General features: G+C 38.7%; 2 protein-coding genes and 2 non-coding genes across 10 annotated transcripts in view; 3 read left to right on the top strand and 1 right to left on the bottom strand.

Moving 5' to 3' along the window:
* Window positions 1-4,131, top strand: part of LOC105060737 (ribulose-1,5 bisphosphate carboxylase/oxygenase large subunit N-methyltransferase, chloroplastic) — a 21,387-nt gene extending 17,256 nt beyond the window's left edge. The window contains exons 10-13 of one of the 5 annotated variants that reach the window (XM_010944548.4): window positions 2,625-2,756; window positions 3,105-3,227; window positions 3,480-3,577; window positions 3,663-4,131. In XM_010944548.4, coding sequence (XP_010942850.1) covers window positions 2,625-2,756; window positions 3,105-3,227; window positions 3,480-3,566 — 342 coding nt within the window. In that variant the 3' untranslated portion in view covers window positions 3,567-3,577; window positions 3,663-4,131. Of the gene's footprint in view, window positions 1-2,624; window positions 2,757-2,963; window positions 3,228-3,479; window positions 3,578-3,657 lie in introns of those variants that run through there. The other 4 variants (XM_010944549.4, XM_010944547.4, XM_010944552.4 and 1 more) reach the window with 4 other exon arrangements.
* Window positions 4,132-28,881: 24,750 nt separating this feature from the next.
* LOC140854977 (small nucleolar RNA R71) lies at window positions 28,882-28,988 on the top strand. Its single transcript, XR_012138070.1, has one exon. It is a non-coding gene; the product is annotated as a small nucleolar RNA R71 (small nucleolar RNA).
* A 3,101-nt stretch (window positions 28,989-32,089) lies between these two features.
* On the top strand, window positions 32,090-42,631 carry LOC105060736 (indole-3-glycerol phosphate synthase, chloroplastic). 3 transcript variants are annotated; one of them, XM_010944544.3, is made up of 10 exons: window positions 32,090-32,358; window positions 33,272-33,529; window positions 33,617-33,793; window positions 35,425-35,499; window positions 35,626-35,670; window positions 35,802-35,966; window positions 36,904-36,982; window positions 40,027-40,109; window positions 41,307-41,375; window positions 42,350-42,631. In XM_010944544.3, exons 1-10 carry the CDS (start codon window positions 32,194-32,196, stop codon window positions 42,437-42,439), a joined length of 1,206 nt encoding a protein of 401 aa, XP_010942846.1. In that variant the 5' UTR covers window positions 32,090-32,193; the 3' UTR covers window positions 42,440-42,631. The 3 variants fall into 3 exon arrangements, with proteins under 3 accessions (XP_010942846.1, XP_019701411.1, XP_010942847.1); XM_019845852.2 differs by lacking the exon at window positions 42,350-42,631 and adding an exon at window positions 42,092-42,178; XM_010944545.4 differs by lacking the exon at window positions 40,027-40,109.
* A 22,579-nt stretch (window positions 42,632-65,210) lies between these two features.
* LOC140854993 (small nucleolar RNA R71) lies at window positions 65,211-65,317 on the bottom strand. Its single transcript, XR_012138086.1, has one exon. It is a non-coding gene; the product is annotated as a small nucleolar RNA R71 (small nucleolar RNA).
* Window positions 65,318-72,089: the final 6,772 nt, after the last annotated feature.

Genomic DNA, 72,089 nt, shown 5'->3' with positions numbered 1-72,089 from the left:
CCAATCCTTGGCCTTCGGATGAGGATGAAGGACAAAAAAAGATTGAAAAAAGGAAGGACGAGGAATGGTCGGTATAAGCTGACACAATAGGGCGAAGCTGATGATCAGTCGAATAGAATTTGGGGCCAACTGAGCAGGACAAAGGCCATAATAATCAAGAAGATTCTGGACGAACTCTGAAATCGAAAATCGAAGATCGGCTCGAAGGTCCTCGACATAAATTGCAACTTGACCCGGAGGAGGAGAATTCACCCGACCATCCAAGCCAGGAGCGAAAAGTTGATACTGCTTTGGGATATGGTATTGTTCTCGAAGCCATTCAATGTTGGGCCTGGATAAAGAAGAATCTTTCGTTTTCGGACTCGAAGGAGAGTCGTCAGTCGGATTATCCGACCGACTATCCCGAGAAGAAGTTTTTCTACTAGCTATGGAAAATGGAGAACTAAGAAAAGAAGGAAAACCCTAAAAGGGAAGAAAACCTAAGGAGGAAGACAAGGGAACTCAACCTGAAATCAGAGATGGTGCCAGAAACAAAGCCCGAGACCCGAGAGCTCCTAGTACTGGGACAACCAGCAGAACCTTCCGTTGCAGAGAATGATGACAAATGCAAAGTAAAAGTTTGGCTGAAAGTGACTTTATATATATAGGATCCCTCAATGGTCCAGATGAAATTGATCAAATCTGGATCTCATCAGATAACGATACGTGATGACATCAAAACCGACCATTGATCGGATGGTTTGATGCACCTATTCCCAGATCGTGCCACCTCACCGTTATTCGTGTGAATAGCTCAAAGTCAATGATGTTTCGACACATAGCCACAATCTACTAGTCAGAATCAAATCGTTTGGTGCCGAATTATCTTTCTAAAATGATGGCCCAATGATGATTTCATAGCTATCGAAACAACAAAATAGTCAGAGATCTCTCGTACTCCAAAAAGTCATTAATACCAACAGTCGAGTTGGGGCTCGAGGCAGCACGTGATAACTCTCTTCGTCCAACACAATAGACCACGTGATAATATACACATCAGACCATCTTGGACTTGGGAGTGGGGGGCAACTGTTGGAAAAATTCAACCAACCCCCGAATCCGACTCTACATCGGCCTCACAAGCATATAGTGCGACTAATAATCAGATGACCGACCAACAGTCGGCTATTCTCAACTATCAACAGACAACTACGACGACTCTTAATCTCCGACTGATGACCATCGACATACTAGAGTTATTGACTGATGATCATTCGGGCCTCTACGACTACCGATATATGGTCTACCGACATATGATCGACCGACTGGTTTATCGACATATGATCGACCGACTGGTTTACGGACACACAATCGGCTTATCTGAAACTGCCAGTGTAGAATGCCAGAACGTGATCATGGGATGCCATTGATCACGTTATGCCAGAATATGCGGAACCCACGTATCTAACCATTATGAACGGTTATCGACTACGTGTCATGACCATCAATGGGCATAAACAGCCCATTAACTCCATGATCATGGCCTAATAAAAAGCAAGACCACATGCTCGACGATTACATCTGAATCATCTATAAAAGGGAGGTAAACAACAGACATTGGTAAGACAATTCTGGACTAAGACTCTGTCACTTCAAATACTTTTTATCTACCATTCACCAACTCCTCACCGACTTAAGTATCGGAGGTTCTCTGTCAGGCACAATTTCGGTCTGTGAGGATTTCGTTTTGCAGGTGCTCTTCACCGACGACAGGCGACAGGGGATTGGCCGCAACAATAAGATTACTAGGAAAGAACCTGAATTAAAAAAAGAAAATCAATATGGTTCCATCTTTCACATGGATGGTGTCCGGTTTCATAGTTTTATGCCAGATGGTGGAATTTACATCCAGCCACTTATAGAAATAGCCTTATGCACTAATAGATTTCTTAAGACGCCCATCTATTCATTAGAACTTCTTTCTAATTCTGGTAGAAGTTTTATACTGTAGGATATCCAATATAATAGACAAAGTAGTAGCCATATGTGATGCCAAAAAAATCATGACAGGTTATTCAAAGTGGAGAGAAAATGAAAATTAATCTTCAACAAGTATAATTCTAGACCTCTGGACAATATTTGATGCTCTTGATTACTATATTTTTATTTATTATTTATTATTTCAAATAAAGTTTCTAACTGAGAATGTAAAGTACATTAATAAAACCTATTTATCAGATCCCCTATTGTGCTTATCTTTTATAGGTTTCAAGAGCAATATGCTTAAATTTTGGTCGACAACCTTCTTTTCCAAGGATTGGACTGGTTTATGACAATATCTATGTTTTTGAAAAGACAATTGTTTCTTTGAAAGGCAAATTTTGATACATTGCTCAAATTTTGACAGCCTACATCTGATGGTACAGTTTACTAAAAAATGTTAAGGAATATGGATTCTTATCAATAAGCAGAAATTCTGTCACATCCTTCGTTGGCAGAAAATGATTGTGAATATCTACTGGGCTTGCATTTTTTTTTCTCATATATGATCGTATTGCAGTTTTCACTGCCTTATTTTCTTCCTTTGATAAATTTTAAGTAATATGCTTGGTTGAAAACTCTCCTGCCACTTAATGAATTAACAGATGGCTGCTGCTGCATCTAATAAAAGTACATCTAAGGCTGGAATCAACTACCCTGAATTGGAGGAGCAAACTCTTCAGTTCCTATTGGATTGCTGTGAATCAAGTATAGCAAAGTACACCAAATTCTTAGAGGTAGTAAGAGCTCGTCCCATCTATTCTATAATTTCTAGTAGCATTTGATTACTGCTAGAGTATAAGTTCTCTGTACCAGTTGTCTAATTCTTGAACCAAAGCTTATTTTCCCAGTTCATTCTTTTAGAGATTTCTCTCAAGATAATTGACATGTCATTTTAATAATATCAATTACTTGATTTCATTTGCACTACATCTTTGGTTAAGGTTTCCTAAACTCATGGATAGGGTGGATAAGGTTGCCAATTTGCCACTGAAGCTCGTGCCTTTTACTCGATGAACTGATCCTTCCAGTGAGTTTTTTGGTTCTTGAAAGGCTTGAGCATAAGATGCTTTATGAACTTCCAGGGTGGTGGTGCCCCTGATTCAGTTCCAACAAATGCAAAGCAGGCCAATCGAAAATTGCTATTGAAAAAGCTAGCAACAGAGCTGTGCACCAGTGAGCGGAGGATCCTATATCGTACACAATATGTAAGCTGCAATAGCTACCAAACTCTACCTTAAATGTGATTCTTATTCTCCAATACAGATGTGATCTGCCAACTTACAGCCCATTATTATGAAGTTATTCCACAAGACAGTGAACCTTCTATAAATTATGTTTCAATGTACTGTATCCATAAACAATTTCAAATTGAGCAGGAGTAGTCACCCTGATTGATTAATATAATGGACATGACATATCACCAAATTATTAAATAGTAACTTCTGTTGTCTTTGTAGGTATTGCGGAGGAGGTTAAGGGACATGAGGAGTGGTGAATTAAGAGCATTAACAATATTTAATGGATTCAGAAAGCTTTTCAAATAGGGGAATGTGAGGTACTTTGTGGTTCTGTAACCAAAACATGCATGCTTCACCATAATTTATTTCACATGTAACAAGTGGTATTCCTCTTCAGTTTAGGTGCTCAACTGATGCAGGTTGATATCAGACATTACTGCAGTTGAGAAAATTGTTTGGAGTGGAGTATGTCAAAAACCAGCTCATGATCTTTATTCCATTGTTATCCACATGGAAACTCCTGAAATTTCATGAGGTACATTGCAACAAGATGCTGGTATCATAATATCTGGTGCCAATTCGCCTCTTCTGATATTTTGTCAGACCATGTTATTAAGATACAAGTCATTTTTGTACCCTGATAGCCCAACGTACTGCCTTCCCCAATCACCATTCCTTCTTCATTGTACTCCACATGAGATCTCTCAGATTTGTTTAAATAGCTGTTGGTTTCTCCAGCGGAACTTGGGATTGTTGCAATTTGTGATGTAAAACTTGGTTCTCATGAGATTCAAGGTCGTTACAAGTGTGGTGGGAAATAAATTATGGATGGACATATATATATATATGAAGACATCTTATGTGGAGTTTACGTGGGTGCTGGTGTTAATAATGCCTATATTGATGTTTAGCAGTCATCGTTAAAGTTCGTTACTTATTACTTAATGTACGTGGTAATGATATTGGTATCAGTATACTCTGCCATCATTAAAGTTCATTGCATAATATATAATAAAGTCTATCTTTTGAAGCATTCTGTTTATATTATATCCTGTGTATCACACGGGGTTGGTATTAATGACGTGTGTCAAGAAGTTTTTATTTTGCTATAATTAAAGCTTATTATCTAGTGGGAGACAAAAATTTGATTATTGAAGTTTTTTATTTATTATAATTTGTTATATTTCTATATTACATTTCTAGTACAGCTGGCAAAAAGAGAAAATTCATACACCCAATGTATCAGTTATATACTAGTTGTTAAGAAAACTTACCTTTCTCTCGTGCAAATTATATTTAAAGGAGATTGTGCGCGGAAAAAAGGTAGTTTTTTCTGTGGTTGAAACTGCCCGAGAACTCAGGCTCCTTTGAAATTTTGCCTTGCATATTTGAGCTTATAGTGTCAATAACTTGTGACATACATATAGACATGTTTTATTCATATTATTGGACCGACTTTGGTTGACCATGACAAGGGATAGACTTGATTTTCCTTGTTTTGAGTAAAATATTTGAACATGGATTTAATTAATTAGTTAGGAATATTGAATACGGTCGGGCCTCTGGCTTTGGTATGGTTAACCTATGTCCTGAACCAATTTAATTTACAAATTACTTCTTATCGTAATTATGATTCAACTATTTTATGTTGCAAGTGCCAGTCTACCAGCCATGAAGCTTCCTACTGTCATCTGAATCTGGAAGCCTGGATATGAAATGCAGAACAAAACAATATTGAATGATGTTTTTGATTTCCGTGTTGGGACTTGGATAAAATGCAACGAGAGATCCATTTGGGTAAGGTACAATGTTTCGTTCGACAAAGATTTATAAATAAATTCATCTATAGAGGCTGGAAGGAGTGATCGCCACATGCACGACCTATGTGTGCATGGGACATTTACCAAACATTAGTTAAATGTTCAATTTTTACCTTCAGAATGAAGGCAGTCTCACCTGTTTGCCAACTCAGTCTTGAAACACATCATTTTAAGTTGCTCATACGATGGATCTGCTGCAGTGCTCCACTAATCTTGGACGAGTTTTGATTTGATCCTAAGTTGTACATTGCTCGATGCTGCTGGAATTCGCAATATGCATTTTATTTTCCTTTCAATGCCTTAATGCACTAAGAATAAGATTTTTTTTTGATAGGAATCAATAAAAGAATAAAGGAAGCAATAAAAAAAAATTAGAGTAGCAAAGGATGTTAATATGTTGATACTTTTTTGGTTGATGGGAGTGTGCTTGATGCATGGGATAATGGATTTGGATCAGTGTTCCATAGGTGCCATATTTTTCAGTTGAAACCATGGAAATTGATGCAAACATATAAAAGAATAGTAATTTATAAGCCAATCGCATGAATGATACGATGGAACTATTCTGTATTATCTTCCTACTCATGTGTATAATATTTGTTATTTTATATTGATGAGGCATTGTATTTCATCATTTGCTGTATCATATTTTATTTATGATTATGATGAACCCCATAAGATTAGGATAATGATTTTAGAACCATGATCAGATCATGCTAGTAAGACCTAAAATCTTGATAGTCTTAGTCTAAAATATTTTCAGTCATAAGATCATTGAGTTGGAGATCGATGATATCGGTAAGACTGATACATCTTATATATGCTTGATGGAGAGGATGATTGATCTCACAATTATTGATGTGGTAACACTAATACAAGGATGTAGATGCTCATTAGAGAATGAGTTCACTGAACTGATCCATAGAGAGAATATCTGATGGAGTCTTATCAGCATATCAAAATATGATTCTCCAGTGAAAGTGGTGCAAGTGATCCTGAGATCTGAAATCACCATAGTACCTTGCGTTTATGGATCTCTATTTTGGTTTGTTCCCTAACATGCCACTCTGAGATATGTGTTGGATATTTTGGGTACAGTGAAGTGTGTATGGAGATTGTGAATGGTCAACAAAGAATCGATCATTCCTTACAAAAGGAGAGAATATCCTATGTGATCTTATAGGATGATGACTTAAAGAGTCTTTGGATAGAGCAAGGATGAACAGTAAAAGGTATTTTTACTAGTTCATCAACCAAGTTATTATCATTAGATCGGAATACACACGGATAGATATTTGGGCTTGACATGATTTTATGCCCATAGTCTGTCTGGGATATTGTGTGATCGAATGATTGAATTACACAGTAACTCATCATAAAAGGATAATTTTGATATTTTATCAAATTTCATGTCTTCTGGGTAGTCTGACATGCTGCTAGATATCAATCTTGACTTGTGACTAGCAAGAATTAAAAAAAATTAATTCAAAAATTAATTAAAAGGTGTTATGATTAATTGATGTATTTGGGCCGACCTTATTTAATTGAATTGATTTAGGTCATGAGCTTGCATCCACTATTGGTTAGATATGAAATCTAATGGATTACATACATTAGGAATTTGATCTTGGTTTAATCTATTTGTATTTATCATAAATTTTATGGGTTAATTAAATTGCTAGCACATGAATTAATCCAAGTTCTCAATTGAATTTGGTGCAAAGGTGTTTGTGCTAACCCTAAGCCTGATACGTTGACCTAACAGGATTAGGTTCAAACATTTGGTTTCTTGGTTTGGCTAACCAATCCACTTGAAAGTGTTTCATCTGGAAACAACCTTCTCTATGCCATGAAGCCATGCCATATTAAATATAGTGCTCCACATTAATGTGCATTTAGAAGGAGTCCTTCTGGAGCACTCCTCTTAAATTCCCTGTATTTTTATCATGCCTTTTATATTTGGTACGCACCATCAGATGATGCCTTGGGAAGAGTATGCAAAAGAAGAGGAGTCCTTCTTTGTGAAGGATCTTCCATGCCATTTTAATTGGGAGACCTCATTTAATCAATGTGTCAGAAGGAAGAGTCCTTCTTTATCATGACTCTTAAAATCCCACACCACGTCATTGTTTCTCTCACTTCTTCTTAAATATTACATGCCTAAAAATTATGGGATTAAGAGAAGAAAGAGTCCTTCTGCTCCTTAACTTCTCCACATGCTGATTTTTATATGTGGTGATTTATTTTTTGTGAAAACCTAAACACCACTGTGTGAGGAAAAGGAGGCGCCAAGAGTTGGCATCCCTTGGGAGTATGTGGTGCCCTTTCTTTTCTTATTTAAAGGGAGGTGCTACATCATATCTGACGTCCCATATATATCGGTGTTAGTGGTGAGTTTGAAAAGAAAAAGATAGAAAAATCTGAAAAAGAAGATAAGAGAAAAAAGAAAGAAAGAAAGAAAAATATAAAGTGAGGAGGAATTAGAAAGGAGTGTCTACCTTTCTTAGAAATAAAAATTTTCAATTGTTGGATTTTCTAATTTATTATGGGTGGTGAGATCTTTTGGAAAAAGATTTCTGGAGTGACTTTTGTGGAGGATTGAAGGCAATCAGGTTGTAGTGCATCTCGTTCCTTGAGAAGGAAAGATAGTAGTACATTTAAGAAGATGGCTGCAGCATTACATCGAATTGAGAAGGATCTTTATCTATCACATGTGGATCACTATTGGAGGGCACCTACTTTGATGTCTAGTGGAGATCATTATTCACCGGATGCTTATCTTCAGAAAGATATAATCTTTTACCTTATTGCATGCTTGAAATGTTTGATTGTAGTTATCAGGTGTTCTTAGGATTTGTGTTCCAGTTAGCATGTTTTAAATGTTAAAGCATATTTTCAATAGTTAAATGCATGCTTAAATTTTTGAAAACCATATTTCGCTGCACGACTGGAACTCAACAGTGGTATCAGAGCCACTCTTGATTGATTCAATTAAACATCATGTTATTGTTATAATATTGATTAGATCAAATTCATGTTATGTCAAAATTTGATTTTTACTTGATGTTTAATTGCTGTTTTGGTGCATCTTTGGAGAAGAATAAATGTTATCTTGTCCATGATCAAACCCTAACATGAAATTTCATGGCCTTAAGACTTGTGTGACAAGTCTGGGTTAGATCCTACGATCCGATTTTTTTATGGAATTGTAAGTCTCGTGCATGTGATGTGCGGATTCTTAGAATGTTATACGTGATGTACATTGCCAAGATATTACATTGTTGCATATGATGTGCTCACCCTAGACCCAGGGTCGGTCACCACACACTGGACGTTGGTCATGGTGGGGTCTCCCATCATGGTTCTTGTCCTAAACATGTGGGCGGCTGAAAAATCTGATCTTGATAGAAAGATGTTTCAAACTCGAATTAGGATTTTGATGATGGATTTGATGTTGACTACAATTTGTTGACCTAATCATATTAGGGTTTATGATTGTAGATTAAATCAGATACATAGTTCTAATTAGATTAGAATCTGTGTTTACTTAAAGTTGATCTAATTATCATTGACCTAATTTAATTAAGGACTGGAGTCTTAGTTGACTGAATCTTTATGAACCTAATTAGATTAGGGTTTGTTAAAGAATTGGTTAACTTAACTCAAGAGGATGACATATGGTTGACTCAAAATTAAAATTGGATCAAGAGTTGAATCCGAATAAAAAATCCTAGATGGATCTCGCATGCATGAATTTAAACATCTTAAGTGACATGTGCATGAATGATATCATAATTAAAATAATATGGATAGTTTATTTTCATGCTTTATATAATTATTATAAAATACATGATGAATGGTTATGGACTTGATACACCCATGTGATGGATATATGTATGAATTTTTCTATGTTGGCTGATTTTATAGATATATTTGCAATAGTTGCAATAGGGGTTGGGTGCCCTTGATGCATTATATTTTTAGCTGTACCTTTCTATTCCTTCCTTTGTAATATTTTCAACTACTGATTGAGATTTTTACATGTTAATATAAAATTAAAGATATAAAATTTTATTTAAAAATAGATAGAAATTATTTTTTTTTATTTTTGGATAAAGGTAAAAAATTTATAGATGCCTTCATGGAGATGAAGATTGGACTACCAGATGATTGGAGAGCAAAGGCACATGTAGATCTATCAGGATATGGTTCAATCTATGATGCACCTAGAGTTAGACCCATAATTAATTTAGTGGCTCGGATGGATTGCATTAGAAAAATCCATAATCATCTATTTTCCTTTATATACTTTTATATGCTGGGAGTTAGAATTAAATATAAATTACATATGATGGATTTATATTTTATGGATGTGCTTGAGAACTAAGTCCCTCATTTAAATTATATTAAGTCATAATGGCAAAGTGTTAAGAACACTATCCATGTCTTCCTTCATACCAAGCCAGTATTATGTCAAGAACCATAGTAGGTTTGTTATGCAACCACAAGGCTTGCTGTGGGGATTGATATAATACTGTCTTGATGTATAATGATGCTTATGATTTTTAGCTCATATTAAGTCAATAGAGTATGTCAAAAACTATAGTGAGTTTGTTGTACAACCACAAGGCTTGCTAGAAGGTTTGATGCGATGTTGATTTGGTGATGCTTATGGCATATTTGGATACTGCTGTCTTGTTGTGCAACCACAACAAGGATAGTATTATTCAGATATGACCATATGATGAAAAAAATATGACTTAACTAAAATATCATAGTTTATTGGACAACTACAAGGCTATAAGTATTTTAGAGGTAAAAGTTATGTTAGAAGTTGCATGAGATACAATTGGAAAAAGTTCCTACCTATGAACTCCTCAAAGATTTGTTGTGCAACTATAAGATTTTTAAAGAGAAATTGGGATCTCAACCCCACTAAGGAACCTAATAATAAGGTTTCTCCTTTTTCATACTAGAAAGCTATAGAATTCATCAAATTAGTGAGAGATATGATTAAATAAAAGACCTCATATAAATTGTGCATATCATCATGAGTAGTCCATTCATGTTTTGTTCTTATATATTCATCGACATCTTCACTATCACTGCATGGTATATTTGATGCCTTTTAAAATTGATCAAACCATATGAATTAGTTAAAGAACTTGAGAATAGTTCTCATTTAGGAGATAGTCTCCTATGCTTCCGATTCCAATTTGATCGGAGATGATGTTAAGAAAAAGAAAAAACTGCATATGAGATATGGTAAAGTGACAGTATGACTGTCAAGTATATCCTGATTAACTTAATTATGCGATTAAGTTAATTAGGTTCTTTTTATGAATGGTGAGTTAAATCAGGATTTGATCCTATTGACACTCTTTGATTCTTTCTGTTTATGGATAGCATCTCCCAGGAGAAGAAGACGAATAATGTCTTCACCAAAGGTATCTATTACTGTTGAAATCGATTGAGGTCGGAAGATGGATGCTTGATTCTCAAGTAGGGATATTGGTGCTAGAGTGACCTGTAAGACAAGTCTCAAACTAAAGGTTGTGGCTCTGATGAGGATCCTCTGATGCTCAAGTCAGCAGAGAACAAAAGAACAGCAATAGATTCTCTGAGAGGGATTTGATTAGACTTACTTGGGTCCTCAAGGCTCTGATTGTTTATATAGAAGGATGTCAGATAGCTAGATTATTAGCCATGAGATTGCACGATCCTGAGATTGTCGGGCCATTGGACATATCAAATCGGGCGAGACAATTCAGCCTTTAATTACTCTCGCGAGATCAGGAGAGATGGTTATGCCAGATCCTACCTATTCAGGATGGACAGCTATTGCACATGTTGAAGAAATAAGCCGGCTGAGGTGACGTGGGTAGTTCATACATAGGTTAGACCTTGTGGATGCCTTAGCTCAGTATGGAGATGGACTCCTCAGCTCATACGGTGGTCAGCGGTCGTATTGATGACTCGAGAACTTGAAATGTCTTGTGATATAGCACTGATCTGAGGTGTTTACAGTAACCACTGTAACAGTACCTATTTTTATTGTAGTAATGATGGGTAATAGAAAGAAAATTGCAAGAGTTGCCTTGCAAGTGTGAAGCAGAAGCAGGATACAATAGTTGCATCTGCTAAAGGTTTGTATATGATACAGACTAATTTATCATTGATAGCTTCAGCTTTAAATTTTTGGATGGGAGATACCTCATATAGGTCCCACTTATGCAAAGCATTGCAGAGACTATAAAGCTGAAGAGATGTGACTTCATGCCATTTTGGCACTGATGGAAAGTCCATCCAGGCTGAAACTGAAGGAACCTATTTGTATATGTTACCTTCTAGCAAGATTTAAAAACTAGTAGACTATTATTATATACCTAAATTTATCAAAAATACTATTTTAATTTCTTTGTTATTGTTATATGATTTTAAAATTAATGTAAAGGGCTAACGTTGCTCTCATTCTGATAATGGTCTCATATTTCTATCACTCAATGATATTATTCTTCATATTGATGAGAACAAGAAAAGAAAATGTGAATATCACATATCTCTGGTACTGCCGGTTTAGTTATATAAATGAGTCAAAGATTAACAAGTTATACAAAGAAGAGTTTTTTAATCTGTGTGATTTTGAATCATATAGAACTTCTGAATCTTGTCTCATGGGTAAGATGATCAAGATCTCATTTACTGAATATAAAAAAAGATAAGTGAGTTGTTGGACCTCATATATATGGATGTTTGAAGGATAATAACAACTCAAGCCAGAGATGGACACCCCATATAAGATATGGTGTAGTCCATCATATACTTCACAGACCTTCCAATCTTTTTCTAGATAAATGCCTTAAAAATTACTATAAATATTTTGAATAAGGTACTATCAAATATCTATTACTAGCATTCCATATGAGATATGAAAAGAAAAGAGGCAAGTTGCCCAGCTTATGTGAAAAGAGTTGATGTATATAAGTTTCATGCTAGATCAGATAAGTATAAGTTTATGGGTTATCCTAAAAAGAGTATGTGATACTATTTCTACCATCATATGCAACAAAAGATATTTTATCGGTAGGCATGCCACTTTTTCAAAAAAGGTTTATCGAAGAAAGGGGAAATGGGAGGATAATTAAACTTGAGAAGTTTAAGACCTACGAACTATTCCATATCAACCTATGGAGAGTCCACAAGTTGATTCTCGATCAGATGTACCCATTTATGAGGTATAATTACGACGCACACCTCCTCTCCAAAGGTCAAATTGAGTACATAATGTATCATTCAGATAAGGATTTTATCATTGAGAATGGCAATACACCACATATAATTGAGAATGATGATCCCATGACCTGTTCGGAAGCTGTCATGAGTAGAGACTCTGATAGATGACTTGAAGCCATAAAATCCGTGATAGACTTTCGGTATATCAACCAAGTATGAACTTTGATTGATGCATTTGTGGGTATGATCTAGTAGGTTGCTAACAAATATGTCCATATGGATGTTGCTTGTTATAGCCTATCTAGAGAGTTTGTCTCTAGTGGGAAGATAAATCTATTTATGGATTAAAGCAGACATCGAAGAGTTGGAACATCCAGTTTAAAGAGATAGTCGAATCGTTTGACTTTATCAAAATGTAGATGAACTATGTGTATATAAGAAGACTACTGAGAGTGCCATTATCTTCTTAGTTTTGAAAGGGTTGTCTCGATGTTGCATCCGATCAAAGACATACTTATCATAAAATTTTTTCATAAAAGACTTAAGTGAAGTATCCATTATACTTAGTATAAATATCTATGAGATAAATCTAAATGGATGCTAGGCTTGTCCCCATCTAGGTACATAAATTTTGTATTGAAGAGATTCAACATGGATGGATGTAAAAGAATTCACTTATCTATGTATGTTATGTACCAAGCCTGATGTGGCTTATGCTTTGGGTATTACCCTTATTTTTCAGGTAGATCTAGAAAATGATCATTGAAAAATTATGAAAAGTATTCTCAAGTACTTGAGAAGTACTAAAGAAGCAGTGAATTTGAAGAGTTTCAAATAGTAAACTGTAGTTGATTCAGTATATTGCTGCAAGTAAAAATTGCTTAGAAAAATTGCCTGATGAAAGAGTTCGTCACTGAATTAGGTATGGTCTCACCAGAAACCCACGCACATCCTAAAATACTTTCACCTCATTCATGATATGATCATTGAGTGAGTTGGTATAAAGAACTGCATAGTGGATCTAGTCACTAAGCCTTATCACAATAGCAGTGTGATCGCTACCTTGATAGCATAGGCATCAAGTACAGGGGTGATTGGTTTAGTACAAGTGAGAAATTAAAAGAATAGTACCCTACAAGCCAATCGTATAGATGATGCGATAGAACTATTCTGTATTATCTTCCTACTCATGTGCATGATATTTGTTATTTTATATTTATGAGGTATTATGTTTTGTCATTTGCTATATCATATTTTTTTTATGATTATGACGAACCCTATAAGATTAGGATAATGATTTTAGGGCCATGATGAGATCATGCCAGTGAAACCTAAAATCTTGATAGCTCCAGTCTAAAATATTTTTAATTATTGGATCATTGAGTTGGAGATCGATGATGCCGGTAAGACTGGTACATCCTATGTATACTCGATGGATAGGATGATTGATCTCACAATCACTTATGTGGTGACACTAATACAAGGATGTAGGTATTCATTAGAGAATGAGTTCACTAAACTGATCTACAGAGAGAACAACTGATGGAGTTTTATCAGTATGTCAAAAGATGGTTCTTCAGTGGGAGTAGTATAGGTGATCCTTAGACCTGAGATCACCATGGTAGCTTATGTATATGGATATCTACTTGGTTCATTCCTTAGAGTGCCATTTTGGGACATGTGTAGGATGTTCTAGGTATGATGAAGTATGCATAGAGATTGTGAGTGGTCAACAAAGAATCGATTCTTCTTTGTAAGAGGAGAGAACATCCTATGTGATCTCATAGGATAATGACTCAGAGAGTCTCTGGCCAGAGCAGAGATGAATAGTAAAAAATATTTCTACTGATTCATCAATCAAGTCATCATCATCAGATCAGGATACATATGAATAGGTATTTGAGCTTGATATGATTCCATGCCCATAGTCTGTCTGAGATGTTGTGTAATCGAAAAATTGAATTGTACGATAACTTACCATGGAAAGATAATTTTGATATTTCTATCAAATTTCATATCTTTTGGATAGTCATGACATATTGCTAGATATCAATCCTGACTTATAAAATTACAAGAATTAAAAGAGTTTAATTTAAAAATTAATTAGAAAGTATTCTAATGAATTGATGTATTTGGGCTGACTTAATCTAATCAGATTGATTTAGGTCATGAGCTTGAGTCTACTATTGACTAGATATGGACCCAATGGGTCACACACATTTGGAATTTGATTTTGATCTAATTTATTTAAATTTATTATAAATTTTGTGGGTTAATTAAATTGCTAGCATATGGATCAACTCAAGTTTCCAATTGGATTTGGTGCAAAGATGTTTGTGCTAACCCTAAGCCTGATGCATTGACCTAATTGGATTAGGTTCAAATATTTGGTTTTCTAGTTTGGCTAACTAGTCCACTTGAAAGTGTTTCATCTGGAAACAACCTTCTCCATGCCATAACACCATGCCATATTAAATGTAGCGCTCCATATTAATGTGCATCCAGAAGGAGGAGTCCTTCTGGTGCACTCCTCTTAAATTCCCTGCCTTTTTCCCATGCTTTTTATATTTAGTACGCACCATTAGATGACACCTTGGGAAGAGTGTGCAAAAGAGGAGTCCTTTGTGAAGAATCTTCCACACCATTTTAATTGGGATGCCTCATTTAATCAATGTGTAAGAAGGAAGAGTCCTTCTTTATCATGACTCTTAAAATCCCATGCCACCTCATTATTTCTCTCGCTTCTTCTTAAATATTACACACCTAAAAATTATGGGATTGAGAGAAGGAAGAGTCCTTCTGCTCCTTAACTTCTCTATATACTGATTTTTATATGTGGTGATTTATTTTTTGTGAAAACCTAAACACCACTGTGTGAGGAAAAGGAGGCGGCAAGAGCTGGCATCCCTTGGGAGTATGTGGCGCCCCTTCCTTTCTTATTTAAAGGGGGAGCACTACATCATATTTGATGTCCCATATATGCTACTATTAGGCGTGAGTTTGAAAGAAAAAAAATAGAAAAAATTAAAAAAAAAGATAAGAGAAAAAGAAGAAAAGAAAGAAAAATAGAAAGTGAGGAGGAATTAGAAAGGAGAGTGTCTACCTTTTTCAGAAATAGAAATTTTCAGTTGTTGGATTTTTTAGTCTATTGTGGGTGGTGAAATCTTTTGAGAAAAGATTTTTGGAGTGACTTTTGTGTAGGAATGAAGACAATCAGGTTGTGGTGCATCCCATTCCTTGAGAAAGAAAGATAGTAGTATATTTGAAAAGATGGATGCAGCACTATATTGAATTAGGAAGGACCTTGATCTGTCTCATGTGGATCACTATTAGAAGGTGTCAACTTTGATGTCTGGTGGAGATCATTGTTCATCGGATCCTCATCTTCAAAAAGGTATAATCTTTTACCTTATTACATGCTTAAAATGTTTGATTGTAGTCATCAAGGTGTTCCTAGGATTTGTGTTTCGGTTAGTATGCTTTAAATGTTAAAACTTATTTTCAATAGTTAGATGCATGTTTAAATTTTTAAAAATCATATTTAGCTAGGCGACTAGAATCCAACAACATGGACTATCTGCTGGTCTCTCTTGGTTGGTAAGTTTTTCTCATTCTAGGCTGAATGATTGAAAAAGACTAGAGCGGCTCTGAAACTATTTTGGTAATGGCCATTGAATATATCTTTATAAAACCAAGTTACAAGATTGTTCTACTTCTTTTCTTTGAAATGAAAGATATAGTGCATTCTGCTCTACAACATTAATTTATCAAACTTGTATGTTTTTCATCATATTTTACATCCAATTTAGCGGCACTTGTCTTTGGTATGCTTGGATAACGACATGTATGAAAGATGTGACCATACTTACTAGAATATTGCATGTCTAACCTACATCACAATAAGAGAATAGAGAACACAAAAGATAAAAGAAAGTATGAGAATTTGCAAGTGTATATATTTAGTACATTAATTATGTATTTGAAAGATTTTGAAATATTTAAAAAGTATTAAAGATCTAATTAATAACTTTCTTGTCGGGCCTTTTTTTTGATGAGGTCTTGAACCATTATAATTAGTATTAAAACTAATCTGATTTGTGATCCATATGAATTAAGAAATACTGGACAGATTTTTTATGGATGGGCTGTTAAGTTTTAGCTGATTATGATATTCTTGATTAAATTTTATTATTTGATCTTTTTTCTAATAGGGATGTCAAAATTTAAACATATTTTTCATTATTGCTTAATGTTGCTATAGATTCTTGAGCTGGCTCCAAGGTCGACAGGTCTAACAGATGCCGAGTTATAGTTGAGGTTGGCCTGGGCTGCAGTGAGCTGAGATGGGTGGCGCTAGTTGGTGGAGAAGGAACTACAAGCGAAGTCCTTGACCAAAAGTATTTTCGAGGAGGATCCTTCGATGTTCAAGTCAATAGTTAATTAGAGAATAGAGAGTGATAGAGAGAGAAGTGCTTGTGGTGGGTTTCTATTGGAAAATATATCTTAAAGTCTATCATCTAAGTGGTAGATGATTGGAATTAGTATATGAATTATCTAATAATAATAGTTATTTGGCAGGTTCATCATAAAAGTTCTATCTTCCTTAAATGAACTCCTAAATTATGATGAAGTCTTTAGAACTACAATCAATCGATAAAGAAGAATTTATCGGATGGTTCTTAAATTGTTCATGATCAAATGATCAGTTATTAATAAGGACAATAACTTATCAAGTGTAGGTCACTGTATGCCATATGCATTGGTTATCCTTGTAATCAAGTGGTGTGAAGACACTGGTATGGCATTCAGATGAGATGTAGGAGTACATCTGTATTGAACGTGACCAATATAATACTCTACTATCAAGAGTAGTTAACAAAGATCAATGGGTATAAGTGTCCCTCCGACCTGAGATCACCACAATGACTTGCAAGCAACTCACTATGCTTTGGTGCCGGACTGTCTGTATTTTTAATATAGGTTCGAAAGATTTTTGGGTACAGTCAAGTACTTGTGAAGTTGGTGTGTGAGTCAAGATGGAATTGACCACTCCTAATTAACTTCAAGTAGAGAATATCTCGCTGTATTTCAATTTAGCAAAACTTAGGCCTAGGTAATCCTCGTGAGGAGTCACGGGATTTACAAAAATTTTGAGATACAGTAGAGATGACTTACATGAGTGTTGATAGCATACTCAAAGTCGTATTAAGCATTATTGATCAAAAGAATGAATTATACGGTAACGATGGGTCAGAGTTCTTAGAATGTTGCTTTGCATACATTCGACCTATCTGGACGTCGGAAACCATTGCTAGATGGTTACTATGACTGGTACAGAAATTAGTTTCTGTGCTACTAGCTTAGGTTCGAACCTATAGGGTCACACACATAAGAGGTTGTAACCTAATCAGATGGTTAATTGACGATTGAGAATCGTTCTAAGGTTAAACAATCAATGTGATTGATGTTTGACCTAATGCAAGTGTTGCAGGAGGATCATTAGCAATTGGATTGCTAATTGGCTCAATCTGATTGAGCAATTGGACTGAGATCAAGTCTAATTAAATATGATTCAATTAAAATTAGTTTATATTTAATTATATTAAGTCTAATTGATTTATTGGATAAGTCAGTTGCAAGGGAGAACAAGTCTCTGTTTGACTAGGACTTGTATGCACCTAATTCTTAATTAAGTTAGGATTTAAATTAAATATAATTTAATCTGATTTAATTAGACTCCTAGTTAGATTAGAATTATCATTAATTAAGTTATAATTAATTTAAATTAGATTCAAAATATTTGACCTAATCTAAATAAGAATCCTAGTTAGACTAGGATTCCATCTTCTCTTGTGCCACCTAAAAAAATCAAAGCCCACGCTCACTAATTAATTTTAGATAATTTTTCTATAATTTTTACATCTAAGGAAAGTAATCTCACACAACTTATTCTAGAGATTTGAATTAGATTTGATCTGATCCAATATGAAAATTAATTTGGTTCATTGTGGAAAGTGATTTAGCCTATTTCTCTTTTTGAAAGAGTCCCTCTTCACAAGGACTCTTCCCTCCCTCTCTTGCGCCAACTTTCTCCATGTTTATCCTCCTTTTTGTTGCCCCTTTTGTGGTTATTTTCATGCTATCCATGAAATAAATGAGACAGGGGGTGTCCAAGAGTTGGACGCCCCAAGGACTCCTTGTTAGATTAGGTCTTATGACCTAGTCTGCCATAAAAAAGGAGGCCGCCCCATATGCCATGATATAGGAGTCAAAAAATTTGTGAAAAATTGAGAGAATTACCAGAGGAGAATGAGGAAGACCTGAGAGATTTGAGGCACCTAAATCCATGGAGGAGAGTCCTCTAACAAGAGATCAAAAGTTGGTGTCTTGTAGAGAAGAAAGGTAAGAGAGAAGATTGTCTTCTCTTATTGGTTTTCTTTATTTTTTTCTCTCTTTATTTTTATATTTTTATGTGATAAAAATATGAGAGAGAAAGAAGAATTACATGGGTAGTTTGAGGTGCCAAAATACTTGAAGGAAATTCTTCAATCAAGAGATCAAAGGTTGATGTCTTGTAAAGAGAAAGGTAAGAGAGAAGATTGTCTTCTCTTATTATTTTTTCTTTCATATTAATATCTCTTTATTTTATATTTTTTATATGATAAAAAATTTGAAAGAGAAAGAGAGATGGCGTGGTGAATTCATGCTCCAAAGAGTTAGAGCATGGTGATCTTATTTTGGACATGATATGATCATGTTCTGATGGAAGAAGAAGAAGAAAAGAATGTCTTTTCTTAAGGTTTCTTTTAGAACCCTTCTTCTCCATAAATCATGAGATTTTTTTATGAAAAAAATCAGATATCATAAGATCTGTAAACTAGAAAAATATCAAGAGAAGAAGATCTTCTCAAGTCCTAGCATAGAGATATTTTCAGGATATCAATTGTTGATGTACTGAAGGAGAAGATCTGTCTTCTCTTAGGATCCTTTTCTATTAAATATTAATTTTGATTTTAAGAAGGTCAAAAGGTTTGACTTCTTCCTTATTCCTCTTCATATTCTTCATCTCTTGAAATATTTAAGAGATCTGAAGAATATTTTTTAGATTAACCATCCGGAGGGATCTGCAAGAAGCTAGCACTTCGAGCGGATCTTCGTTCGATAAACCTCCGATTTTATTGCAGCCTCGGGTGGATCACCTGTAGAGGTCGGATGCATGTGCGGCTCCAAAGATAACAAAAAAAATCAACCATAGAGTTCTCGACCCGTATGAAGGTAAGAGATATGATCTCTTCTTTTATCTAGATATGATCTAGGTTTTAGATCTGAAACTGTTTCAGATTTAGGGTATTAATTTGATCAATACCAAATCTTTTATTTTTTGATTTATAAATGCAATATGACATGTTATAGGTCTTAATTGTAGGATTTAGTAATTTGATTACATGCATTTGTAGATTAAATTGTTTAATTTACATGTTCCACTGCGTTATATTTCAAAAAAATTTTGAAATTCATACATGAAATCCTGCACCTTTTCTAACAGTTTCGACTTACCTAGTCCCTTTTTTACCTCTATTTGTAGAGGGGGAGTAGCAGCCATTCCCGCTCTACGTAGTGGCCATTATGGAAGGCATGTGCGAATCATACTACTGAAAATTGCATCCTGCATTCGAGATACGGGATGGGCTAGCTATCATCTGGCTATCACGCGGATCCTTCCTGGTGGGGTTAAGGTTGCCTTATCTGGCTCATCGCAATCGAAGGATTGATCTCCTTCAAATTTAGGAGGTCTTACCTAATTAGGTTGTTCTTCTCTTTGTTAGTTGATTAGGCCAGGTTAGCTAGGTCCGACCTTGCATCCTTAGCAGTGGTTGACCTCATGCGAACATCGGCTTTGATCGAGGTCAGGGTCGCACCCCGAATAATTGCTCCAGACTCTCAAGCCCGAGCTAAAATTGAGGTCAAGCAAAAAGAGTTAGGTCAGTGTCTGAGGTCGAGCCATGTTCAGTGATGGGATGGCTATAATAAATGTGCCTCAGTGCATGAAATAGCGGGATAACGAGTAAGTGCCACATGTCATGATCCGATCTATCCAAACTATTATGTTCGTTGATCTAGACCATTGACTTTGGTGATCCGTGGGTGGTCGTGCACTCCAACCTCGGGCCGCTACTTGGCAGCCATCTATGATGGCCAAGTAAATCATCATCTAATCAGAGCTGCCCAAAGCCCTATAAATAGCTGGTCTAGCTCTCTTCGCTTTTATTTTCACCATTTCACTGAGAGGAGGTGCTGCCCTTGGTGATTTCTGATGAAGCTCTCAATGATTGCTATCAGCCACCGTGTTAGAACTCCATTTGATCCGATCTTCTTAAGATCGGCTCCAAGGTTAGTTGCCCTTGAGCTGTTCAGTTGTCTTTCTTCCTTGGCACTCCTCGATGCAGGTTAGCTTCCGAGCTCCAATCCTTGTAGATTTTTATCAATAGTCCTTTATTTTCTCAATTTTTCTCTCTCTAGATGAGCTAATCTAGTACTTCGATGGGAAGTTGGTCCTCGAACCATAGCTCGTCAGATGACTAGGGGTCCACATCTTAGGACCATCACCCCACCTCAAATGATTTCGAGGTGGGAGCGGGGCCGACCTTTGGTCTTTTAGAATTGTGTTCATCCTCACTTGTGAGGACTTGGAGATTGTATGCCTTCAATTCTATGTCCCTTCCAATTTCCAGGTGGAACTCGTTGGTCTTGCTGACCGGATGGCCAAGCCCCCTCTTGGTCGGATCGAGCTATATGATGAGTTACTTAGGGCTAGCCTGAGGCTCTCTTTCCACCACTTCATCATAGAGATTCTTAGGTCTTTCTAAGTTGTCCTATGCTCAATGGCACCAAACTCATGACGATTGATCATCACCTTTCTTTCTCATTGTTTTTTTCTTGAAGTCGTGTGACCATGCATCTCTTTCGGGCATGCTTCATCTTTAAGGAGCACCCTATGAAGGTCAGTTGGTGGTATATTTCTTCTCGGATGAGATGAGGTCTTATCTGAGATGCTCTTTCCTCGGTTCACGGATGGAAGGAGGCTTCTTCTTTATTTCGTCCGAACAACCGTGGGGGTTCGACACAACATGGGTAGGCCTCGAAGGTTATTGAGCAAGACTCCGAAGTTATCTGATGCCGAGGAGCGATCCTTAGACACAATCTATGGGCATACTATTCTACCCCTGTGGGAGCTCCTCTCCGAGCAGACTCTCTTCAAGGTCGGCTTGAGCTCTATGGACCTTAGTAGTAAGTTCATCAGTTACGTAGTTTTCCTTCAATTCTTAGCTTGTTCGGGGTGAACTGATTTTTTGACCTTATTTTTTATTTTTTCTTTCTTCAGATATGAGGCCTGAGGAGCTAGAGATAGTTTGTTTGCAACCCAAAAGAGGAAGAAGGGCACCGCTGGGCCCCTAGTGTCCAAATGAGGTAGGACCAAGGTAGTTGATGTGCAAATCTTAAAATTTGTAAATAAAACCGCAAGCGCATGGTGTGCAGAGTAGCACGACCAGCGAGTACGAGTCGATCCCACAGAGACTTGGTTTAAAAATGATTTTCAAATCTATGCTCAAGCGAGCTTTAACGAAAATCAAAAGTCAAAAGTTGTTTGCTAAAGACAATAAGACTAAGGATCTAGAGTTTTTGAATCCACTAGATCTAGATTAGAGAATTCTACCTAGAATTTTTCTTATTGATCCTAACGACTACTCCTCTTGTCTTTCCCAAGTATAGATTATGAAGGGACTAAGGCCCAACGATAACCCATCAAGATTCTTTACAGGGGAGTAGTAACTAGGATCCCTTAGGATTTTCTCCTCCTATGCACTGAATCAAGCATGAACTATGAAGGAACTCTGGCTCAACTGTAGTTCATCAAAAATTCTTGACAAAAGAGGAAGAAAAAGAAACTCTAAGAAAAAGAAAGAACCTTATGTAAAATCCCTACTCATGATCTAGCTTCATCGCAAACCCTAGAAGGAATGCTTAGCTAGACATGATCTAAATCTACATGCAAAATTTAAATACAGAAAAATAAACTATCCTAATTTCATAAATTAAACTATCCTAATTGCATAAATTTAAACTGCATAATTTAAACTAACCTAATTGCATAAAATTTAAATTGCATAAATTAAACTATCCTAATTGCAAGAAAAAGAAATTGCATAATGTAAAGAGATGAAATTGCATAAAAATAAGATTTTATATAAAAAAAAATTTATTACAAAAATCTCAAAGCTCGAGGCTTGAGAAGAGAGCTAAAAACCCCACTATCTAGGGTTACAAGCTTGATCGGAAAAGCAGAATACATAAAACAAGGGCCTTTGGGGGCTTTTTATAGGCATTTGGGGGTTATAAGGTTTTTAAAACTTTAGATGTGGGACTAAGAGGTTTTAGAGGATTGTTAGGGGGGTTTATGGTGCGTCGATGGGTCCATGGTCCATGCGCCTGTTGCTGTGGACCAGGCGGCTAACCAGATCACCAAATCAGTTGATTTTTGACCAATTTTGATCTGATTTGATTTGGGTTTGACCCAATTGAGTCTTCTTTCTTCATTTTTCAATTCCTGGATCAATTTAACTCCGTTTTGCATAAAATTTACGCCGTTGGAATCCTCTTTCCTTGTTCTTTCTATTGATGATCTCTTCTTCTACAAAATATAATAACAAGTATCAATTTCTTAATAAAGTTAGATAATTTAGATATTAATTGATACTTTTTATGTCAATTTGTGACATAAATCACACCCCCCAACTTAATCATTGCTAGTCCCTTGGCAATGTACCAAAATAAGATCATATTCCAAAAAGATCCTTCCTTTGCAAATTAATTTAAGATCAAAATTCAAGAAGTTTTCTAGTATTACTAAGTAATGAGCTTCGAATTAGAATCGGTAGTCAGTCTACTTAGAAGCTTTCTTAGAGTACACTTAAAGTTTTATAGCACTTGTGTGAGTGATAACTAACTTAGTATTTCAGTATTAACTTGTATAGGCCAATTGTATCATTTTTCATAACTTAGTTCGATTAATTTTCTATACACCCCAGATTAAACAAAGAACTAAGGTAGCTTTCACACTGTTATTTTTTTTTTTTTTTTTTTTTTTTGCTGAGCATCCTGATCTTCCCACCACCGTTTGACGCGAATCTCAATACTTGACTTAGGTGAAGAGACCCGGTTACTAGGCTTAGGGCAATCCATATTTACTCTGTGTTTTGCATTTTATTTCAGGCAGGTAGCTCTTTCCTTAAATTCAAATTCTTCAATTGGGGTGTAGAGAAAATTATCTAATTTAAATAATACTCAAATCCTTAATTGGCCTTACAATTAACACCTATTTTACCTTGTTAGTGTGCATGTGCAATTGGAAGTGCTAATAGTCTTTAAATGACCTAAGCCACCAAGAGTCTAACCAGCTAATCTTCTCCGTGACTCACTACATTAGCAAATACTTTCTAACTTACTCTTATTTCTTTTATAGATTAATTTATTTCATATATAAATATATACATATTTTTATTTTTTATTTTTTTACATAATATATTAAATGCAAGAAATAACTCATAGTGGAAGGAAAAGGAAATGATAACACCTGATTTTGTTCAAGCTCTCCCCTCAACTTGACCGACATTGTCCCCAATGGAGTTTATCTAATTTATTTGTCCTAAGCAAACTGAAAACAAAGAAAGCATTAGAAATTAAATAAGCTGGGTTGCCTCCCAGAAGCGCTAAGTTTTATGTCTTCAGCCAGACCGAACCTCGAAGCAACTTAATCAGAATAAGTTGGTTCATAAAGAACCATGGCATCTTCAACAGTCTTGACAGGTAATTTCAAGAATGGTTTTAATCGTTGACCATTAACTTTAAAGATAACACCATTACTTGGATTTTCAATCTCAACAGCTCCGTGTGAAAAGACTTCCTTTACTAAAAATGGTCCTGTCCATCTAGACCTAAGCTTTCTTAGAAACAGATGTAATCTAGAGTTATATAAGAGCACCTTTTGTCCGATATTGAAAGTTTTTCTTATAATTGATTGATCATAAAATGCTTTGGTTCGTTCCTTGTATATCCTTGCATTTTCATAGGCTTCATTTCTAAGTTCTTCTAATTCATTCAATTGAAGCTTCCTATGGTTTCCAGCGTCGTTCAAATTTGTATTTAGTTGTTTGATGGCCCACATGGCTTTGTGTTCTATTTCAATAGGCAAGTGACATGGTTTACCAAATACAATCCTATAAGGAGACATTCCTAGATTGGTCTTGAAAGCGGTTCGGTATGCCCAAAGTGCATCAATTAATTTCAAAGACCAATCCTTTCTATTGGCACTAACAGTTTTTTCCAGGATCTGTTTGATTTATCGGTTTGACACTTCAACTTGCCCACTAGTTTGAGGATGATATGGTGTGGCTAATTTGTGGGTGACATTATACTTTTTCATCAATGTTGCAAAAGGTCGGTTACAAAAATGGGTTCCCCGATCACTAATGATTGCCCTGGGAATACCGAAACGGGAGAGAATATTTTCTTTAAGAAACTTAATGACCATTTTGCTATCGGGTGTTCTACATGCAATTGCTTCTACCCATTTTGAAACATAATCAACTGCTACTAGAATGTATTCATTTCCAAAGGAATTTGGAAATGGTCCCATGAAATCGATCCCCCAAACATCAAAAACTTCAACTACCAAGATTGGGTTGAGTGGCATCATGTGTCGCTTGGTGATTCGGCCTATTTTCTGACATTGAGCACAACTTTTACAATATTCATGAGCATCCTTAAACAAATTGGGCCAATAAAAATCACATTGGAGAACCTTAGCAGCAGTTTTCTTAGACGCGAAGTGACCCCCACATGCTTGATCATGACAAAAAGATAAAATATTCATGACTTCGTTATCTGGGATACACCTTCTAATAATTTGATCAGGATATTGTTTAAAAAGATAAGGATCATCCCAAATGAAATACTTCACTTGGGCAAAGAATTTATATTTATCTTGTTTAGTCCAATGAGAAGGTATCTTACCTATGGCTAAATAATTTACAATATCAGCAAACCAAGGTTCAGTAGACACAGACATTAGTTGCTCATCTGGGAAAGATTCATTGATGGGTGGTTCACTAGATGGTGCAACTGGAATTCGGGACAAATGATCTGCTACAACGTTCTCAGTGCCTTTTTTGTCCCTAATTTCTAGGTCAAATTCTTGTAGGAGAAAAATCCATCTGATTAAGCGTGTCTTGGCATCCTTCTTTGCTAGGAGATGTCTAATGGCTGAGTGATCAGTGTAAATAATGGTGTGGGTACCAACCAAATAAGATCTAAATTTCTCTAAAGCAAAGACAACGACAAGGAACTCCTTCTCAGTTGTGGTGTAGTTAAGCTGCGCATCATTTAAGGTTTTACTTGCATAATATATCACTCTAGGCAGCTTATTTATCCGTTGACCTAAGATTGTGCCCACAACATGATCGGACGCATCACACATTAATTCAAATGGTTCAGACCAGACAGGAGGATGAATGATTGGAGCTGATACAAGTGTATTTTTTAGAAATTCAAAGGATTTCAAGCACTCATGAGTAAATTCAAATTTGGTATCCTTTGCCAAAAGATTAGTCAATGGACGTGCTACTTTGCTAAAGTTGGCAATAAACCTTCTATAGAATCCAGCATGACCTAAAAATGAACGTATTTCTTTCACAGATTTAGGTGGTGGAAGACTTGCAATTAGATCTATTTTGGCCTTGTCCACTTCAATCCCCTTTTTAGAAATGACATGGCCAAGAACTATTCCCTGTTTGACCATAAACTGATATTTTTCCCAGTTGAGAACTAGGTGCTTCTCCTTACATCGTTCTAGAACTAATTGCAGGTGATTCAGACACTCGGAGAAGGTTAGGCCAAAAACAGAAAAGTCATCCATAAAAATTTCTAGAAATCGTTCTATCATATCTGAAAACATGCTGATCATACATCTCTGGAAGGTTGCCGGTGCATTACATAGTCCAAAGGACATTCGTCTATAGGCAAAAGTACCAAATGGACAGGTGAATGTAGTCTTTTCTTGATCTTCAGCGGCTATGGAGATCTGGTTGTAACCGGAGTATCCATCAAGAAAACAGTAAAACTCTTGTCCGGCTAGTCTTTCCAACATTTGATCAATAAATGGCAAAGAAAAGTGATCTTTCCTTGTCGCAGCATTCAACTTTCTATAGTCTATACAGACCCTCCATCCCGTTTGGGTCCTAATTGGGATAAGTTCGTTTGCATCATTTTGGACCACTGTTACCCCAGATTTCTTGGGTACTACTTGAACTGGGCTTACCCAAGAGCTATCAGAAATAGGATAAATTATTCCACTATCTAGGAGTTTCAGAATCTCCTTTTTAACTACATCCTTCATAACTGGATTAAGCCTTCTTTGGGCTTCTCTTGTTGGTTTAGCCTCTTCCTCTAAGTATATTCTATGTTGAACTATAGAAGGGCTTATTCCTTTGATATCTGCTATGGTCCAACCTATTGCCTCTTGATTTGCTTTTAGAACTGACAATAACTCCTCCTCTTGCTTGGGATCTAGGTCTGATGCAATAATTACAGGCAAAATTTCTTTGGGTCCTAGATATGCATACTTGAGATGTTCTGGGAGGGGCTTCAGTTCTAAAATGGGTGCTTCCTCTATCGATGGTTTAGGTGATGAGTTCACCATCTCAATGATTGGTTCAGTAGGAAGTGTCGATTCCTGATTAATCTGATTTTCTTTAAGTATTTCATTGACATCCTCAGACTCATGGATTAACCAGGGGTTAGACTCTAGGTCGACTTTATCATCACTAATGTCAATGGATTCATAAATACCATCTTGGACTACATTGACATCAGCATGAGAAGAGGATTCCTGTTCTAAGTTAAAAACATTAAGCTCAATGGTCATATTCCCAAAGGATAACTTCATTAGACCATTTCGACAATTGATTTCAGCATTGGCCGTAGCTAAGAATGGTCTTCCTAAAATGATAGGTATATGTCCTTTAGGATTCGTAACTGGCTCAGTCTCTAAAACAATAAAATCTACAGGAAAAATAAAATTTTCAACCTTTATCAGAACATCCTCGACCATTCCCTTAGGGATCCTGAGAGATCTATCGGCTAACTGTAATGTGATCCCAGTAGGTTGAAGTTTTTCTAATCCTAGTTGTTCATACACCGAATATGGAAGGATATTCACACTAGCTCCTAGATCTAGCAAGGCCTTTTTTATATTGGTTTCTCCAATAACACAAGCAATTGTTGGAGCTCCAGGGTCCTTATATTTAATTGGCACATGGCTAGATAGGTATGAACTGACACTTGCAGCCAAAAATACTTTCTTTGGTACATTAGTGGTCCTTTTCCTAGTGTAGAGATCTTTTAAAAATTTGGCATAAGTTGGAACCTGATGGATTATATCTAAAAGAAGAATATTAACTTGGACTTGTTTAAATACCTCTAAAATTTTATCTAAATGTTCAGATTTATTGGATTTCAGTCTGTTTGGAAAAGGAGCTCTAGGACTTTTAAGTACTGGACTAGGTGAATTTTCAGTTTCTGGTGCTTGAGGTTGAAAGGTAGTAGTTTTAGAAGGTGACTCGGCAGATGAGTCGTCTATATCATCAAGTGCAACTACCTTATTGTCTATTTGTTTTCCTGATCTTAAGGTATGAATGGCATTTACACCATTAACTTGGTTTCCTTGTTGGGGTCGTGGACCATTTTGGTTCCTAGGATTTGGCTCAGGTTGGCTAGGTAACCTACCATGTTCTCGTTCACTAATGGTCGAAGCCAGCTGACTTACTTGCATTTCCAGACGGGCTATAGTTTGGGTGTTATTATTTATGAGTTGACCCGTAGTTTGCATAAAGCTGGTATGTGTCTTCATCATGGCTTCTAGGCTTTTCTCTAAAGAGGTAATTTTCTTGTCATTATCATGGAAGCCTGGCGGGTTGTTCATTACTGGGTTGGACCTTAGATTTTGCTGATTGAAATTTGGATTGCCTACATTAGGATTCTGGGACCATGAGAAATTCGGGTGATTCCTCCAACCTGGGTTATATGTGGGTGCATAAGGATTGTTCAATAGTCCTTGATAGGTGGTATTCACCTGTGCACACTTATTCGAGTAGGAACATTCTTCTAAGACATGGTCTGGTGCATTGCACCCTTTACACATGGGTGCAGATATTTGATTTACATTGGCTGGTCTCTGTAATTCTAAGGCTTCCAATCTACGTGTTAAGGTTGCAATCTTGGCCTCTGATGCTAGGGTTGGTTGAATTTGATGCATTCCTCCTCTTGAAGGTGTAGCTTTATCAGGTTCCCTAGTTGTTTCCCACTGTAAATTTTTCTCGGCTAGGTCTTCTAAGAATTGCCAAGCTTCAGTAGTTTCTTTGTCCATAAATTGGCTTTGGCACATGGACTCTAGCATGGTTCTTGAGTTTGAATCTAACCCCTCATAGATGATCTGGCATAGTCTCCAAGTTTCTATTCCATGGTGTGGGCATTGGGTCAAAAGATTCTTGAAACGATCAAAGTACTTCCAAAATGATTCACCAGCTAGTTAGTAAAATTGATTTATTTCATTCCTAATCCTAGCTGTTTTATGATGGGAAAAATACTTTTTTAAAAATGTTCTCACAAAGCCCTCCCAGGTAGTGACAGAATAGTTTGGCAGACTATAAAGCCACTTCTTAGCATTGTCCTTAAGGGCAAAGTTGATTAATCTAAGTTTGACCTCATCCTCTGTTAATTGCAGTTTCATGGTTGCACATACCTCCTCAAATTCTTTAATAAATATATAAGCATCCTCTAATCCTGTGAATTTTGGAAGCATATTTATGATTTGAGGTTTGATTTTAAAATTGTTAGCTGTGGGTTGTGGCAACCTGATACAAGATGGTTGGATGGAGCCAACTGGATAACACAAATCCTTAAGGGTCATGGGTTGGATTGGTTCAGCCATTGGAACAATAGGAATTGACTCAATTCTAACTAGACGACCCGACACTCTTCTCCACACACGAGGTGTACGGTTCTCGATGTTTATACAATTTTTTTTATAAAATTTTTTATGTATAAGAAAAAGAAAGAGAAAAAATTCTAAAGAGAAGATCCTAAGGAGTCCTAAATCTAAAAAAAAATAACCAAATTAATTTAAATTTTAATATATATATATATTTTTTTCAAACAAGTGAAACAATAAATTAAACTCAATCTATCCTAGGGTTAACCTAAATCTAGACAGCTCCTAACTGTTCCAAGATGACCCTTCAAGCCTTCCAAGTGGAGATTGATCAACTAGTTAGCCAGGTAAGTATAAGAGGTGGGAGGTTCACTCATCGTTGCCTTTCTAGACACCAAACGAGTTGGCCAGGCCAGCAACTGAATCAATTTAACAAACCACCCTCAGGGACTTGCCTAGACATCAACTAATCAAACAACTCAAACTTGGTAGAACTCTTAGGGTTCCTTGTCCTATTGAGCTCGAATTCCTTGACCCAACTGTAGTTCATCAAAAATTCTTGACAAAAGAGGAAGAAAAAGAAACCTTAAGAAAAAGAAAGAACCTTATGTAAAATCCCTACTCATGATCTAGCTTCATCGCAAACCCTAGAAGGGATGCTTAGCTAGACATGATCTAAATCTACATGCAAAATTTAAATACAGAAAAATAAACTACCCTAATTTCATAAATTAAACTATCCTAATTGCATAAATTTAAACTGCATAATTTAAACTAACCTAATTGCATAAAATTTAAATTGCATAAATTAAACTATCCTAATTGCAAGAAAAAGAAATTGCATAATGTAAAGAGATGAAATTGCATAAAAATAAGATTTTATATAAAAAAAAAATTTATTACAAAAACCTCAAAGCTCGAGGCTTGAGAAGAGAGCTAAAAACCCCACTATCTAGGGTTACAAGCTTGATCGGAAAAGCAGAATACATAAAACAAGGGCCTTTGGGAGCTTTTTATAGGCATTTGGGGGTTATAAGGTTTTCAAAACTTTAGATGTGGGACTAAGAGGTTTTAGAGGGTTGTTAGGGGGGTTTATGGTGCGCCGATGGGTCCATGGTCCATGCGCTTGTTGCTGTGGATCAGGCGGCTAACCAGATCACCAAATCAGTTGATTTTTGACCAATTTTGATTTGATTTGATTCGGGTTTGACCCAATTGAGTCTTCTTTCTTCATTCTTCAATTTCTGGGTCAATTTAACTCCGTTTTGCATAAAATTTACGCCGTTGGAATCCTCTTTCCTTGTTCTTTCTATTGATGATCTCTTCTTCTGCAAAATATAATAACAAGTATCAATTTCTTAATAAAGTTAGATAATTTAGATATTAATTGATACTTTTTATGTCAATTTGTGACATAAATCAGCAGTCTTGGTGCAATCGGTAGCTGAGGCTTCTTATGCTTCGAGTCGAGGCATGATGTCAAGGAGGGGGTCCTCATCGTCTAAGGTCCAAGCCGTTAGCCCTCTTCCAGTGATTGACCAAAGGTCTCAGCTCCCAGCTCGGGTGCCACTCCTCCAATATCCCAAGGTGAAGCGATAGCTCGGGGTTCTCTAATCACTCCCCTCATCAGTCTGGCTCTGTGGCATCGGCCCCTCAATCGGCTCCTGCTGAGGTCGGGTAGGGTTCAAGTTTGAGGACGAGTCTATAGGATTACAAGGTTGCTTGGAAGCTTCTTTGGATGGCCATTATTGTGACTAGCGTGTAGCTCTTAAAGGCCGCATGGCCTGGTTCCACATCAAAAACTCTTATGATTCTATTCTTTGGGTAAATCTGATATGCTCCCCTACTCTTTCCTTCACAAATATGTGTTAACCAAGATTTTTTTCAGCTCATCTATCACTTCGAGTATTTCGCCGAGTCATTGAAGATAACAGGGAAGGCTACAAACGAGGCCGAGCCATAGCTAAGGTCGATCTGGGTTAGAGTGAGCCGAGGTGGGTGGTGCCAATCAGTGGAGAAAGAACCTGTAAGCGAAGTCTCCAACCATAAGTATTTTTGGAAAGATCCTTCGATGCTCAAGTTAGTGGATAATCAGAGAACAGAGAGTGACAAAGAGAGAGAGGAGTATTTGTGGTAGGTTTCGACTTAGATCCCTCTTTTTTTCTCTATTTATAGAGGGGGAGCTGTGGCCCTTCCCGTTTGCATGGTGGCCATTATAGAAGGCATGTATGAATCATACCGGCAAAAATTGCATCCATGTTCAAGATACGTGGTGGGCTAGCTGTCACCTGCCTGTTGTACATATCCTTCCTAATGCGATTAAGGTTATCTTATCTGATTCACCGCAATTGGAGGGTTAATCCCTTTCTAGATTAGTAGGTCTTAACCTAATTAAACCGATCTTCTCTTTGTTAGTTGATGAGGTCAGGTCAGACAGATCCGACCTAGCATCCTTGGTGGTGGCCGACGTCATACGGATCTCGGCTCCGGTCGAGGTCAGGTTCGCACCGTTAATACTCAACAAATGCAGGTTGGCGATCAAAATATTTATATTTTATATCAGGTTTGCTTGGATTCAGGTCGACTGCTGGGGCGCGGGAATGACAATTCTATATCCTACACCGAACCATCGGGAACCGACCTGTTAATGGTGCCACGTGCTCAAACGTCTAAACCGTTCCACTTTTCGCACGTGCGATGGCCGCAATTTCCCACTATCGCCCCAACATGTTCTCCCCGTCGGCTCTTCGAGTCACCGGAGGCTAGAGCCGGGGGTATATAATAACCCTGGTTTCGGCCTCTCCTCCTCTTCTCTTCTTATTGCGATTGGGAAGGAATGGTGGGAATCGCCATCGGAACATCTTCTGGAATTAGGGTTTCGGCTCCGTGCTTTTCTGCACCGAAATTTAGGGGAAATCTTCCCTCGAGGAATTGGGTTGCAGGAACTCGGATGGATTTTAGAAGGAAATCGACTCCTCTCAGCTGCAGAAGAGCGAAAGAGGTCTGTGGGATTCTCTGTAGCTCTTCCGGATAGTGGTCTCTATAATTTAATTAGTTGCTCAGGAATTTGAGTTAGATACCTGATTTTTCTTTTTCTTTTAATATCTTTAATTTTTTCCACTTATCCTTTGTTTTAGTTGGATTATCGTTAGGAAGTTGGGATTGATGTGGTCGATTACCGCATTTCAGTACTGAAGGGGTTCCAGATGGGTATAATTTTTATCGAGTTACTTAAAAAAATGAGCTTGGTGGAGATCTTTCGTGATTGTTGTTATTATTTTTTATTTTGAAAAAATAATAAGAAGCCATATAGCAAATGGAACATCTGCGTCGTGAAAATAGTGTCCTTCTTTTCTTCTTCTGTTTTTTTTTTTCCCTCCAATTTCTGGCTCAGCGATTTTAGCAGTAAGTGATGTAACGTAAGCATACGGCTAAAGAAAAAAATAATAAGATATTTAGAATGGAATTTCATTTTTAATTTTTATTTCTATTCTGTTTAAGTCGTGATGAAGGTTAGCAGCTTGCTCCATGCATTTTTTTGTCAGAGATAAAGATTGGCGGTAACGTTGCACCACGATTGGCAGGGTACTACACATGAAAGGGTGAATATTTGTGGTAACTGTGGATTTGTTTTTAGGATTAGAAATTTCTGAGTAGAGTGATTTAAGTTAGCTAGCTTTTGATTTATCTTGTTTTGCTTTTTCCTCTTCTTATGAGAACTTTGCATAAGAATGTGGGACAATTTTTATTTCCTTTTTATTGAAGGACGTGGAGATTGACATTGAACCAGGCTTTGTGTGGTGGTTCTGATTTTAATTTCTTGAATATTGGTGCTAACTTTGACAAAATCATTAATGCTGGGACAAAGGAAAATAAGGAAAAAACGTTGTGAACATGTAGTTTTGGTTTTTCAGGAGTCAACAGATGCGTGTATATCTGAAACTTCCACTGATGATGATACTGCAAACTTGATTAAAGTCAGAGAGTTGGAAAATGGAAACTTGCCAGATGATGCTGCAGCAAAACAGGGTATAAGAATTAGAAGACGCCCTCCAACTGGACCACCTACTCACATGGTGGGACCCTTTCAGTTCCGCTTGGAGAATGAGGGAAACACTCCACGCAACATTCTAGAGAAGATAATATGGGACAAGGACGTGGAAGTTTCACAGGCAATTTCTGAACTATTAGTAGCAATTTGATCTGAATATTATTCCATGAATGGAAGGGCAGATACGATTAAATTTTCTCACTTCCAGATAAAAGAGAGAAAACCTTTAAATGTGGTGAAGAAAGCTCTTGCGGATGCTCCTCCTGTTAGAGATTTTGTTGGGGCTTTGAAGGCATCATATCAACGAACTGGTATGCCAGCTTTGATAGCTGAGGTGAAAAAGGCTTCTCCAAGCAGAGGGGTGCTGCGTGAGGATTTTGATCCAGTAGGTTTTTCTATATCTGCCCATTGTTTCTTTTATGCATTCATTACAATATAGGGTTTGTAGTTACTAAATAAAAGGTTGAGCAATCCTTCTGTGGCATCTGAAAATATAATTTTTCCGCCTGCATTGACATTTGTAATTTTAACATTTAGCTTAATTGTCTTTGTATATTCCAGAACAGGAATTTGGGATGGCCATGATGTTTAAGAAATATATATGTCATTAAATTCTCAATGTAACAATATGTGGCATTGACATAGTTCTTCCTGTGTGAGTGTCAAAAATAATATGGCAAGTAGAAACTACAGAAGTGAAGATCCATATAACTGAATTTAAAGAAAGGCTTTAGATCAAACTACTATTTGATAGTTTAAATCCCACTTTTTCAGATTTTCCTTGTAATATAAAGGTTTCCACTTTTTATTATGCTTGTTTTGACCTTAACCAACTAGTTAATTCAAAAAGCTTAAGCTGTTATGGATTGGGTCAACAATGTACAGCATCAGGCCTTAACATCATCTTATGTGTCCTGTATCATGCACAAGGAGGAACAAACAAGCCAAGAAATGACTCAAGATAACAACCGGGGATGAGTCAAGACAAGAAACAACTCAAAATGACAGATGGACAGATTAAATAAATAGTTCGCTAGAATTTGAATTCATGACCTCCAACAACCATATCTCTGATATCATGCTAGCTAACTGCTTGACACCAAAAACTTAAGCTGTAAGGGAATTAATAAACAGTATATATTAGGCCTTGACAAATTGAATATGTGGCGTATGGGCGCATCCCTGGATTGATATTACACGTATCGACATTGATACAGGTTATGTCTAAGATAATAATTGTTGAAGCTTAGTTTCACAAGTTATTCTGAGATTAGAATTCCAGTCCTAAAAAGGTTGAAATAAAATTTGTTCTTCTGGTTATATAATTATTTTTGTTAATAAAAGGCTATAATTGGTAAGAAAATGAAAGTTTCTATGCACTTAATCACTAAAATACCTGTCGGAGAGAGGACTTTTATTAAGACATTATCCTGAATATGTGATACATTTTCTTGTGCTGTTTATTAATAGCTTTTGTAAAGTGGTCTATGATGATGAGTGTTGAATGATCTTAATGACTCATTAAATGATCTTTTGCACGAGTCTTCTAGATCTTGAAGACATATTTGCTAGTATCCCCATCTCTTGCATTTAGGGTCTATTTGGATTTCCTACAGGATTGGGCTGAAAATCCTATATGAATTGGGCCTATTGGCCCATCTAACTTGTATTTTCTAAGAGCTTGTCCAAGCCCAGCCCAAGTCTTAGCCTTTGGGCTGCAGGAATGATAAAAAGATCTACGGACATCTTCTTTTCTTCCCATAGGATTTGGTCTAGGTGGTATTTGGTTGATATAGGGCCATGCTTAAATAGACAGCTCAATTCATGAATCCTACAGGATTTTTAGCCCAGTCATATAGGGATATCCAAACAGGCCTTAAGAGTTTCACAAGTCCATGCATTTGACTTTCCTAGAATTATGTCTTTCATACTGGACCTTGGACCTTCTCAGAAGCAAATTCATATTTTTATCTATGCTTTGAAAACAACTGTTAACTATGATTACATTGAAAACAGGTTGAAATAGCTAATGCCTACGAGAAAAATGGAGCAGCATGCTTAAGTGTCTTGACTGATGAAAAACACTTTCAGGTGTGATACTCTATTTGAATTGCAAGGTTTCACCATTACTGTGGGTTCATGAAGTCAAATAGAAATTGGAACCCAAACCATATTCATTTGATTGGCCATTACTCATTCCCCCTTTTGTTGTGTTAGGGAAGCTTTGAGAATCTAGAGGCTATATGCAGAGCTGGTGTTGAGGTTTGTATCACTGGACATGTTCCCAATATAGTCATTTGGCATGTAGAACGGTATGCCAATGCCTCTTTGTTGATTATCTTTTCTGATAAATATTGTTTTAATATGGGTTCTTAATTGGTGAGAAAGTGCAGTGCCCTCTTCTATGCAAAGAATTTATTATTGATGCTTGGCAAATTTACTATGCTCGGTCGAAGGGCGCAGATGCAATCCTTTTGATTGCTGCTGTGTTGCCTGATCTTGATATCAAATATTTTACTAAGATCTGCAGAATGCTAGGCTTAGCAGCACTGGTTGAGGTTTGTTATCTTGCCACATTATTTTGGATGATTGTTGCTATATTCTTTGACTTCAATTTTGATCTATCTCCTACAATATAATTTTTGATAATAAAAATTACTTCTACGCTCTGTAAAATTTGCAAAACACATGAAATTTCCTCTCACCCTTTTCTGATAACTGAGTATCACCTTTAAAAATTTTACAAGCAAAGAAAAATGGTTTTATGGTAGAATCCTCAAAATGGAATGCTTACTAATAGAAGCTCAATTATTATTGGGAACTCCCTTTGAGCCTTGCTGACCTGGCTTTGGTCAAGATAGTTAAGTCTTCTTGCAACCCGTAGTTGCTTTATTATCTTGCAGATAAGTTTGGTATGAGCCATGCTTTTAGCATCTATTAATACTTCCTAATTTAGGATATAACATAAAAAGGGCATCATAGTGCATGAGGCTCTTGCCACCGTGGAGCTAGGGAGGGTCAAATGTATGCAGCTTTGTCCTCATGTGCAGAGAGGCTGTTTTCATATTTCAAACCTATGTGAGCAACCTAGTAAAGCTAAGGCCTGCCCTCTCCTAATTCAAAATGCAGTCTGTCCCTTATAAGAAGTAGGCCTTTTTGGCTAACTATGAAGTCTGAGCAAATTAGAAGTTTTTACTCTTTTTAAGAAATAATTTTAGAATTTCAATCAACTTATCGATATATATTTCGGACCAAAGTTTGGTTACATCAAACTGATTTTGGCTTCTGGAAATGTACAACAGAGTCAATTTGATAATATCTTGGCTTTGAAAAATTCTTCAGTATCTTGGCGTTATGTAATTTTGACAATATTCTTCCTGATCCTGTTACTTTGCTCTGGATTGAGGTCTGAGTGACAAGACCTATTCTAGCTAAACTAGTTAAAGTGAAATTAATGTTGTGACATATAATAAATGTGCTCATTAATACATTTAGGTGCATGATGAAAGGGAAATGGACCGAGTATTGAGCATTGATGGGATCCAGCTCATTGGTATCAACAATCGTGACCTTGGTATGCTGCTATATCTGCAATGCTTGAAGATGCTTTTTTTAATGTGTTACTGAATCAATGCTTTCTAGTTATTGATGGCTTGTAACAAACAATTTCCTGCCAGTGTGGAATTGAGAATTGTTGGGGATAGATATCTTTTCTTTACTATAGTTTGCTTGAGTTTGATCAGTGGCTTGTGAAGTAGCTTTACATATTTATTCATCTTCACCTTCGAAAGTTCTAGAATTTTGTATAAGTATACCAAAATTCTTATTCAAAAATTGATAATTTGATAAGTGATTTCTGGCCAACCTTAATTAGAACAGGAGCACCTGTGTTGAGGTTTTTGAGAGCCTTGGTATCTTGCTTTTCATCTGATGAGCAACTTATATGTTAGATCTAGTAACAATGTACAGTGGACAAGAATCTAGACTATTAAATGGCTATACTTTGGGTTTAGATGTTTAGTGAGTATGAAAGTTCAGCCAAATGTGACAGACTTGGGGGAGATACAAAATAGTACATCTAGGTTGGAATAAGAATCTAGGGTGGACTAAGAATTAGTCTGAACCTATTAAAATGATTTGTTCATATACATTGACCTCATAATACTGTGTCCTTTGTGGAATGTACCAAACTACAAATGTCTTGGATGGAAATTGATGAAACATTTGCTAAAATGCTAGCAGTGAGATATGACAGCTCCATTATTATTGTCAAAAGAAAAAAGGAAAAAAATAAAAAGAGATGACATGTTCATCTTTTGGAGTTCCTGGTGATCTATAGGTTGATTATGAGCTAGTTGCAGGTTGCGCAAACCTAAGCATGATCCATGCCTAATTTGTCTAAAGGCTTTAGAGGCCTGAGTTCCAAATCACCAACTAGGCCTGGTAGGGCTACAAGTGGATTGTTTCAACCCATTACCTATCCGGAACCAATCCACATTTAATTCGGTCCAACTTGAATCAAAGGTATTCGGAGTAGGCTCATATATGAAAACATGACCTGTTTTGGATATGGCTTGGTTTGGGATCCTAAAATTCCAGGTCCGGAACCTAAACCGATTCAAAACTAGTACAATATATATTTTAAAATCCTCCTTGAATATAGGAATTATTTTTCTCAAGATCTAATTGTCAATAATTTATGTTGTTGATTGTAATCATGCATGGTTATCAATCAAATTCTATGAAGCATATGTTTTTGTGAATGTTTACATGCTGCTTGCTGTTATTTTATTGCATAATGTGTTTATGATATAATTAGATAATAAATTTATATATTTATTATAATTCATTTGGATTATTTTTGGTCTAATTTGACTTAGAAAACGTAGAGGATTGATAAAATTAACATTAAATTCATTCTGATCCAACTTGAAAGGAATTGGATTAGGTCTGGGATCAATATTTTTGACTCGATTCAAATATGGATGGGATTTGGGTTTGTGCCATCCTTGATCCAACTCGACCCACTTGCAGCCCTAAGGCTAGGCTTGATTTGTCCCAAGCTTAACTTAGTCTAAAAGGTTAGTCATGGGCTCAGACCCATTCCAGCTCAGCCATATTTGCAGTCAACACTCTTTTATTTTCCTAGAATGGACATTCTTTTAGATCCTCAAATTGTCTTGGAAGAAGAGTTGAATGCCAGTAGCTGTTGTATGACTTATTTATGTTGTGTTCGGCATCACTTCTAGTTGCCATTTTCAGTTTTCATGAAAACTAAAACCATCTTTTGTGTGTGTGTGTGTGTGTGTGTGTCTGTGGGGAGGGTGGGTGTGTTGGCAAACTGAAACCTAAAACTTGTTTGATAGTCACTTGAGTTATATTTGGCAGCACTGGTGACTGGTGGCAGTGGTAGGGTTGCTGACAGTGATGGTGGCAGTGGTGGTGACCATGTGTTGTTTTCATTTTCAAAAAAGTGAACTAGAGTTTTAGTTTCCACAATTTCTAGACACTGAGAAAGAATGTTTAAAAAACTGAAAATGGAACTTGGATTACCAAATGCCATTTCTATCTCGTTTTTTGTGTTTTTGAAAATGAAAATCAAAAGATGCAAATGGACAGTGATGTCAAGTGGGGCCTTACCTTTTGGTAAGACAGTCTGCTCCAGTGAAATAAATGAGCATAGGTAAACTACTGCCACCAGCATTGTCTTAGGATGCTGAGAAGGAATGGGGCTAATACTAAAGCTGTCTTTCCTTCTTCCGAAACCCATTGTATTTGTGGCTTCAATAACTATTGGGCTTGCATGGAGAATGAAGATTTATTTCCTTTCAAAGGAGAGAGAGGCAAGGTGAGGAGAGGTGCTTGATGGACAAAGGAAGTTAGGTGTTCTATAGGGGGGATGGGTAATTTTCTACTTTTTTGCTTTTTTTAATGTTTGGGGAATGGGGGAAGCAGGTGAGGAGGTTATGGTTATGGTTGGGAGGAAGATTTTTTTAGGAAAGAGGAATGTGTTGAGAGATAGATGGGCTCTCCATGATCAAAAGCTGGCATTGACAAGAAATGCGGTGGAGGCAGCAAGTGGCTGTTGAAGTGACAGGAGAGGCAACTTGGAGGAGTGAGGGTTTGTCTCGAGATTTGTCTTATCTTTGATTTAGGCCTGTCAGATAAATGGTCAAAAATCTCTAAATGCTTGTCAAAATACATATATAACATAAATGCAGCTGATATTGAAGTGTGGGGCTTCAAGATTAGCCCAGGAAAACTGTTGTCGGAGTGAGTCAAGTTCATCCAGAACCTGGCGAACATGATTTAGACTTGGAATCTGTGACTTGGAGTGGGTCTGAAGCCCATTTTCTGTTGGTGCAGCTCCAGATTGAAGAGCCGCAGTTCAACTCGAGCCCATCAGCAGTACCCGGTGAACTAACTTATAAACCAACTTTCAAGTTTCAAGTAGCTTGAAAATGGCTTGTGGGTTGTTGTTATCCAATGAACATGACTAAATGGAAGAGAATATTGAAACAATTGACTTGAGAGTTTAGAGCTTTACTGTTGTGCAATGCCAACTTTGGAATAAATATTAGAGGTTGCAGTGACATTTAGTTTTTGTGTTTCTTGCAGAAACTTTTGAAGTTGATATTTCAAACACAAAAAGGCTTCTGGAGGGAGAGCGTGGTGAGATTATACATCAAAAAGACATAATGGTTAGTAGTTTATGCCTCTTGATCTGATGAACCATTTTCAGCTGAAATATGTTATAGCTAATAGAGGCTTTGATTCTTGACAGTGCATTCTTTATTTCAAATTGTTTGGCAGTCAAATCATTGTTTTCAGTACAATTTTATGCCTGAATCAATAAATAATGCAGTTCACATTTGGTGTTATACCAGGCTAAAGAACAAGATGAAACTAGGCAGTAGTACTTTTTTTTTATTTAGTTTCTAATCCTTATAAGCATTCCAAACATTTTTTTAATGTAATCATGCATTCATGACCTGTCACCTACGTGAATTCTTTTTTCTTTTCATGTTTAGGATTAATTTTAGGTAGGACGTGAAGAACAAAGCATGTGCTTTTTTAAAATAAAATAGGTTCTTTCATCTGTCAAAATTGTTCAAAACCTACCTACATGTTCAAATAACCTGTTGAATGGAGTCATACGCCTCCCTGGAACCCATAAGCCTATGCATCTCTAGGAGTTTTCCTAGAACCTCCCTTAATCCTAGGAGATCTACTTGATTTGTGGAAGTTAATGGCTATGCCAAAACATTTTAATATGTTTTCTTGTTTAATTATGCTAAAGCTATATTTTGAAAATTTAGTGGTAGCTTCTGCTTTTATATAGCCACAAGAATTCATATTATACTAGTTTCAAAATTAGTGCTATCCTTAACAGTAACTGTATTGTTTTGGTTTTAGTATCAGTATCAGCGGTAAGATTGAAGCCTCATATATAGATTACTGTGAGAGAGAGTGTCTTAACAGAGGTTTTGGTATCTTAGATGATATTGACACAAGTAACTCTCTTTGTTCTTTCATTATTAGTATCGACTTTGCCTTACATTATGTTTTTGCAATTGGATTTAGTGTGTTGCTACTTGTAGCTCAGGGGCTTGCAATATAGGCCCAAACAATTGTATGCAAGAACCTCAGTGTATGGGGGGCTTGGTGCTTTTGGTTGATTATAGGCCTGACAACCCTGGCATCTTGACAACTCACTTTTATTTTGGTCCAACTGTCAGCTATCCTGTCCATGAGCTTATTATTTTGTTGATTTTGCCGCTTAATTGCTCATCGTTTGCTATTATTATTAAAAAAGATGTATTCATGGTATATAACCATGTTCCGCTGATATTAGTTGCATGTGGTATTCAGCATTTCGGTTTCTTTTGATATGTCAGGTGGTAGGAGAATCTGGACTATTTACACCTAAGGATATTTCATATGTTCAAGATGCTGGAGTTAAGGCTGTAAGTTCTGCAACTATTTTATCCAGCAGGATTTTGCATATGGGCGCATATCTCCTTGCTTATATCTCTGTGTTGCATGTTGGAAGTTGCATTACATTTGTGAATATTTAGTAGTTGTTGAACTATGATTCCTGAACATGTCATACAAAAGCTGTTTTGTGTAGATTGAATAGCCAGAATCATCCAAAGTTTCTAAATTCAATTTTATCAAGTCATAATTAGGATTAACAAACACATCATTGATCAATGACATTGATGTCTTGATCAGACACAAGGAACAAACTCACACCATTGTTGTAATGGTTGAGTATATTGTTTGTTTTCCATTAAAATCACATCTCTTAGAAAAATAAGAATATGGAACAGAGATATAAAAACCATGATAGAACAAACGCTACTTTTTTTGAGCAACAACATATAAAATAATACTTCTACTTCATTCTTTACATATTATTATATATCTTAGCCAAGTGATTTTCAAGTTACAGTAATTAATATTGTTTTAATTAAAATCTTGCTAATTTGTACTGTTATAGTGATATCATGTAGTGGAGCATGGTTTAATTGTTTTGATATTAATTAGTCGATAATCAATTGCGTATAGTGTGCAAGAATGTAAATATTACTCTATCTATTATTGTAACATTTCTAGCTCTATACTGATCAGTTATGAGTTATTCAAGTATGATGATGAATCATACCTCCATGGATTCTAGGGTCCACACTAAGTCTATGCATCAGCACCTCAAATTTGCAACAACGTAGAGCCAAAACCCACTCAAGCGTCATGTTTCAAAATGCGCTTGAAGTTGTTCCCCCTAGTCTGAAAAACTAAACATCGTTTCATTTTCACTGTAGACATGTAAGAGGATTTACTTTTTATTTATTGCTTTAATTAGATTCTGTTATCCATTTTTTTAATGCAATTTTACATATATGTTAATTATGAGAAAACCTACTCTATTTTGTCATAGGTTTTGGTTGGCGAATCCCTAATCAAACAAGATGATCCAGGCAGAGGAATAGCTGGACTTTTTGGTAGAGATATATCTCTACGAGTTTGAAGTATTTGGAATAAGAAGCCGGTGTCATATTTATGAAAAGACGTTATCTTTCCTTCGAAATAATAAGAACTACAGGATTCAAGAGCATGAAGTGTTGAACGGGCACATCTTGTCACTTCCATTTCCATGCTGTAATAAATCCTCCTAATCAGGAAAACCATCAAAAAGTTGTTTCAGAGCATACTATCATCAGATTAGGGTCTTTGCAGAATGTTAGAACTTTGGAAAAATAGGAGTAGGATATACTAGTTTTATTAACAAAGATGGAAGAAAATATGTTGCATGATGGTGCACCTCAAGCATAATTGTGTACCGCAATCTAGCGCTGCGAAGCTAATCTTGGAATGGGTAGGGAAAAACATGCGACATGATCCTAGTAGTGAAAGGGTTCGGATCCTTTGTAGTGTATGTTTTGCATCTTAGAGAGCCATACAATTTTGGATGGTTGTTATGTCATCCATCTGGAGGTGGATAGCCATTTTCGAGATGAATGATGTGGTGGCTCTTTACAATTGTACAGTTTTTTATGGCATAAAATATGCACCGCAGAGGATCCCTACTACTCCTGAGAAGGTGACGTTACAGTAACAAAGTAATGTCACCCTTACCTACTTTCGCTCTCTCATGTACAGATCATTAGAGCTATCATGATCTTTATTAATCATTATACCATTAAAAGTAAAATAATAATGATAGGAAAATAATATTATTTAGTTGTGAATCAAACATAGTTGTAATAGGATAACAATCAAAATTTTAAATAATAATCCTTACCACTTTAAAGTGGATATCAATACAGTTTCAATGCCTTACTATTATATTATATTATATTATATAAAAATAGTATTGAATTTATATTAATTGAACAACAGCCGCTAAAAATCTCTTTCATCCTTTTTCAAACCCTAGAGTTCTCCTCCTCAATTCAGGAAGGTATTTTCGCTACTTCGAATTGTACTCCGTATGGGCATCAAACTGGTCACTCACAGGATGACTTCCAACATTCACAATCACGGCGTTGGTATGGTCCCTAAATCCACACCTCTCTCACCCCTCTCTGTTCCTTTCTGATATGCTCTTCTCCGTGACAAAACTATTCAGAAAAACATGGTCAACAAACAAAACCCTCGGTAAATTATCGGCTTGGGGTTGAATCCCTGAGCTAGGGCTGGAAATGGATCGAGTTAGGTTGGGTCACACCTTTATCCGAGTCTGGTCTGAAATTATTTTTTCAAGCTTTAGGTTAGGTTTCGCTCGAAAATATTTTAAAATTTAAAATCCGAGTTCAAGTTCAAGCCCAACTCGAGCCCAATCGGGCCTGCTGAAGCTCGAGCCTGAGCCCAAGATTCGGCCCAAATCCCCTCTCTCTCTCCCTCTAGTTCTCTCCTTTCCCTCTCTCTCTCTCTCTCTCTCTCTTTCTCTCCCTCTCTCAACTTCTATAGCTCCCTCTCTCTTTTGGGTCTCAACCCACTACCATCCTTCAGGTCCATGGAGTTCATGATGACTCTGCTGCTTCTCATCTCATGTGATCCTTTCCAATTGCTGGTCTTCTCCTCCCCTCCTCTATCTGTTCCAAATAGTGTAGCTACATAGATCGGGACCACCTCCGGAGTAGTGAGGAGGACAAAAAGGATGGTCATGAAGATATAGGACATGACAGTGCTGTGATCGTAGATGAGGAGGTAAACTGCGATAACCGTCGCTATTGTGTTTATCGTCTGAAAGTATTTGGTCTCAATCTTTTCCTTCACTGTTACAGCGCTAGCGGGGGACTTGCGAAGGAAGAAGTACATGGCAGTGGTGCAGAAAGCGGTGAAGACAATAGCGAGCATGAGAAAGGCGGCCGAGTCGTCACCGAAGAAGGTGGATAAGAGATCAGTGAAGACGGCAGTGCTCAAACCTATATAGCCCTTCAAAATCCCAAACGTCAACGACTATCGACTGGTGAATGGCGATGAGGGCTTTGGAGTGGCCAATTGGCATTCAACGGTGGAGGTGGAGTGGGGAACTTTACCCTAGGTGGTGGCTAGTGAGGCTTTGCTCCGATTTGAAGAAACAAAGAAGAAAAAGTGGTGGTGTGGTTGGAAAATGGGAAGAGTTAGAAGAGCGTTTTGTTAAAGAGTCCGGAGTCCTCAAGCCTAACTTAAGTTAGGTGGTTAAGCTTAGCTATCTTTTATATAATAAAAGATCAGATTTAGACTTTGAGCTCGGGATTGAATTTCAGGCTATGGTCGGGATTACAGTTGGGCTCGGACCTGAGTTGGGCTAATGATAGGTCCTAGGTCCGAGCCCGGTCCGAAATGAAATGGATTCTATGTCTAAGTCCAAATCTGATTTGATTTTGTTCGAACTTAGCTCGAAGCCCGAGTTGGGCCAATGATAGTTCGAGCCTATTTTCAGCCTTATCCCGAGCCCAATCTCGATTTTCAAAGCTACCACTATTTCCCTAACACCGGAATCTGCCTCGAGCTGCATCTATAAATAAATAAGCAATAAGGCAGAAGCCATTCGCGTAATAAGAAACTATAGGATGTACGAAACCTTGTACTCAAATCCCTCAAAATCTCCGCTTATAAACTACCCATTTTTTCTTTTAGTGAATGAAGTGATTTGCATTTCTTTTACTTATGTTATTCATGAAAGAGGTCATGTAAATATTAGTGAACTAAGATTGATTTACTGGAAAATCGTAATCATGAGCTATAGGAACTTAGCATGAAGGCAAATATGAGTTAAAAGAAAGCATATTTTCACTTGTAGGTTTCAGTAGTGGTCTCAATTTTGTACCTTCCAAATTTTTTAAGGTGTTCTTTCCTTGTAAGCTTTTTGAAAATGAAGCGTTGTTTTGCCGTTTGCATGTGACCTGCGATATCGGCTTGAAGTCCTTCAGTCGCTCCTCCCGTGTTTCTTCCTAGGAGACGTGTTTTTTTCCAAGATAATATGACCTATAATGATATCCCGTAAAAAATGTAATGCATCTGCTTTTTTTTTTTTTTTCTAAAATTGATTGACAAGCAATTTCAAGGAAATAATGCACTTTTCACAACGGCGCAAGGAAGTCGGCATCTGTGTGACAGACTTTCTGGTTCTGCAAAAGGCTGGAGGCACTTCCATAGGTTAGTCTTTAAACCAGTCCTGGATGCTTTTGTTTTGCATGCTTGATGACATACTTGTGAACGGATGAGGAACTTGTGTTTAATTTTATTACATTCCAAATCTAACTAGGCAATGTAGATCATATTATTAAGACCATTTCCTTGATCTGCCGATCCTTCCGATCCTTTTAATACTCCATCTGTGATGGCCCAATCCGAGTGAGAATCCCAGCCCACCAAAGCCCAAAAAAAAAAAAAAAGAAGAAAGAAAAACAGAGAAGAAGGGAGTCTTCTTCCTCCTCTCGTCGGCTCCCAATCGGAGTCGGAAAGAGCTCTTTTCGGCCCTATTTAAGGAGGAGAACCCTCCTCTCTCCCTCTCATCGAGAAATCCCGGGGCAAAACGGCGGCAATCGTCGGAAAATTCTCACGGAGATCCATCACTGTGTCCGTCCAATTGCTCGTCGGAAAAGCCTCACTGGCATCGGAGGTAAGCCTCCTTCCCTTCCTCTCTTCTCCTCTTTCCTTCCCATGCTGGTGTGCACGCTCGTCGGCGACCGGAGTCGCTGGATTTTATTGCGGAAGAACTTCTGTTTTTGCCCGTTTTTCTTCGATTTTTCCGACGCCGGTGGACACCGCCGACCACCGATTTGGCCCTCCTTCTGCCGACGGCCGCCTTCCGCCGATTGCACCATCGGTCGGCCAGCCAACAGGGGATTGTGAGATCCCCTGTTTCGGCCCAAAGGAACCCACGGGAAGAAGAAGAAAGAAGAAGAAGAAGGAAAAGAAAAGAAGAAAAGAAGAAAAAGAAGGAAAAGAAAAGAAGAAAAGAAGGAAAAGAAAAGAAAAAGAAAAGAAAAAAAAGAAAAAGGAAAAAAAAAAGAAAAAAAAAGAAGAAAAAAATAATATAATAATAATAAATAGGTTTTTTCTTCTCTCTCTTCCGTGAAGAAAAAGAAAAAAAATAAAGAAAAGAAAAAAGAAAAAAATAAAATAAATTAATAAATAATAATATAAATAATAAAAAATGAGAAAGAGAGTTTCTCTCTCCTCTCTCTCTTTCTTCAGTCGGAACTAGTATTTTCTCTCTCTAGAATTGGACTTTCTCTCTCTATTTTCTCTCTCTAAAATCCTCTCTCTAAATTATTTCACTTTCTTAAGATTTCTAGAATTTTGAGAAGAATGATGACGAATTTAAATGATCCTCGTGATGGATTTTTGATCTGTGATCGTCGGACGGTACACCGACATTCACTTTGATCAGATCAGATATTTTTAGATTTTATTTCTCATGATCTTATTGAATTGTCCACATGATAATTTCAGCATAATTTGATCTGATCGATCGGATTTATTGAATCATATTGTTTGAAGAATTCAAGATGAATTTTCTCTCTCTAAAATTTTTTCTCTCTAAAATATTCTCTCTCTTGATTGATTCTCTCTCTAAAAAGGTTAGTGAATGAAGAAATCTTTTTAATATTTTTGATCTAATGAAGAATCCTGATCCATGATTGTCAAACAGCGTACTGGCACCCACCTTGATCAGACCATGAATCTTTAGATTTGATCATCCATGATTTTGATCTAGCCATGACTTGATTTGATCATGTTGATTTTACCAATCGAGATATTGGATCCAATCGTAATGTTGGATTATGTCATCTGATCAATTCGAATTGTACCTCATGAATTCTCTCTCCTCTAATTTTCTCTCTCCACTTGATTTTATGAAATCGATGAAGAAACCTCGATCCTATCACTTCTTATCCGATTTGATTTGATAGCCAAACTTTGGATCGTTTAGGTCCTAATTAGATTTTGATTAGATAAAATTAGATGATCGGACCCAATTTAAACCGTTGAAATATGGTATTCGTATTCTTTCTAATTATTAAAATTGATTCTGTATAGGATTGTGGATGTTTGATCATGGGATATCGCGATATGATCTACGAACAGAATTTTTGGAAGAAAATTTATAGAATTATGTGGATTTATTGGAATGCGTTCGAGGTAAGTAATATTTTACTTTTTCTAGATTTATCGATAAATTATAATATATTTTTTTCTGACATGATTTGTGAAACGATGCATGAATTGGATGAATGGTATTTTGTTAAGAAAATATCTTATTTGAAATGTTATGATGAAGCATGATTGAACATATTGATTCCATGATGCATTATATTGATTGATTTCGATACTACATGATTATATGTTTTATTATCAAAATTAGAATATGAAATATGATTTTGAAGAATTATGATATAAGAAACATTATGAATTGACAATCTGACTATGTAAAGGATCCTGCCAATGATATAAGAAACATTATGGTATTTTTGAGATGTTGATCTTGATAATTAAGAAAATGAATGGTTCCGTTTCAGATAGATATTTGATGTACCGACTTTTTTCTTATGAAATGATTTAAGAATGAATTTACATCAAGAATTAGAATATTGAAATATTTATGGATGAGATTCAAGTAAGAAACTATGAAGACTCAAGCAAGAAAAATTTTGAGGATGAAATTTTTTTTAGAGGGGAAGAATGTGATGGCCCAACCCGAGTGAGAATCCCAGCCCACCAAAGCACCCCCCCAAAAAAAAAGAAGAAAGAAAAACAGGAGAGAAGACTCCCAAAGGGAGTCTTCTTCCTTCTCTCGCCGGCTCCCAATCGGAGTCGGAAAGAGCTCCTTCCGGCCCTATTTAAGGAGGAGAATCCTCCTCTCTCCCTCTCATCGAGAAATTCCAGGACAAAATGGTGACAATCATCGAAAAATCCTCACGGAGACCCGTCACTGTGTCCGTCCAATTGCTCGCCGGAAAAGCCTCGCCGGTGTCGGAGGTAAGCCTCCTCCCCTTCCTCTCTTCTCCTCTTTCCTTCCCATGCCGGTGTGCACACTCGCCGGCGACCGGAGTCACCGGATTTTGTTGCGGAAGAACCTCTGTTTTTGCCCATTTTTCTTCGATTTTTTCGACGCCGGTGGTCACCGCCGACCACCGATTTGGCCCTCCTACCGACGGTCGCCTCCCGTCGGTTGCACCGTCGGCCGGCCAGCCAACAGGGGATTGTGAGATCCCCTGTTTCGGCCCAAAGGAACCCACGGGAAGAAGAAGAAAGAAGAAGAAGAAGGAAAAGAAAAGAAGAAAAGAAGAAAAAGAAGGAAAAGAAAAGAAAAAGAAAAGAAAAAAAAGAAAAAAATAAAATAATAATAATAATAAATAGGATTTTCTCTTCTCTCTCTTCCGTGAAGAAAAAGAAAAAAAAAAGAAAGAAAAGAAGAAAGAAAAAAAAAATTAATAAATAATGATATAAATAGTAAAATATAAGAAAGAAAGTTTCTCTCTCCTCCCTCTCTTTCTTCAGTCTGAACTAATATTTTCTCCCTTTAGAATTGGACTTTCTTTCTCTAGAATCATCTCTCTAGATTATTTCTCTTTCCTAAGATTTTTAAAATTTTGAGAAGAATGATGATGAATTTAAATGATCCTCGTGATGGATTTTTGATCTATGATCGTCGGACGGTACACCGACATCCATTTTGATCAGATCAGATATTTTTAGATTTTATTTCTCGTGATCTTATTGAATTGTCTACATGATAATTTTAGTATGATTTGATCTAATCGATCGGATTTGTTGAATCATATTGTCTGAAAAATTCAAGATGAATTTTCTCTCTCTAGAATTTTTTCTCTCTAAAATATTCTCTCTCTTGATTGATTCTCTCTCTAAAAAGGTTAGTGAATGAAATTTTTTTTTTTAATATTTTTGATCTAATGAAGAACTCTGATCCATGATTGTCAGATAGCGTACTGGCACCCACCTTGATCAGATCATGAATCTTTAGATTTGATCATCCATGATTTCGATCTAGTCATGACTTGATTTGATCATGTTGATTTTACCAATCGAGATATTGGATCTAATCGTAATGTTTGATTGTGTCACCTGATCAATTCGAATTGTACCTCATGAATTCTCTATACTCTGATTTTCTCTCTCCACTTGATTTTATGAAATCGATGAAGAAACCTCGGTCCTATCACTTCTTATCCAATTTGATCTGATAGTCAAACTTTGGATCGTTTAGGTCCTAATTAGATTTTGATTAGATAAAATTAGATGATCGGACCCAATCTAAACCGTTGAAATATGGTATTCGTATTCTTTCTAATTATTAAAATTGATTCTGTATAGGATTATGGATGTTTGATCATGGAATATCGCGATATGATCTACGAATAGAATTTTTGAAAGAAAATTTATAGAATTATGTGGATTTATTGGAATGCGTTCGAGGTAAGTAATGTTTCACTTTTTCTAGATTTATCGATAAATTATAATATATTTTTTTCTGACATAATTTGTGAAACGATGCATGAATTGGTTGAATGGTATTTTATTATAAAAATATCTTATTTGAAATGTTATGATGAAGCATGATTGAACATATTGATTCTATGATGCATTATATTGATTGATTTCGATACTACATGATTATATGTTTTATTATCAAAATTAGAATATGAAATATGATTTTGAAGAATTATGATATAAGAAACATTATGAATTGACAACCTGACTATGTAAAGGACCCTGCCAATGGGGGCATATACGTTGGCAATTGATTTATCCTGAGGGTTTACATCGCCAGAGAGACCAGCGACAAACCGCCAGAGAGACCAGCGGTTCCGAAGGACTTTGCTGCCAGATGATTCGCAGCTCACCGCAAGAAGATACGCAGTATTATGACCCTGCCACAGAAAAAATGTGGTCATAGCTCATGGTTGACGAAAAGAATTGAAGAACGAAAAGAAATTGAAATCTGGAAAGAAACTTGAATTTTCGAAAAAGAAATGAATTTGGCATGAATTATATTGCATAATTGGAAATTGATTTCGAATTAATGAACTCTATATGCTTATTTTTTATAAATAATTTTTTACTTAAATGCCTGATGAAATCTGTTGAGAAGTGATCATTGCTTACTGGGCTGTCTAGCTCATTACCTCCTATTTTACTATTTTTACAGATGTTGAAGAATTAAGATGATACAAGATATGAATGGAAGAGTGATCAGAAGCAGAATCTCTATACTTTTATTTTCGGTTGAAAATCTTATTGAATTTGATGTAAGGACTATGAATCATTGTTGAATTTATTGAGATATTAAAGAAAAAAATTTAGATCGTTATATTTTAGATTTAAATTATTGACTAATTATTCCGCTATTGTTTTAAGATAGTATGATAAGATGCCTTGCATGTTTATGGGAAGAGTTTTCTATGAGTATGCGGCGGTTGCCATGACCCTCGATTCACAATCTCGAGTCGGGAGCATGACACCATCACTAAAATATGCATCTTCTATTAAGCACTGCCTTTTCTTACCATGTGCAATACTTGAGGCTCTTCGTTACATTTTATTTTTTGCATTTTTATATTGGATATCAGCGGAGATAAGTTTTGGTGCTCAGAATTTGGATGATGCGTCCCTTGGTAATAAGTTTTAAATTAAGTAGGCCACTTGAATTTCCTTGGAAAAGAATAGCTGCGTTCTAGATTTCTTTGTCCATATGAAAGATTACCTATTCGTTTTTATGGTGCTCATCATTTAAATGCACATTTTGCATTCTCGTGATTAGTTTTGCTAGTTATTGGATAGGAGTCCGCCTGACTTTTATGAATCATCATGACCTCCCCCATTTGCTAACTATGATGCACGTCAAATTAGTGTGTTTCCAGATTCAAGCATGTTGAATGATCTGATTAGGTAAGAATCGATTCAATATCAAGAAAAAATTTTTGATCAGAGCTATTGATTTTAGATTTGAAAATCATAGTTTCAATCCAGCTCGGATAGATAGGGGATGACAGGGGCTCCGCCCAATCCGGCCCAAACAAGTCGGATATAAATCAATTTTGGCTCAATGTAATTGGAACCAAGCATGATCCAACCCAACCTAAGCTCGACTTATCCTGCAGAGATTTTGAGGAAGAGGAGGCAAGAGGGGAAGTCAAGTCATGGGTTAGAGAGGGGGGTGGAGATTGGAGAGAGAGTTTCCTATTTTTCCAATTCCCATCCTTATTTTAGAATTTATCTTAAATTTAAAACAATATATGTAATACTCTGATGGTATAATCATAGCCATTAAATCCTGCCCAGACGCGCAGTTCGGACAAAAAAAAATTTCTAGTGGACTGACATCCTCATTTTGTAGTTAAAGATCTGAAATTAAGCCGGTGAAAACCGTCTTGAACTGGTTGGGTTTCAAGAAAACCGGTGGGCTTTTCCTTTTTTTTTTTTGATAGAAATTAAGATAAAACAAAAATAGAACCAAAAAGCAAAGAGACTCTAAAGTAAGAAAAGCCCTATGCATTCCGTTGTACAGGGATGGAGAGGTCAAGGCGAAGGGGAGAACCGGTAGGAAATTGCGATGTAATCAAGTCAACTATTGTGGCCAATCCCCCCATCGCCCGATCGTCAGTGTCGCATATCTACAAAAAAAGTTCTCACAGACCGGAGATGCCTCCGATGGAGACCCTCCGATGGTCAAATCAAAGAGAAGATTAGGCAACAGTGGAAAATTAGGGGCTCAGCGAAAGAGGGAAAGAGAGCTCAAGAGCTAAGAGGCGCTTCTCGAAACTCAGCCCTTGGGACTTAGGACTTCGAACTTACCAATATTGTTGCCTTACCCTATTTTATAGTAGAATGCGGTGTGGTCCCATCATTAATGGTGCAGACAACTGAGGAGTTGTCAAATTACCAGAGGCTATCAAATCGCCGCGGACTGTCAAATCACCGTGGGCTGTCAAGTCACTGGGATCAATCTGTGTCCTTGGCAGGACAATGCTCCAGAGCGGCCATGCCGCATGTCCTTCACAGGACAACTGCCCATAGCGGTCATACGGCGTTTGGGTGGTCTGGCCGACTATATGTCGATATTCGACTACCGAGACGTCGGGTGATGACCTAGGGACACCATCGGCTGGTCTGGTGCCTTGCGAAAGTCGGACGTCGGCTGCCACCCTCGACAGTGGGTCGGTGATTTGGGCTCGGCCGCTTGGCCGGTCGGAAAACAGTATGAGTTTGTTCGGCCGACATACATTCGGTCGGATATCGTCGAAAGTCATTGTCGGCAGTCACCGTCGGAATCGTCCGTCGGTTCGGTCGGTAGAGTCAGGCAACGGTCGGACCGATCCGAGGGTAAGTCGGCATACAGGGGTCAGTCGGTATATCCCAACAGTTGCCCCCCCCACTCCTGAGTCGGATGGCGTATTGGCCAGCGCTTCCACGTGAGCGACGGCTTCGGATGAAAGGAGTGGTTATCCATCACGTCATGCTCCGACTCTGGTGACCGTATCAACGAACGATCCGGTGTCAGACGTCCCATTGGGAACGTGAACTGCCGTCTCCTTGGAAACAGGGACCGCCGTCTCCTCGAGAATATGAACCGCCATCTCCTCGAGAACATGAACCGCCGTCTCCTTGGGAACACGAACCACTGTCGGTTAACGAATTTCGAGATACGATTTTTTCCTCCATGTGTCAGGGGGCCATTGGGCCGGAACCATTCATGCAGATGGAGGTGACGTGGCTCGATCTGGGGGCAGGTGCTTCGGACCGTCGGACTGAGGAAGGGCCCAAGCGCTGCCATGTGTCGGCATTCGGGAAGCCCTCGTCCGGCGCGCTTTCATCTCGACCGTTGAAGGGCCTTATATATATACGGCCACTTACATCCAAAACTTCACTTTTGCTGCAAATCTGCTCCTGGCACTGAGGTTTTGTCAAGTTGTCCCCCAGTCCCAGGTAGTTATCTTCGTGCTCTCCCTTTGAAAGCTCCTTTCGAAGTTTTCCTTTCTGTGCCTGTTTCTTTGCCTCCTTTCTTCTTTGCCATTTTTTCTTTTGTTTTTCTTTCTGGGGCTAGCGTTATGGCTAGGACCTCTCCTCGAGGAAGTCAGTTGGGGAACCCGACCGACGATTCTCGGTCGACCCCGGAGGTGGAGGCTTCTTCACTTTCGGGGTAGAATGTCGAATGGCTCAGGGAGCAGTATGGTATCCCTGAGCAGTTCAAACTCTTCGCCTCTGGGGCCAAGGGTCGGGTTAACAACCCGCCTCCGGGTCAAGTGGCCTTCTATGTCAAGGACCTTCGGACAGGTCTTCGCTTCTCGATTTCGGAGTTCGTCCGGAACGTCTTAGATTACTACGGGCTTTGTCTGGCGCAACTGGTGCCGAACTCAGTCCGGTTGATAATCAGTTTTGCATTGCTGTGTCGGCTTTTGCCGATCTTTCCTCATATTTCTCTCTTTCGGGCGTTCTTCATCCTCCAACCCCATCCGAAAGCCCGAGGATGGTGGTTCTTCAATCCCCGGAAGGATCTTTCGTTCATCATCGATCTTCCATCGTCGATCCACGGGTGGAAGAACTAATTTTTCTTCACTTTCTCTTCACTACCTTGGGAGTTCCCTTCCCGCTGGGGCGACCCTCGGACTCAGCCGAACGAAAACAGTCGGGTGGAGGATGGAGACCGAGAGGACTTTCACCGGCTGAAGGATGTGTCGGTGCTGAAGCAGAGGAAGCTCGTCACCGAGCAAGCTCTGTATGATGCCGGCCTAAGTTCGGTTCTCCATTTAGGTACATCTCGATTTGTCGATCGTCCTTTATCTTTTCTATCCATCTTTGGACTTGCGCTGACCCTTTGTTGAAATTGCAGGGATGCCATCGAGAGTGAGGCTGATCGATGCCGATATTCGGCAATACGCAGCGAGGAAGAGATCGACACCCGGGGTTGGACCTTCGCGGCCTCCCAAGAGACCTCAGATAGCATCGCCGACCGACATTGCGACGGTGGCAGGGCAGCCCGACTCCGAACGTGCATCAGGTTACGAGCCAGTCAGCACCCTGTCGGCATCGACGGTGCCACCCGAAGTGCTGTCCGAGGAAGGGGTGGCTGAGGGGGCAGCCGAAGGAGCATCGGCTCCCCCACTCACAGAAGAGGTTCGGGCCGAAGCATGTGGACCCAAACGACCTACGGCGGTGGGCGTCGCGGCCTCGGGAGGGACCCAGTCGAGCTCGAGCTTTCCGTCTCTCTCTGATTTTCGGGTCTGGGCAGCCGAACGAGGGAAGGCTTCGATGGCGTCGGGCGATGACACAAGGTCGGCAGGCCGCACCACGTCATCCGACGTTCAGCTTCCCGAAGGAGCGTCGGCCTTGGCCAACCATGATTTGGCCAGGAGGTTGTGCCAGGCAACCATCCTCCCGATCGATCGGGAGATCATGAAGAGTCGGCTGGTGATCGACATGCTTTCTTCTTTTTACCCGACTATGATCCAGATGAGCTCCTCTTCTTCCTCTTCATTATTGTTTTTTATCCATTCAGTTTTCTGACAACCGGCCTTCTACCTGCAGCTGATCTACAATATGTCCGAACTGGATGCCGGGTATTGGAGGTTCGGCAACTTTCGAGCGGCCTGGAAGAGAAGGGCCGAGATTGCCGAGGCAGAGAAGGCTACGTTGGTCGACCAGCTGAAGTTGTCGGTCGATCGTGAGGCTAGGCTCGAGGAGGAAATCTCTCGACTCACCAACGGCCTAGCCGCCTCGAAGGCCGAACTACAGTCGACTCGCGAGCGGATCCAGCGCAAGACCTGCTCCGTTCACTGACTGTGGTGGGAGCAGGACGGCTGCGTCAGGGAGCTCGAGGCCGAGCATGAACAGCTTCGCGTTAGCCTGGAGAACCTGGCCAAGGCCGAGGAGAACTTGTCCTCCACCCAAGCCGACGCCGACATAGCGAAGGTGGAGGTGGAGTCGGCCAAGGAGGCGCTGAGTCGGACGGTGGAGGGCTTCCATGGCTCGGACGAGTATCGGGAGGAGCTCCTCGAGAGCGGCTTTACCTCCTATCGGGTGGGGTACGAGGATGCCCGGGATGTGATTCAGAGTCTGTACCCGGAGCTTGACTTAAGCAGCATCGTCCCTCTAGGGTCGGAGGATCAAGCCGCAGAGGGAGAGGCCAACCCACTGCCGACGGAACGAGTTGCCGAGGATGAGGCGGCTCCGACCCTCGGTCCCTCCCCGACCCGAGCGGACATGTCGATTGCTCCCGAACTCCACCCGATGCAAGAAGTCGACTCTGATGAATAGTCGGGATATCTACCCGTTATCTTTGTATTTCTTTTTCCTGTTTAGTCTTTGATATTTGTAATCGGGCTTCGTCCCACTTTTTGTAACTGGACTTTGATCCAATTTTGTAATCGGGCTTCGGCCCAATTTTAACTTAGCAAAATCAAAGACTTTTCATACTTTTTCCTGCGTGTGGTTGAATGTGTTTGATCGTCCGAACCATCTCTGAGTGCATAGGTCATAGCTTTGACATATCTCACTGGGACGTTCGGTAGGGTCTAGCGTCCGCCGCTCGGACCTTGGTCGGGCGTGTATGTCAGGCCGAGTGTCGATCGATTAGCGAATGTAGCTTGTTGGCACGATCATTCCGTAGAGTCAGATAGTCGAGTTGTGTCCGACGTATTCGGATAGGATAACGATGAAGAGTCGAATATCTGTTGTCTGGCCCTTGGTCAGGCGTGCACGTCGGGACGCATGATAAATGGTGGCAAGCCGAATATCCTTTGACCGGTCGTGACCATGTCAGTTTGTGGTAAGTTGAATACTCGTTGCCTAGACCTTGGTCGGGGGAATACGTCGCGGCGCATGATAAACAGTGGCAAGCCGAATATCCTTCGACCGGTCTAACCAAGTCGGTACGTCGTAAGTCGAATACCTGTTGTCCAGACCTTGGTCAGGCAGGTACGTTATGGTTGTCTTGGCATTTTGCCCTTCTCAGTCAAAGCTAAGTGGGCAAGTTAGCCAGTCGCGTTGGTCGAAGCCCTTTGCCTTTAGAGGCGAAGGCCGTTGGTTCGACGATCGAGTCGTAGATTCGGCGTAAAGTCATAGATTCAGCATAAAATCGTAGATTCGATGATCGAGTCATGGATTCCCAATGAGACGTGGGGATTAAGTTGGGACGTCGAGGCTCGTACTTCTGACACGGACCGACCTTCAGCGAGGAGCCAAACTTTGTAGACTCTGGAGTTTTGAAATTGTATTGTATTCCGAGCAAGAAGGACATACAGAGTTCATTGGTAATACAACTTCAGGTTGTCAGCATTCCAGGTCTGGAGAATAGCCGTCCCTTCCAGAGTTTCAAGTCGGTAGGCACCCGGCCTGCAGGTGTCTGCAATCTTGTAGGGTCCCTCCCAGTTTGGGGACAGCTTTCCTTGATCCTGAGGCTTCGAGACTTCCGCCTTCCTCAAAATCAGGTCTCCGGATCTGAAAGATTTTGGCCTAACTTTAGCATTGTAGTATCGGGCCACTCTTTGTCGGTAGAAAGCCATGCGGAGTTGAGCCTCGCATCAGAGCTCGGACAGAAGGTCCAAGTCAGCTCTCTGACACTTAGAGTTGCCCGATTCACAGTATTGCTCAACTCTAGTCGATGGTAGCCCGATCTCTAGTGGGATCATTGCCTCCGTCCCATAGGCTAGATTGAAAGGAGATTCCTCGGTCGGGGCTCGGGGTGTCGTTCGGTATGCCCATAGGACCGAATGCAACTCTTCGACTCAGAGGCCTCTGGCTTCATTCAGTCGAGTCTTCAACCCATGCAGAATGGTTCGGTTGGTGACTTCGACTTCTCCATTGGACTGTGGATGGCCGATCGAGGTCAACCTGTGCGTGATATGAAATCTCGCACAAAACTCCCTGAAATCATTATTGTCGAACTGTCGCCCATTATCGGTGATGATGGTGTGCGGTAGTTCGAACCTAAAGATGATGGACTTCTGGACAAAGTCTTTCATCTTACGCTCGGTAATTTATGCCAGAGATTCGACCTCCACCCACTTGGTGAAGTAGTCGATCGTGACAACTATAAACTTTCTTTGGCCAAACGTCGGAGGGAAAGGGCCGAGTATATCGATCCCCCATTGGGCGAAGGGCCATGGGGCGACAATGACAGTCAGTTGGTTGGCGGGTCGATATTGTAAGTTAGCGTACTTCTGACATGGCTCACACCTTCGAATCAGGTCAGCCGCATCTTTCCTCATGGTGGGCCAGTAGTAACCTTACCGCAAGACTTTGTAGGCCAAGAATTTGCCCCCTAGGTGACTCCCAAAAATCTCTTCATGCACTTCTCTGAGTGTGTAGTCTGCATCTGTCGGTCCCAGGCACCATAGCAAGAGAAGGGAGAATGACCTTTTGTAGAGTCGCCCGACCATCATTACATGTTGGGAGGCCGCCCAACGGAGTCGCTTGGCTTCCATGGGATCTTCGGGGCTGGTTCTATCAACCAGGTACTGAACGATCGGGTCCATCCAGCTTGGCTCGATCGTCAGTTGTAGTACCTCCTCAGCCCTGTCAATGCTCGGTTGCTCGAGACTCTTCATAAGTGTCCGATCCAAAGTGCCGTAGGTAGATGTTGCAAGCCTGGAGAGTGCGTCAGCCCGAGCATTCTCCGACCTGAGATTGTGGGAGATCTCAAAATACTTGAGGTGTGCCACGCGATCTCTCACCTTCTGAAAATATTTCGCCATGGTCGGATCTCGCACTTTGAATTCGCCTTTGACTTGCCCCACAATCAGCTAGGAGTCAGAGAAGACTTTGAGGCTGTCGATCCCGAGCTCCTTCACCACTCTCAAGCCGGTGAGAAGTGCTGCATACTCGACTTGATTATTGGAAGCTTTGAAGTTGAATCAGAGGGCGTACTCGGTAACCACTCCCTCCAAGTTGGTGAGCAAGAACCCGGCCCTGCTCCCTTATGCGTTGGAAGCTCCATCTATGTGTAACACCCAGGTTGACCCGGGGTCAAATTCAGAAGTCGCAGCTTCTTTGGAGCTCCCACCTTCCGACGTTCGATCGGCTGTCGGGCATTCCGCAATAAAGTCGGCCAGGACTTGGACTTTCAAAGTAGGTCGTGGTCGATATTGGATGTCAAACTCGCTCAGCCTCACCGCTTATTTCGCCAGTTATCCCGATGTGTCGGGGCGGTGGAGGATCGCCCTCAAGGGCTAGTCGGTGAGGACCACGATGGCGTGTGCTTGAAAATACGGACAGAGTCGTTGCACGGATATGACCAGGGCAAATATCATCTTCTCCATCCTCGAGTATCGAGTTTCAGTCCCACAGAGCACTTTGCTGGTGTAATATACGGGCTGGTGAGTTCGGCTCTCATTCTTTCGGACGAGCACTGAACTAACAGCCTCTGGGGTAGTGGCCAAATAAAGGTACAATATTTCTCCGACCTCTGACTTTGCAAGCAGAGGTGGAGAAGCCAGGTACTTCTTCACATCTTCAAAGGCTTGTCGGCACTCATTCGGCCAAGAAAAATCTTTCGTCTGCCTCAGGGTTTTGAAGAACAGGAGGCATCTCTCAGCCGATCGAGAGATAAATTGGCTGAGCGCGATGACCTTTCCGTTGAGCTGCTACACCTCTTTTTTGATGTTCGGGTGTCGTATGTCGATGATCGCCTTAATTTTCTCAAGGTTGGCCTCGATTCCGTATTGAGAAATGAGGAACCCGAGGAAGTTCTCCAAAGCTATCCCGAAGGCACACTTAGTCGGATTTAGCTTCATTCGATGTCATCGAAGAGTGCGAAAGATTTCTTCCAAGTCTTGGGCATGGTCTGAAGCCTGTGCGCTCTTCACCAGCATGTCGTCCATGTATACCTCCATGTTTCACCCGATTTGATCTTTGAAGATCTTATTGACGAGGCATTGGTAGGTGGTCTCGGTATTCTTCAGATCGAAGAGCATCACCTTGTAACAGTAGAGGCCCTTGGCGGTGACGAAGGTCGTATGCTTTTCATCTTCGGGTGCCATCCAGATCTGGTTATACCCGACGAAGGCATCCATGAAGCTGAGCAGTCGATAGCCGGATGTCGCATCCACCAGTTGGTCGATTTTCGGCAAGGGGAAGCTATCCTTCGGGCAGGCCTGATTCAAGTTGGTGTAGTCGATGCAGATCCTCCACTTTTCATTGGCTTTCTTCACCATGATGACATTTGCAAGCCAGTCAGGATATGTGGTTTCTCTGATGAAGCCCGTCTCGAGTAGCTTATCCACTTCTCATCGATGGCCTTCTGCTTTTCGGGGGTGAAAGCCCGTTTCTTTTGTCTCACCGGCTTTGCGCCAGGGGCGATGTTGAGTCGGTGAGTCATTATTTCTGGAGGTATGCCGGACATATCTGCTGTCGACCAAGCGAATATATCAGTGTTAGCTTTCAATAGCTCTATCAGCTGCCGTCGCTCCGGGTCGGACAACTGTGACCCGACCCAGACGACCTGTTTAGGATTCTTGGTCATCGGGATGGAAATCAGCTGTTCAGCCAGTTCACCCCGCTCCTCTTCCCGTTGGTCCAGCTTGTCGACTGTCAGGAACCTTTGATTCATTGCTTTGAATAGAGATTTGGAAGCACTGTCGAGTGAGTTGTTGATCCCCGCACATCTCTCCAACTCCATTTTTAGTCGAAAATCAGACCAGCAAGTGGTATGTCGAGACTATTGCCCTGAGGGCGTTTAGTCCGGATCTTCCAAGTATGGCATTGTAGGCCGAAGTACTTGGATGACCGTGAATGTCATGTGGATGGTGCTTTATCATGGTTCGGTCCCAGCTGTCACGGGAAGAATAATTTCTCCTTCCACCGTGATGGCTTCCTCGGCAAAATCCACTAGGGGCGTAGAGACTCTCCTGAGTCAGTCGGTCGACAGTCGCATTCGAAAAAAGGCCGAGTAAAACAAAACATTAGTGGAGCTTCCATTATCAATAAGAATCTTTTTTACATCATAGTTCGCTATCGTCGTCGAGACAACAACAGCGTCATCATGGGGAGTTTGGATTTCCTGAGCATCCTCATCTGTGAAAATGATTACATTATCCTGATGCGGCCTCTTCGTCGACTCCTCTTCGACAGTCATCCTCCAATCCGATCGTCTGGAGATCATGTTGATGACCCTAGCAGTAGGCTGATTATTCGCTGTCTCTCCAGTCGGTTGGGGTTGTCGGTCGGGAAGGGGCCGAGCCGATGGGTCCCTTTGGTACTTCCCGAGATACCCTCATCGTATGAGGGCCTCTATTTCATCCTTGAGTTGGATGCACTACTCGGTGGTGTGACCGTGGCCCCAATGGAATCGGCAGTATCTTTTCCAATCGAGGCCCTTTGCCTTCAGAGGTGGGGGCCGTCACAGGTATTCTGCTCCTTCGATCTCCATCAGGATCTGCGCACGAGGAGCAGAGAGAGGAGTGTAGGAGTCATACCTTGATGCGTCGGTGTCAGACTCCGATGTCGGGGCGATCTCGGACTCCATCGTCGGGGCGAGACCCGTTTATCAGTCGAGGGCTTGCTGGGTTCAGCAGCAGCCCGATTCTTCTTTCGCTTCTCCTTTTGGCCCGCATCTTCGGTCAGGCATCAGTCGGAAGCTCCTTCATCCGTACGCATGTATTTGTATGCGTGCTCTTGCAATTCGGCATATGTCCGGGGGAGGGTCTTGTCCAAGAAATTTGTGAATCGGGACTCCCTTAGCCCCCTCTTCATGGCTGAGATAGCCATGTCTTCATTGAGATCCCAGACCTCAAGTGTGGCCGTATTGAATCGGGCCACAAAATATCGGAGCATCTCGTTTTCTCCTTGTTTGAGGGAGAAAAGACTGTCCGAGGTTTGCGGCGGCTTCCGGCTGATGCTGAAGTGAGCCACAAAAGAATGCTCGAGCTGTCCGAAGGAATGGATACTCTCTGAACGGAGGATAGAGTATCAGGCCCTGGTAGCTTTACGGAGCGTGATGGGGAAGCCGATGCAAAGGAGGGCATTGGTTGCCCCCTGAATCGTCATGAAAGCCTTGTAGCTCTTCAGATGGTCAACTGGGTCGGTGGAGCTATCGTAAGGCTCCACGTGAGGCATCTTGAACTGACTAGAGATCGGTTCGTCGAAGACAAATCGGGAGAGAGGTTGGGTGGTCCAGAAGTCGACGTCGTTCGAAGACTTCTGACCATCCACCTGGAGTTGGGCAAGCCAACGGTCGATTTCTTCGAACCTACGTTCGTAGTCGTCCAACCGTCGGTGTTGTGAAACCTCGGGGGTCGAACCTCCCGATGAGCTTGAGAGTGAGGCGGACGGTGTCTGCGGCCGCTTCTCCTTCCTCGTCCACTCCAACTGGGAAGGAGAAAGATGCCAAGATCGGTGGGTGTCGCACCGTGGCTGCCTCACCCCTTCTCGGTGGAAGTGCTAAGACGGCTATTCTGGAGGAGGAGACGAAAGTTGACGCAGGCGTCGGTGGCTACTTCTAGATGGCATAGGGTGCGCCGCCGGTTGTTCCACCGACAGTTGCGGTAACTGAGTTGGTTGCTGTTGGAGGTTTTTGACCGCGTCTGTCAAAATGGTCATCTGTTGCATGATCGCTACGATCTGTGCCTCCGTGGTTACCACCGGGTGCAGAGAGCTAGGCTCCGCCATGGACGATGAAGGAGGGGCCTCTTCCTGACGGAAAGAGCGCCTCACCGACCCGATAGCTCTCAATCGTTGAGCTCTGATTTTCATCATTTCGAGAGATTTTTCAAGCTCTATAGAGCTCGCTGGCTTACCTCTGTCGAATCCCCCTACCTGGCGTGCCAAATCTGTTGCGGCCAATCCCCCCGTCACCCGATCATCGGTGTCACGTATCTGCAAGAAAAGTCCTCACAGACCAGAGATGCCTCCGACGGAGACCCTCCGACGGTCAAGTCAGAGAGGAGACTAGGCAACAGTGGAAAATCAAGAGCTCAGCGGGAGAGAGGGAAAGAGAGCTTAAGAGCTAAGAGGCGCTTCTCGAAACTCAGTGATAAGTGGTATATTTTTATATTTATTGAAGATATTTTTGATAATTTATGGTGCTAACATCTTCTTAAAAACCCTAATTTCATGAATTTATTGAATTTTTCTAAAAAATAAGTGATTTTGAAAAAAATATGAAATTAGATATATTTATAAAAAAAATAGAAGTTAATTTAATTGAGTAATTTAAGCACCAAAATGAAGAAATTTTTTTAAAAAATTTAATACATATTTTTTTTTCAATTTTTTAGGTGAAAATCGAAGCGAAAATAGAGCTAAAATATCCTAAAAAATAAAAAATATTATCTTCGGTGTACGGTGGACCGATCGGTCGGTCCACAGAGCCAGGGTGCGATCCACAGGAATAGTTACGCGGTCCACAGGTGCGGCTCACAGCGAGAGAAAGATCTTGGGCGCGATCCAACAGCTGAGATTCAATCCGACCCAGATCCGACGGTTCAGACTCGTTGCTGACTTTGAATAGGACTCTTTTGCGTGATCCGATGGCCCAGAAGCAATCCATCACGTGATCCAACGGCTGTTATCGCTCCCGACTGTGTTAAGGACTCTTTTGCGCGATCCGATGGCCAGAACTTCATCAAAATTCAGATCGAACGGCTGACATTTGATCCGACCCTGATAAGAATTATAACTCTGATTTTTGAGCTGATCTGGACGATCCAAGCTTGATCCGATGGCCAAAAAAATTTCTAGAAGATTAATACATTTTCTAAGGGTTTTAGGACTCCTTTTGTGATCAAAAAAATATAAAAAAATTACCTATAAATAGGGGATCCGGGAATAAGCTTTAAGAGGAGAAAAAAGTCAAAGAAAAAATAAGAAAAAAAATAGAAAAAAAATTCAAAGAGCTTTAGGGATCAAATATTGGGAGATTATGGAGCTAGAGAGCTTGATGCGTAGCTAAATCCCTTCAATCCAGGAATATGATGAAGCCTGTAAATGGGTTTTTATTTTCTTCTTTTTGTATTTAATTTTTATGCACTAAAATTGTGCTTTTATTTCATATCTTTTTATTTTCTTTTGAGGTATTGATCCAGCCTACCGGCCTATATCCTCTATTGACGTACCGTGATCTCTGGATATGGTACGTACTTTGAAGAGATAGATCGTGGTATGCTAGATTAAATCTTAGATCTTGTAATTAAATTTAGATAGTTTATACTCCAACAGGACGAGCTATGATCTACTGATACAGTCCGTACCCCTTAGAGATAAGCTATACTAATATCTTAATCACAAGAAATAATATTACAACATAAAAAAAAGAAGAAAATAAATCTCTTTGCATGGTGAATTCAAAATTTCTGGGTTATTTCTCTGAATTATTTTTTTTATAATTTAATTTATATTTTTGTTTTTTTTTTGCTATTCTATTTCTTGTTAATCCTTCTACAATCAATTCTCTTTTTATTTCTTCTTAAAAGAAAAAGATAATCATCCTAGATCCCTGTGGAAACGATCCCTACTCACCCTATCTATATAGTTTGATTTGGTTTTTATTCTTGACCGCCTACGACAGCGATCAAATTTTGGTGCCATTGTCGGAGATCTAGGCATGATTATTTAAAAAAAAAAATTTACATTGACACCACACAATCCACATAATCTACTCAAGGAATTAGATACTTAATCACAAAACCTAAAATGTAAAATAAATCAATTTACTCTTAACTAACTATCAAATCTGGTCATCTTTTCTTCTTGTGTTACATAAATCCATAAAACATCTTAAGGACATAAATCCTAAACAAGATAAGGTGGGGATTTCATCACCCTTCCTTGGCCCACAAATCACCATCCTGCATATTGCATTGGCCTAAACCTTAATTTAAAATCAATTAGACGTTGGCCCCTAAGAACTTTCGAGCTCAATAGAACAAGAGATCCTAAGAGTAAGATCGGATTAGGATTAATCAGTTTGACTGGTGTCTAGGAAAGTGGTTCAAGGACTACATCCTGAAGGAAAGTGATTATTTAATTGGTTCCGTTCGCTTACCTGACCAACTCAGTTGGTGTCTAAGAAAAGCAACAGGGGGATCCCCATCGACCTTACACTTACCTAGCCAGTTGAGTAGCTAGTCTTTTATTTGGAATGCTCAAAGGCAACCTTAACAAGTTAGGAGCTGTCTAAATCTAGGGTTACCCTTAGCTAGGATTGATTGAGTAACGTGACTACTAACCTACAAATATTAACCCTAATTAAAATGCTCCTCTATCGTCTCTAGATTTAGGACTTCTTAGGCCCCCATCTTTAGAATTCTTTTCTCTTTTTTTTTTTAAAATAAAAAAATAAAAAAATAATAAAAATAATAAAATTTTTTTTTGCAAAAATAATTAAAAATTTTCAAATTTCTTCGTGGACAAGGTTATCTGATCGATTAGTGAGAATAGATCCAAACTTTACATCGAGTCTAGTAGACCTTAAGCCCACCATGGGTGAACCCGAACATGAACCTAGGATCTTGAAAGACCTTTGCTATCTAGTTAGGACAGCCCAACCCTCATGTATTCGACTGCCACAAACTGATGCCAATTTTGAAATTAAACCTCAGATCATAAACATGCTTCCCAAATTTATCAGAATCGAGGATGCATATATTTTTATGAGAGAATTTGAGGAAGTATGTGCCACGATGCAGCTTCAACAACTCACTGAGGATGCTGTAAAACTTAGGTTGATCAATTTTGCCCTCAAAGATAGTACCAAAAAGTGGTTATACAGTCTTCCTAATCAATCCATCGCATCATGGGAGGGTTTTGTTAGAGTGTTCCTGAAAAAAAAATTTTCACACCATAAGACTGCTAAATTTAGGAATGAAATTAATCAATTTTATCAATTATCAGGTGAGATTTTTTAGAAGTGCTTTGATCGTTTTAAGAATCTTTTGAGTCAATGCCCACATCATGGAATAGAAACTTGGAGGCTGTGCCAAATCATTTATGAAGGACTAAATTCAAACTCAAGAACCATGTTAGAATCAATGTGTCATGGTCAATTCATGAATAAAGAACCCATAGAAGCCTGAAAATTTTTAGAGGACCTAGCAGAAAAGAGCCTACAATGGGAGATTACTAGAGAATCCGACAGACACACACCTTCAAGAGGGGGTGTATATCAAGTTCAACATTCCATAGCTGAAGAAGCTAAATTCGCATCTTTGATCCGTAGGATAGAGGCTTTAGAACTCAAGGAACATACCCAAGTAAACCAAGTTGCAACAACAACTTGCAATGGGTGTAATGCCATAGACCACACGATGGAAGGATGTCCTTTCTTGATGGGTCCAGCCGAGAACGAAATAGCACAGGTGAACGCAGCCTATCAAAGACTCACAAATGACCCCTACGTACCAACATACAATTCAGGATGGAGGAACCATCCCAATTTTTCTTGGTCATAAGGATCAAACTCAATTAGACCTGCTTTCACTCAACCCAACCCCAGACCCACTCAATCATCAAATACCCCATCAGGTTTCAGCTATGATCAAAAGCTTAACTCACTAGAAAAGAGTCTGAAAATCCTAGCAAAATCATCTGCTAGCACCAACACTACACTAAACAACTTCATGCAGACCATAGGCCAGCTTCTAACTTCCAACACCCAGGCTATTACCCGTTTAGAGATGCAATTAGGTCAATTAGCCACGGCTGTAAGTGAAAGAGAAAAAGGTAAACTATCGAGTCAATCCGAGGCTAATCCTAGGACCCAGAATAATCAAGGACCACAACAAGGAGCCCAGATCAATCAATTAAATGCAATTCATACTTTAAGGTCTGAAAAACAAGTAGACAACCATGTCGGTACACCTGAAGATCAAAATGAATCATTGTCTAAACCACCTCATGAGCAAGTAATTGATCAGACCGAGTTGGAGGATCCAGATAAGTCCAAGGAGTCAATAGAGATTAACAAACCACCCAAGCCACTGGAAGAATCCACATCAGGGATTAAGCAATTCGAGACATCACCCACCAATTTTGTAGCTCCTTTTCCAAATGGACTTAGGACCAATAAATACTCAGCCCATATGGATCAAATCTTAGAGATGTTTAAACAAGTTAAAGTGAATATCCCTCTATTAGATATGATCCAACAAGTTTCCACATATGTCAAATTTCTCAAAGACCTATGCACAAAGAAGAAGACCACCAACGTTCCCAAGAAAGCCTTCTTGGCGGCTAATGTAAGCTTATATCTATCAAGCCACATGCCTGTCAAGTATAAAGATTCAGGGTCTCCTACAATCTCTTGTGTTATTGGAAAAACCATCATTGACAGGGCCTTATTAGACTTAGGGGCTAGTGTGAATATCCTACCGTATTCAGTCTATGAAAAATTGAGGATAGGAGAATTAAAGCCTATAGAAATTACATTGCAATTGGCAGATCGATCAGTGAGGATCCTCAAAGGAGTTGTGGAAGATGTGTTAATCAAGGTAAGTAATTTTATTTATCCTGTGGATTTTGTGATCCTCGATACTGAACCAGTGATTAATCCAAAAGGTCACATTCCAATAATCTTAGGAAGACCATTCTTAGCGACCACTAACGTCCTAATCAATTGTCACAATGGACTCATGAAACTCTCATTTGGAAATATGACCATTGATCTTAATATTTTCAATCTTGAAAAAAAAAGAAACCAATTCGTTGATGTAAATCTGATTCAGGATGAGATCTATGCGACCATTGACCTAGGAGAAGAAGATTTTGACTGTAATCAAGAATTTGAAATAGCTTATGAAATATCTCCATCTAGTAATCAGAGAGTTCATTCACAATGGCAACCACCTATCGAACCACTTGTGAGAATGGATGAACCTATACACAAGCCATTGATTGAGGAAGCACCTAAACTAGAACTCAAAATACTTCCTCAGCATCTCAAATACGCATATCTAGGTCCATCAGCAATCCTATCCGTAATTATCGCATTAGATCTAGATCAAACTCAAGAAGAGAAACTTTTAGCTGTCCTCAAAGAAAATAAGGAAGCCATAGGCTGGACCATGGCTGACATCAAAGGGATCAGTCCTTCAATTGTCCAACATCGAATTTATTTAGAGGAGGAAGCCAAGCCAATCAGAGACCCCCAAAGAAGACTTAACTCAACTATGAAGGAGGTAGTGAAGAAAGAAATTCTCAAGTTACTAGACAATAAAATTATCTATCCTATTTCAGATAGTTCATGGGTTAGCCCAATTCAAGTAGTGCCTAAAAAGTCTGGGGTAACAGTGGTCCAAAATGAAGCAAATGAGTTAATGCCAACTAAAGTCCAAACTGGATGGAGAGTTTGTATTGATTACAGAAAATTAAATGCGGCCACAAGAAAGGACCATTTTCCCCTACCATTCATTGATCAAATGTTGGAAAGGTTAACTGGACATGAGTTCTATTATTTTCTTGATGGATATTCTGGCTATAATCAGATTCCTTTAGCACCAGAGGATCAAGAGAAAACCATATTTACCTGTCCATTTGAAACTTTTGCCTATAGATGTATGCCCTTTGGTTTATGTAATGCTCCATCTAGTTTTCAAAGGTGCATGGTCAGCATCTTTTCTGATATGATTAAGAGATTTCTAGAAATATTCATGGATGATTTTTCCATCTTTAGCTCTACCTTTTCTGAGTGTCTACATCACTTAAGATTAGTCTTAGAAAGGTGTAAGGAGAAACACTTAGTGCTTAATTGGAAAAAATATCAATTTATAGTCAAAGAAGGCGTAGTACTTGGCCATGTTATCTCAAAGAAGAGAATTGAAGTAGATAAAGCCAAAGTAGATTTGATTGCAAATCTGTCACCACCTAAATCAGTCAAAGAAATTCGCTCATTCTTAGGATATGCTGGCTTCTATAGGAGGTTCATCAAAAATTTTAGTAAAATAGCTCGACCACTGACCAATGTTCTTGCTAAAGACATCAAATTTAATTTCACTTCTGAGTGCCTTGAGTCTTTTGAGCATCTTAAAAAGGCACTGACATCTGCACCCATCATTCATCCACCTGATTGGACTCAACCCTTTGAACTCATGTGTGATGCATCTGATCATGCCATCGGAGCTATTTTAGGATAAAGAATTGATAAACTACCATGAGTTATTTATTATGCTAGTAGAACACTTAATGATGCGCAGTTTAACTATTCAACCACTGAAAAAGAATTTTTGGCTATTGTCTTTGCTCTAGAAAAGTTTAGATCTTATTTGGTTGGGTCACATGTCATTATATACACTGATCACTCAACCATTAGATATCTCTTGACAAAGAAAGATGCAAAAGCACGTTTGATTCGATGGATTTTACTTCTTCAAAAATTTGATCTAGAAATCAGGGATAAGAAAGGAACCGAAAATGTAGTGGCTGATCATCTGTCCCGATTGACTGATGCACCCTTTAACGAACCATCAATAGAAGAATCTTTTTCTGATGAACAACTCATATCCGTGACCAACGAATCATGGTACGCTGATATTGTCAATTACTTAGCCACTGGTAGGATTTCTTCTTATTGGAACACTCAGGACGAACATAAATTTTTTGCCCAAGTAAAGTATTTTATTTGGGATGATCCATATCTATTTAAACAATATCCTGATCAAATCATTAGAAGATGTGTCCCGGACCATGAGATCAACAGTATCTTATCTTTTTGTCATGACCAAGCCTGTGGTGGCCACTTTGGAGCCAAAAAAATTACTGCAAAAATTCTTCAATATGGATTTTATTGGCCCAATTTGTTTAAAGATGCACATGAGTACTGTAAAAGTTGCACTAGATGTCAACAAGTAGGACGGATCATAAAAAAAGATATGATGCCATTAAATCCGATCTTAGTTGTTGAGATTTTTGATGTATGAAAAATCGATTTCATGGGACCACTTTCAAATTCTTTCGGAAATGAATATATCTTAGTGGCTGTCGATTATGTGTCCAAATGGGTAGAAGCTATGCCATGTAGATCGAATGATAGCAAAATTATTATCAAATTTTTAAAAGAAAATATTCTCTCTCATTTTGAAATTCTTAGAGCCATTATAAGTGATTAGGGAACATATTTTTGTAATCGAACCTTTGCAACCCTGATGAAGAAATACAACATCACCCATAAATTGGCCACACCCTATCACACCCAGACCAGTGGACAAGTTGAAGTTTTTAATCATCAAATCAAACAAATCCTAGAGAAGACTGTAAGCACCAATAGAAAAGATTGGTCATTGAAGCTAGTAGATGCTCTTTGGGCATATCGCACTGCCTTCAAAACCAACTTAGGAATGTCTCCTTACAGGCTTGTGTTTGGTAAAGCATGTCACTTGCCAGTAGAGCTTGAACATAGAGCTATGTGGGTCATCAAAAAGCTAAACATGGATCTAGATGAGGCTGGACAACATAGGAAGTTACAAATTGATGAATTTGAGGAAATCAGGAATGAGGCATACGACAATGCTAAGATATACAAAGAACAAACTAAGGTGTTTCATGATCGAGCAATCCTTAGAAAATCATTCTTATCTGGTCAAAAAGTTTTTTTGTATAACTCTAGGCTATATTTATTTCCTGAAAAACTTAGATCTAGATGGACGGGCCCTATATTGTAAAAGAGGTTTTTTCTCGTGGAGCTGTAGAAATCAAAAACCCAAGCAATGGTGCTACTTTTAAAGTAAATGGACAACAATTAAAACTATTCTTGAAATTACCTACTAAAATTGAGGAGGAGGCCATGGTTCTCCATGAGCCTATTTATTCTAATTGATTCTATATCTCAGGTTCAGTCTGGCTGAAGACTTAAAACTTAGTTCTTTTTGGGAGGCAACTCAGTTTTCAATTTTTGCTTTTACTTTCTTTTGCATTATGTTCAGGTTAATCAAGACTTGCTTTGTATGGATTTGAAGGCAATATTGGCTAAAATAGGAGAAGCACCAATTTTGAAAAAAGTTTCTGGATCTGGTGACATCCCTCCTTTTTCTTTCTCTTTTTATGCACCGTTCATTTTTTCTACTCCATTGAGGATAATGTCGATTAAGTTGGGAAAAAAATATTTTTAAAATATTTTAAAAAAATATATATTTTTTCAAAAGTTCTCAAGTAAGTTAGTATTTAGCATTTAAGCATCAGATTACATTTAAGAATTGAGTTAAACCAAGCATATTTTAAAAGAAAATTGATGTACAGACTAGAGAGTTGTGAGATATCGAGGGATCAAGTATTAAGAAAACTCAATAAAGAGTTAAGTTTAGAACTTAAACAGTTTTCTTTGAGCATTTCTAAATTTTTCTACTAGCATCAAAGAAGAGTTAACTTCTTATGGACTTATGTAGGATAACTATATATTTCTTCATATATTTAAAAAAAAATTTTAAGTACTTCATGCTGAGTAATCGGACCTCTTTGCCTAAGCAAGTATTGAGTTTCGTGTCAAAAGGTATGAAGGGCAAAAAAAAAAAAAAGATTTGTTGTAAAGTTAGTTTTAACTCATAGCCTGTTTGATTCGAGCAAGTAGGTTCGAGGGATATTCTATACCTAGTGCCCTAAAGCCATCTGGTTTGGGAGTCGTTGGCTGAAAACTCGCTACATGGGTCAAACAGAAAGCTTAAGGAGTTTAAACATTCAATAGCGGTATACATTAAAAAAAAAATTATAATTAATAAATGAAGGATAGAAGTAACAATATACTTGTCCAGATGAAGGTTAATAATTTCGAGATTAAGGTAGCGATAATTTAGAAAAGTTCAGAAAAGGTTTAGTGCTCTTAGTTTAACTCTCATATCGACTAGTATTAATACTCCAATGACATACCTCACTCATGTTCTACTGTATATCAGTGTCCTTTTTAAAATTGTTTGGTAAAATTTGAGACTTTAAGTTAAATGGTACTTAAATTTAAATTATTTCTTTACTCGAAGACGAGCAAAGTTTAAGTTGGGGAGTGTGATAAGTGATATATTTTTATATTTATTGAAGATATTTTTGGTAATTTATGATGCTAACATCTTCTTAAAAATCCTAATTTCATGAATTCATTGAATTTTTCTAAAAAATAAGTGATTTTAAAAAAATATAAAATTAGATATATTTATAAAAAAATAGATGTTAATTTAATTAAGTAATTTAAGCACCAAAATGAAGAAAAATTTTTAAAAAATTTAATGCATATTTTTTCTAATTTTTCAGGTAAAAATTAGAGTAAAAATGGAGCTAAAATATCTTAAAAAATAAAAAATATTACCTTCAGTGTACGGTGGACCGGTCGGTCGGTCCACAGAGCCAGGACGCGGTCTACAGGAATAGTTATGCGGTCCACAGGCGTGGCTCACAGTGAGAGAAAGATCCTGGACGTGATCCAACGGCTGAGATTCAATCCGACCCAGATCCGACAGTTCAGACTCGTTGCCGACTTTGAATAGGACTCTTTTGCACGATTCGACGGTCCAGAAGCAATCCATCACGTGATCCAACGGCTGTTATCGCTCCCGATTGTGTTAAGGACTCTTTTGCATGATTCGATGGCCAGAACTTCATCAGAATTCAGATCGGATGGCTGACATTTGATCCGACCCTGATAAGGATTATAACTCTGATTTTTGAGCTGATCTGGGTGGTCCAAGCTTGATCCGACGGCCAGAAAAATTTTTAGAAGATTAATACGTTTTCTAAGGGTTTTAGGAATCTTTTTGTGA

Source organism: Elaeis guineensis, chromosome 1, assembly GCF_000442705.2.
Source record: "Elaeis guineensis isolate ETL-2024a chromosome 1, EG11, whole genome shotgun sequence".
Lineage (NCBI taxonomy): Eukaryota > Viridiplantae > Streptophyta > Magnoliopsida > Arecales > Arecaceae > Elaeis > Elaeis guineensis.
This window is presented reverse-complemented; position numbering and strand designations above follow the sequence as displayed.

Excerpts from the sequence above, each read along its gene's own strand:
- LOC105060736 (XM_010944544.3), top strand. The coding sequence starts at position 32,194 with ATGGTGGGAATCGCCATCGGAACATCTTCTGGAATTAGGGTTTCGGCT. Across the intron at positions 32,359-33,271 it reads GCTGCAGAAGAGCGAAAGAG|GAGTCAACAGATGCGTGTAT; the intron begins GTCTGTGGGATT and ends TTGGTTTTTCAG. Across the intron at positions 35,967-36,903 it reads GCTTAGCAGCACTGGTTGAG|GTGCATGATGAAAGGGAAAT; the intron begins GTTTGTTATCTT and ends TAATACATTTAG.